The sequence below is a fragment of the Rousettus aegyptiacus genome, unplaced genomic scaffold (assembly GCF_014176215.1).
Source record: "Rousettus aegyptiacus isolate mRouAeg1 unplaced genomic scaffold, mRouAeg1.p scaffold_m13_p_16, whole genome shotgun sequence".
In the NCBI taxonomy this organism is placed as follows: Eukaryota; Metazoa; Chordata; class Mammalia; order Chiroptera; family Pteropodidae; genus Rousettus; species Rousettus aegyptiacus.
The window spans coordinates 38,619,112-38,685,430 of record NW_023416291.1 but is presented as its reverse complement, the minus strand read 5'-3'; the positions used below and the strand labels follow the sequence as shown (position 1 = coordinate 38,685,430).

The following is a 66,319-nucleotide window of genomic DNA, read 5'->3' as shown; positions in this document are numbered from 1 at the left end:
AAAGCAGAAGAGTGCAACTCTTACTAAGAACAGGGTATTATAGCTTAGTTAATGAGAAAAGAATTGTTAAAACAAGATAGTGATGAACGTTCAGCATACACAGGAACAAATTGAGAAAACGATGACTGAAAAGGGGAGGATTCAAAGATCCATATTTGCAAAGGGGAATGGAGATAAGGCATGTGCAGAAGAAAATGGATGACTGTATATATATAACTATCCTTTACATATTCATAATGGTAACCACAAGCCAAAGATTCATAACTAAAGTATATAATATAAAACAAGAAGGACCAGAAGCAAAACTCACAAAAGCCAACCAAAATAAAGAAAAGAGAAGCACAAGAACAAAGAAGCTATGGAAACACCTAGCTACCAGAAAGCAAAAGATAAAATGGCTATAAGAAGACCTCATATTTTAATAATCAACCTAAATGTAAATGGATCGAACTCACCAATTATAAGGCACAGAGTTGCAGAATTAATGGAAAAATAACCCAACCATATGCTCCCTGCAGGAGACACATCTCAGCTCCAAAGACAAACATAAACTCAAAGTGAAAGGGTGGAAAATGATAGTTCAAGCAAATGGCATTCAGAGAAAAAGAAAGAGTAGCAGTGCTAATATCAGACACAATAGACTTCAAAATAAAAAAAAAAAAGGTTGAGGAAGATACTGAGGGACACTTCATAATGATAAAGAAAATCATGCATTAAGAAAAGATGCTTATTAATATCTATGCTCCCAATCAGGAAGCCCCAAAATATGTACAACAATCACTGACAGAACTAAAGGGAGACACAGACCAAAACACTATCATAGTAGAGGACCTAAATAACCCACTGTCAGATGGACAGATCATCCAGACAGAAAATCAATAAGGAAATATCATCCTTAAATGACACATTAGACCAACTGGACGTAATTGACATATACAAAGCCTTCTATCCCATAACAGCTGCTTTTACATTCTTCTCTAGTGCACATGTTACATTCTCAAGAATCGACCACATACTGGACACAGAGATAGCCTCAACAAATATAAGAGGGTTGATATCATACCAACCATATTCTCTCATCATACTGCTTTCAAACTAGAGATCAAATGCAAAAAGAAAGCAGGAAGAACCACAAATACATGGAGATTAAACAACATGCTACTGAATAATAACGGAGTCAGGAAAGAAATAAAAAGAGGGTTCAAGAAACACATAGAAATGAATAATAATGATAGTACAACATGTCAAAACTTTGGGGACATGGCAAAAGCATTCATAAGCAGAAAGTTCATATCGCTACAGGCCTATCTCCCAAAACAAGAACGAGCCCAAATAACCAACCTAATGCTTCATCTTATAAAACTAGAAAAGGAAAAACAAATGAAGTCTAAAGTCAGCAGAAGGAAAAAAAAATAATCAAAATTAGAGCAGAAATAAATGAAATTGAAAAAAATCGAAAAAATAAATAGAACAAAGAGCTGATTCTTTGCGAAAAGGTTAATAAAATTGTCAACCCCCTAGCTAGACTCACTAAAGAAAAAAGAGAAAGGATACAAATTAACAAAATCAGGGATGAAAGAGGGGAAATTATGACTGACATCACAGAAGTACAAAGGATGATACAAGAATACTATGAAAAAGTATATAACGCCAAATTTAATAACCTAGAAGAAATGGACTTGTACTTAGATAAATATAAACTTCCTAGAATGAATCAAAAAAACTGGAAAGTCTAAATAGACTGATCAGCTGTATGGAACTGAAACAATCATCAAAAACCTACCAAAAAGTAAAAGTCCAGGACCAGATGGCTTCACCAGTGAATTCTACCAAACATTCAAAGAAGATTTAATATCTATTCTCCTCAAACTCTTCCAAAAAATCAAAGAAGAGGCAATACTTCCAAACTCATTTTATGAGGCCAGTATTACTCTGATACCAAAACCTGGTAAAGATAACACACAAAAAAGAAAACTACACATCAATATCTCTCATGAACACAGATGCAAAAATCCTAAATAAGACACTAGCAAACCGAATACAGCAACATATTTAAAAGATTATACGCCATGATAAAATGGGCTTCATCTTTGGGGCACAGGGATGGATCAATATATGCAAATAAATTAATGTGATGCACCACTTAAATTAAAAAATAAGAATCATATGATCATATCAATAGATGCAGAAAAAGCCTTTGAGGAGATACAGCATCCACTTGTGATTAAAATACTTCACAAAATCTGTAGAGAAGAAAAGTACCTTAACATCATAAAGGCCATATATGACAAACCCTCAGGCAACATTATACTAAAAGGTGAAAAAATAAAACCTTCCCTCTAAGATCAGGAACAAGGCAAGGCTGTCCAATATCGCCACTCTTATTCAATATAACATTGGAGGTCCTAGCGAGTGCAGTCAGGGAAGAGAAAGATATAAAATGCATCCAAATAGGAAACAAAGAAGTCAGACTGTCACAATTCATGGATGACATGATTCTCTGTATAGAAACTCCTAAAGACTCCACAAGAACACTACTAGAAACAATAAGCAAATACAGTAAAGTTCTGGATACAAAATCAACGTTCAAAAATTCAAAGCGTTCCTATACTCTAATAATGAAGTGTCAGAAAAAAGAAGTGGAAAAAATAATTCTTTCTGCAATTGCAACAAAAAGAATAAAATATCTAGGAGTAAATGTAATGAAACAAGTGAAGGACTTATATAATGAAAACTATAAAACCTTATAATAAGAAGTTTAAGAAGATATAAAGAAATGAAAAGATATTCCATGCTCTTGGATTGGAAGAATCAACATAGTTAAAATGACCTTATTACCTAAAGCATTATACAGATTTAATGCAATCCCCATCAAAATCTCATTGGTGTTTTTAAAAAGTAGAACAAAAAAATCATCAAATTTGTATGAAAGCACAAAAGATCCCAAACTGCCAAAGCCATCCTGAGAAAAAAGAACGAGGCATCACTCTGACCAACTTCTAATTACACTACGAAGTGGCAATAATCAAAATGGCATGGTATTGGCAGCAAAACGACACACAGACCAGTGGAACAGAACCGAGTGTCCAGAAGTAAACCCATACTTATATGGGCAAATAATTTTTGACAGAAAAAGTCAAAAACATACAGTGGAGAAAGGAAAGGCTCTTCAATAAATTATGCTGGGAAAACTGGAAAGCTACCTGCAAAAGAATAAAATTAGACTGTTGTCTAACACCACACTCCAAAATTAACTCGAAATGGATTAAGGACCTGAATATAAGACCTGAAACAATAAAATGCATAAGAAAACATAGAAACTAAACTCAAGAATCTTGGACTTAAAGAGGATTTTATGAATTTGACCTCAAAAGCAAGGGAAGTGAAAACTAAATTAATCGAATGGAACTACATCAAACTAAAGAGCTTCTGCTCAGCAAAAGAAATTGTCAACAAGGTAAAGAGAGAACCATCCAAATGGGAAAATATATTTACAAGCAACACATCCAATAAGGGCCTAATATCCAAAATATACAAAGATCTCATACAACTCAATAACAACAATGGCAACAACAATAAATCAAATGATCCAATCAAAAAAAATGGGCAGGGAACCTGAACAGATACTTCTCCCTAGAGGACATGCAAATGGCCAACAAATATTTGAAAAGATGCTCAACAACGCTAGCTCTTAGGGAAATGCAAATCAAAACCACAATGAGATAGCATCTCACACCTGTTAGAATGGCAATCTTCAAGAGGACAAGTAATAACAAATGCTGGAGAGGATGTGGAGAAAAAGGAACCCTCATATACTTCTGGTGGGACTCCAAATTGGTACAGCCACTATGGAAAACAGTATGGAGGTTCCTCAAAAAACTAAGAATTGATCTACCATATGATCCAGCAATCCCTCTACTTGGTATTTACCCCAAAGACTTGAAAACCCATATCCGAAAAGGTATTTGCACACTGGCATTTATAGCAGCATTATTCGTGGTGGCCAGGACATCAATGAAACCAAAGTATCCTACTATAGATGACTGGCTAAAGAAGCAGTGGTACATATATACAATGGAATATTATCAGCCATGAGAAGAGATGAAATACTGCCATTTGTGACAGCATGGATGGAACTCAAGATAATCATGCTAAGAGAAATAAGCCAGATTGAAAAACTTGAAAATCACATGATATCACTTATATGCAGGATATAAACCTAAAAGCAACAAATGAGCAGGACATGGAATAAAGACTAGTGGTTACCAGAGGACTATAGACTACTGGTTGCTAGTGGGGTGAGGGAAGAGGGGGGATGTAGACAGGGTAAAGGGGGTCAAATATAGGGTTTAGGGAGAGCATGAAGTGGGTAAAGGGAATCAAATATATGGTAGCTGAAGGAAACTGGACTTTGGGTGGTAAACACAAGGAATATACAGATATCAAATGATAATGTACACCTGAAAATTACATAATTGTATTAACCAATGTTACCCCTATAAACTTAATTAAATGTAAAAAATAAAAAATAAATTTAAATGAATGAATGAATAGATAGATGATGGATAGATAGATGACAGATTGATAGATGATATAGATAGATAGATAGATAGATAGATAGATAGATAGATAGATAGATGATAGATGATAGATAGATAGATGATAGATGATTGATAGATAGATAGATAGACAGACAGATAGACAGACAGACAATAGATAGATAATAGATAGATGATAGATAGATAGATGATAGATAGATAGATAGATAGATAGATAGATAGATAGATAGATAGATAGATAGATAGATAGATAGAGATAGATAGATAATATGCAGTCTCAGCCCTCCAGGACTTGAGGAGTTAGATTCTGCATTTGAACTAAAAAACTGTGTCATTCATATGTACATTATAATTGACAAGTGCTGGTATAGACTGAGTTTTCTCATCTTCTCATGTTGACAGTTGAGACAGGATTGTTATTTGTGTAGATCACTGTGGGCACTTAGCAGATTGTCTTCAGATATTGCAAAATATCCCCAAGGACAACATCTTCTCTGGATGAGGACCATTATACCACAATTGGAAAACTGGGAGCATCCTGTCATAATTTGAATGAAAACCTATTTCTTACTCCAATTATAACTTTGAGCTGATTTAAAATACTTCAAGCCCCATTTCATTAATGAGAAGTAATTTTCATTATAGTGCTATCTCACAAAATGGACTTCTATAAAAATTGAATCAGACAATGCTCATAAGGTTCTAAATTCAGATTATATGATATAAAATTATATAAACATGTCTCATAATTAACAAAGGTTTTAAAATGTAAGACTAAATGATAACTTAATTCTGATATAAGTATGAAATCCTCATAAATTTAGCAAACAGATCATGAAGCCAACGAATGTAGTGTCCAAAGCTTTACATCAAAGTCACACCATTCTCCCTTTACAAAAGGGGACTATAAATTCTGAAGCTATTCCCTCCACATAGCTTGTGTCCCTCCACATGCCAATGCTCTGAAGATCCAGGGACCTAACACAGACAGTTTTCTCAGGATTTCCTTTAACTCAGGATTGGGATAAGGTGCAGGGAGGTGAGACCTCTGGCAGGCAGAAGAGTTATGTAGAAGGAGTAACAACAGGATTCATTTGACTTCTAACCTGGTCCCTTGGGAATAGAGAAATTGCAGGAAAATTTTCCATTCCGTTTAGACCAGTGGTGTCCCACAGGGAAATCTGGGCTCAGAGGTGGGAATAACAATGTAAACAGTGTCTAACTAGCAGATAAAAGGACACAAAAATACCTTCTCTGCTGAATATGCAACCCTGGGCTTTATAGGACGTATTCGCTATTTTGGATTCGTAAGTCTGGGTGGGTACCAATGCTTCACTCCTTCCTACCGTCCTGTCTGGGGACAGAACTTCAGTCCCCAGCATCTACCATCCAAAAAAGAATTTGGATTTCCACATGGAGTCGTCCCTCTCAGAGACCTCATCCAGGTGAGTCAGAGAATCCAGTCGGTACTACACTAACCGGTCAGAGAAGAAGGAGCCTAAGAGCTTCTACCTGAGGTCTCCTGAGAGCCTAACCAGCCTCATCCAGAGCCCAGAGATGGCTATGTTTGTTTACTGGGTTGACTAATTAATTTATTTAATGTGTCAAATTGGTGTTTCTTTCACCAATTTTGCTGTTTGCCATTGAATTCCTTTGTATATGTAGAGATGTATTTGGGGTCAAGTATGACAATTTTTTAAGTGCATGTGCTCAATTCTATCAGTCTGTCATATTGTGTTCCCCCCATTATTTTTAAATATAAAAAGTTCTAGATCATCTCCTATCTTGTGAAAGGCACTCTTTTGCATTCAGTTAATGTTCACCTCTATTCTTTTCCCAAGCATATTGAAAGCCATTTGTTCACATAGGTAGAAAGTAGATATATAGATAGTGCTTCCTCCACTGCTTTTCAAAAGTGTGTTTCTGTGTTTTTCATTTCCCCATCTTCACCCATTTTTCTGTAATTATAGACCCATATTGAGGTAATTAAATTATTGTATTTACAACTTTTAGATGCTAGTCTTACATTTCTGTTCAATTTCACTTACAAGATTACCTGAATCCACTATAATCAACCTGGTTTTATTTTTCCTGACATTCTTTCTCTTCTATGACTTTTCCATTCCTTAATATTTTTCCTATATACATGTACACATTTATGAAACCACATAAGTGAGAAAAATAAGTTCGATCCCCTGTTTTGTCTCTCACATTATAATGAAGAAGGCCCAGTACAACGAAACAAGTGTAGTATGATGTCATGTCTTCGAATAAATGTATGAATCAAGGGAATCAATAGTTTTGGCACAAACAGGATCTTATAGAATATGTCTGCAGAGGCAAGGAACAGTACCAGGACTAGTGTATCCATCGGATGTGAAATAAAAGAAGTTATTGTTGGTGGGATTGCAAATTGGTACAGTCAGTATGAAAAACACTATGGGGTTTTCTCAAAAAAATTAAAAATGGATATACCTTTTGACCCAGCAATTGCACTTCTGTGTATTTATCCAAAGAAAACTAAAACAAGGTCTGGTCAATGTGAGGTCCCTTGAGTCAGAGGGAACTACAGCACCCACGCCAGCTGCCTCTTCTCTCTGCACCTGGCTCTCTGTGGGTTCTTCATTCTTGTTGCTTCTCCCTCGTTGGCAGAATCTGGCAGTTCTCTGAAACTGTTTTTTCTTTACTGCATTGGATTTAAAGTTTGTTGACCATGTCCCGCAGTAAACATACCTTTTCCTTTGTGAAAAGCCTGAGAGCACATGCAAACACACAATTCACATGTATGTGCACACACACAATTAAACAAAGAGAATCATCACCAGTGATAACCATGCATGTACTAACAGGAAGGAATGAGGCTTAACTTTTCTATATTGACCAAATCTGTGGATGACATTAGGAAGATAGATACCACTGCCCCCATTATATGGGTGAAAATATTAACATTTAGAATGAGTTGATTGTCTCTTTAAATTCAAACAGCTAATACTCTATGGTGGATCCAAATTAAGAACTGTTACTAATCTCCAAATTTTGTATTTAGTATTATTTGGAAAAGTCTTTCACCATTTTATCATTTAAAATTCCCACTAGTTTTGTATATTGGGGATTTCCTTTAGTAATTTGTGAGTTTATTCTTTGCTCATAGTATTAATGGATGTTCATTCATTAAACTGTCTTGACATTGATGATATGTCACTCATTTCTCTTGGATCTATTGATTTCTGCTATGTTATTAGTTATTTTGGGCATCATGGTGACATAACTAGGTTTGAAATGCTGCTAGAACCAGGAACTCCTTCTCATCACAGACACTCAGACACCTGTGTCTAAGCCATTAGTTGTTTTCCCCTCAGGTACAGGTATTTCTACTATCTCTGTTTTATGAACTGAGGTCTTTACATTTCTTTAAATGCTGGACAGGAATTTAGTCATATAATCGGGCACATAATTAGCTTAGTACAATCTGACTTATGAAAAATCAGAAACACCATAAAGAATTCCATTGAAATTCAATTACCCAGTTTGCAAAAATTATAAACAAAAAGCTAAATGAAAATGGTAAATATACAAATACAGGACAGAAAATGGTCATATTAAAATGGAGTGTCAGGTTTACCTGTCCATGGGAGGCTTACACTCCAGAATTTGGGAACTATTTGTATATTCTTTATGGAAAAGGTAATCGATGTTGACTTCTTGCCTTGTGTCATACTATTCCTAGTTCTTGTACTGAGGGTGAGAATAACATGGCCCCAGGAGGCCACACCATGCCCACGTGTGAATGCACATGTGTCTGTGTATGTGCGTGTATGTCTGTGCTGTGTGTTTTGTGGGGAATGAGCAGTTCTCGAAACGGCAATGTCTGAGATCATACACTCCAGAATGTGACCCTTGAAAGAGAGAGGTAAGAATGTTAAGCCGCACATGAAATAAGAAGGGAAATTTTTTCTATTCACGAGATTCCATAGAAATAACATTAATAAAGTGCAAGGAACAACTTATGGATGAGAGACTCTCTATGACTCGAAGTACCAGGAATAGTAGAAAGGCCACCTCATTCCCCACATTCTCTGACACTACCTGTCATCACTCTACCTCTTGCTCATTCCCCTGGACACACTGGCTCCTTTTGAGACTTGAATATCTGAAACAAGTTCATCCTCAGGGCCTTTGCACTGGCTCTTTCCCCTGTAGGACACACACTTCTACAAATAAACTTGTGTCTCCTGCTTTCTCTTTGTGAGGTCCCTGCTCAAATGCCATCTTTTCTTTAGGTCTTCCTAATCTCCCATTAAAAATAACACTCTATTTGACATTTTTATACATGCTTTTTTCCTACATAGTAATGCAATTGTAATATTTTCATTTATGTAAAAAATAATCTTTTTTTTCATTCGTAGTGGTGACCATCATTGCATGTTATCAGGCAATGATACAGGAATTTCAAATTTTTTTCTTCAGGGATTTTCAGAGAAACCAGAAATGCAGCCCCTCATATTTGGCTTCTTCCTCTCCATGTATTTAATCACCGTGTTTGGAAACCTGTTCATCATCCTGGCCGTTAGCTCAGACTCCCACCTCCACACACCCATGTACTTCTTCCTCTGCAACCTCTCCTTGGTGGACATCTGTTTCGTCTCCAGCACCGTCCCAAAGATGCTGGTGAACATCCAGACTCAGAGCAAAGTTATCACCTATAAAGGCTGCATCACACAGATGTATTTTTCCACACTCTTTGGAATACTGGATGACTTTCTCCTGAGCGTGATGGCCTATGATCGCTTTGTGGCCATCTGTCACCCCCTGCACTACATGGTTATCATGAACCCCAGGCTCTGTGGACTGCTGATTCTGGTGTCCTGGATCATTGGTGCCCTGAGTATCCTGTTACACAGCTTATTGGTGTTGAGGCTGTCCTTCAGCATAGATTTAGAAATTCCCCAGTATTTCTGTGAAATTAATCAGGTAATTGAACTTGCCTGTTCTGACACCTTTCTTAATAACATAGTGATGTATTTTGGAGTTGTGCTACTGGGTGGTGGTCCTTTGGCTGGGATCCTTTACTCTTACTCTAAGATCATTTCCTCCATACGCAGAATCTCATCAGCTCAGGGAAAGTATAAAGCATTTTCTACCTGTGTGTCTCACCTCTCAGTTGTCTCCTTATTTTACTTTACAGTACTAGGAGTGTACTCCAGCTCTGCTGCTACTCACAACTCACGATCAAATGCAATAGCCTCAGTGCTGTACAGCATAGTCACACCCATGCTGAATCCCTTCATTTATAGTCTTAGAAACAAAGACTTAAAATGGGCTCTAAAAAAATTCTTTGGAATGGCAGGAATAAGAATAACAGAACAATCATGAGTACTGTTTTGAATATCAGAACACATGCCAAAAATTTAAAAACAGCAGATTATTATAATTATCTTGTTTTGTTTGCATCAGTTAGCTAATGCCACATAACAAACTATTCTAATTCAATGATTTTTATTTAAAAAGATCATATGATAGGAGTTGTTCTGATTTCTTCTTAGATACTCATGAGCCTGCATCTGCTGGAAATCTCTACATTGTGCATCTCTGGCTCATCCATAATGTTGTGCGAGGCTGCAATGCATCCCTGTCTTGAACCAAGTTATAATTGTTTATTTATATATATAGTTTAATCTTCTAGTTAACAAAAAATTACTTTACAAAAAATGATTTATCACTGTTTTGATATCCATATAAGACACACTGCTTTCTACCCAGTGATATTTCTCCCTCGTCCTGTTAAAGCGTGACTCAACTACCTGTGCTCTACATCCTACCTTGAGCCAGGCATCATTTGATGATTTTCCTGCACATATTTAAAATTTAAAATTTACTGAATTAAAAGGACCTTACAAAATGAGAGTCCATATTGCACGTATCAATTTATAAGTAATTCAGGAAAGTGTACAATAGGTTTAATTGCACTGTTATATAATTGTGAGAAACGGATTCTCCTTGAGTCTCAGGTCTTTATGGTTTATGTTAATGTGGGGTAATAATAATTCTGATAAATGTGGTACAGAATAATTGAATTCTATGGAAATACTTTTTTGAGACCAAGAACTCTTTCATGAGTTAGTAGTTTGTGTATATGTTTATTTGTATATTATTTTTAATAAATAAACACACTCACTTGCATATATGTCCACACATAGACTCGATAATTTTGTTTTTATGTTGAAAGGAAATCTTAGAGAACACTGAAGAGGATGGGAGTAAAAATATTGATAGGTTGGTTAACATGAAAATTTTTAAATGTAGAAATTAGAGAAAAAGATTTAAAGCAGAATTGCTGCCTTGAATTTAATAATGAATTGTTTTCCTATCTGAATGTCCAAAGACCTCAAAGTCGGAATCACATTTACATTTATGCAACAGGGAATTCTCTGTACCAGCTAATGGGGCAAACTCTCCAAAATGACCTTAGATTTTTTCCTCTGCATGGGAGTGTGGGTGGAGGTTTACATAAAATGTCCTTAACATGGGGAAGCAAAATGAATGTACTGAGATGCTTAACATCAGTTTCCTCCAAAAAGAATTATCGGATAAATGTCTGTATAACATTGCTATTGCTGCTGCAACAAATCGCCACTCTAGGGATTTAAAAGAAATGTATATACCTATAATTCTGGAGGTCAGAAGCCTGAAGCAAGTCTCACTGGACTAAAATCATCATGTCTGCAGGGCCAGTTCGTTTTGGAGGGTCCAAGAGAGAATCTGTGTCCTCTCCTATTTCAGTTTCTGTGGCCACAAGCATCCCTTGGCTCACAACTTTCTCCTTCCCCAAAGCCAGCAGTGTAGCATCTTCCAGTCTCCTCTGATCCCAACTCTTTCTTCCTCATCCACATTCTAGGACAATGATGACGACATTAGTCTCACCTGCAAAATCATGGCCAGTATTCTTAGAATCAGCTGATTAGCAAACTTATTCCATCTGCTACCTTCTTCCTCCCTTGCTATGAACAAATAACATAATATGAGTTTCTGGGGATTACGCTGTGGATATCTTTCTGAGGCTCGTGTTCAGCCTACTATAACATTTTCTTAGCGATATGTTATTAGGTGTCACTCAGGGCTCTTAGACAAAAGAATCGAATGAGTTACTTTTCCAGAAGTATACAATATGATGTTACTCATTAATCTTTGTATAAAATAATTGAGCAATAAATTCATAATAACTTCTATTCCTACATGCAAAAATGACTCCAGGTTCAGAAGACTTAAAACTACCTACACCTGACTCTAACTCGGAACTACAGCCTTGTTATTCACAGAGTGATCATTAGTCCAGGACCTGCAACATCAAAATCACCTGGGATATCGTTTGGTTATCAGAATCTCTTGGCCCAACAGGATCTGCATTTGAACTAGAATCCTGAGTGACTCGTATGAACACTGATTTTGGAGAAATGGTGGTCCAGACTAGGTTTTCTCACCTTCTCAATTAGACATAATTATGTGTTGGATGTTGTAGATGTTTGGTAGCCTCCCTAGACATTGTCAAATAGCTCAGGGGTAACATCATCTCTGGCTGGGAAACACTGATGCAGAGCTTAAAAACTGGAAGCATCTTGACATATCCTAAGTAAGACCCATCCCTCACTCAGTTTGTAATGTGGGGTAGATCAATAAACTTCTGCAAGTCCCCTTTCTGCAAAGGGGAATGGAGTTCACAATAATACTGCCTGTTAGAATGTACTTTTTGAAAAACTTAAATCAGGCAAAGTCTATAAGGTGCTAAACTCAGATTACATGACCAAAAAATATTAAAATGTACCTTTCATAATTAACAAATATTTTATAATGAGGCCCCAAATGACAGCTCTTACCTTGTGATATAAGTACACAATTCATAATTATCTTAACAAACAGGTCAGGAAGCCAGAGTGTGGTATCCAGGATTGCATATCAAAAGAAACCCCACTCTTCTCTTGTTGAAGAGGAAATAGCAATTTTCTGGAGACATCAGGGCTATGTCCCATTATAGATCCATAGGACCTGGTCCTAACTGATTTCAGACTTTGGAGAAAACATGAAGTCAGGGTTGAAATAAAGTGGTGGAAGGTTAGAGTTCAGGAAGATCAAGGACACAAAGTCATAAAAACTAAATTCACTTCACTTCTAATCTGGTCTCTTGGGTCAGAGAATCAACATCCTTTATGAGGGAAATCATATGCACAGAGGTTGGAATAACAGGAGGGAGATGCCTGATGAGCAAATAGAGCGGCAATACCTCCTCTGTGCAGTCCCTCAGATTGTACAGTATTGGTGGACACGACACAGTTGTTGCTTTTGACTCTTAAGCTGGCTCAGAACCGATGCTTCACTCCCTCCTGCTGCCTTGCTTGGACCAGAGATTCAGTCTCCATCATCAACCACCCAGGTAGCAATTCAGACTTCCAGAGTCCTCCCTCTCAGAGACCCCGTCTAGGTGAGTCTGATAGCCCAGCAGCTAAGTCAGGAGAGGATCAGAGAGGATGGAACCTGAGAACTTTTACCTGAGTCACACGAGAGCTCGATCAGCTCAGCCCAGAGACAAGAGATCACTGTGTTATATTTTTGGTTGAGTAACTAACTTATCATTAATTTATGCAACATTTTAATAAGCATGTATCTGCAATACAAGGATTATAGTTGACAATTAAGTTATTTGAATGAGAGTCTTTTTGGGTGAAAACATGAAGTCAGGTCTGTAGAATGAGTGAGATGCATAAAAGGGTTGCAGTAAAATGAAAACATATCTGAGAAGTTTTGCTGGTCAGGGAGTAAGAAATAGAGTGTCAGGTGTGGAGGGCGGCGCAGTGAAGTGAGAGTGTTTGCATTAAATTTCTAAGAAGGGCTGTATTTGAGCATGTCTTGTATTCACTGAAAATATCCAGATGAGTAGATGTAGAAAGGAACTTGGAAGAGTTATTCATGAGACATACATTGCAGCATCTTTCCTCATGCTGGTTATTCACATAAATAATAATTATGTAATCAGTCTAAAAAGGAATATTAAATAGTTTTATCTTGACTTATTTCATTACTGGATAGACCACATATATTTTGGGTTTGTTTCTCATTTACATTGTCTGTCAAACCAGTCAATAAGAATGTTCTCCCACACTCAGCCTTTTCCCCAAGTGGTCATGTTGTATATTAATTTCAACATGTAGCTTTCAACTTTCTCCCATTTCAATTTTATTATTAGTTTCAAGTATACAGTATGTTGGTTAGACATTTATATAGTTTATGACACAATCCCCTGATTATTGTATCTTCCCTCTGGCTCTACACACAGCCACTACCTTACTGCTGTCTGCATTCCCTATGCTATGATCCCTATCCCCGTGAACCTCTATCAGGTACTAATTTGTACCTCTTTAACACATCACCCCTTTCTCCCAACCCCCCGCTCCCCTCTGGCTGTCACCAGATTGTCCTCTATATTTGTGGGTCTGTTTTCGATTGGTTTGTTTTCTGTTTCTTAGCCTCCATGTGTCAGTGAAATCGTATGGTCCTTATCTTTTTTTCTGTCTGACTTATTTTACTCCGTATAATCACCTATAGGTCCACTCATGTCGTTACAGCCAATAGGATTTCATTTTTCATTATGGCTGAGTAATATTTCATTGTGTATATGAACCATAACTTCTTTATCCAATCATCTGTTGGTGGGCATTTAGGTCGCTTCCATATCTTGGCTATTGTAAATAGTGCTGCCTAATGAAAACTTCTGTCATACACTTGGGGACTATAAATTGAGGACTAACTCACTTCTAGGCAAAGAGTATATGGTGCTGAGAAACAAATTATTTACAATCTGTAATGGAGACATTAAAGTCACCTGTGTTACCCTAAATATCGTTGCCACAAAGTCATCGCAGTCAGACCACATTTACATTTACGCAATGATGACTTCCCTTTTCCAGCTGATGGGTTAGACTATCTCCAACTCGATTTAAAATTTCTTTCCTACTTTATGTGGGTTTTCCACGTAAAATTCCCTTATGTAACGGAAGCTAATGAAAGAATGCAGAGGCTTCAATTCTGGTCCAAAAGTAAATTTTTTTAAAATAAATGTCTGTATTACATTTATATGTCTGCTGTAAAATATTCCTGTATTAGTTGTTTAAAACCAACAAATACATGCTCTCACTGATCTGAATGTCAGAAGCTTGAATTATCTCATGGGTGAATATCAAAATGTCTGCATGGCTGTGTTTCTTCTAAAGTCTCAGGGGAGAATCTGTTTTTTTTCCCATTCCAGTTTGCATTCTGGCCACCTGCATTTCGAAGCTGAGGCATCTCCTTTTTCTCCAAAGCAAGCAGTGTAGCATTTTCCTCTTGCCTCCTCTTCTGCTTCTAGAGGAGCGTTGTGGTTACCTTAGTCCCACCTGGATGACCTTGGCTCATCGTCTGCTTTAAAGGCAGTTGATTATCAACCCTATTCCACCTGCTACCGTAATTCTTTTTGCTGTAAAATAGCATATTTAAAGGCACTGGGGGTAGGATATGGACATCTTTGGGAGCTTTTTAATACGCCCACTACAAAGTCTACACCAAAACTGTATTATTATGAGCACTCAAGAGCCCTTATATAAAAGAAACACAGAATTTATCACAGCCTCTGGAATTCATTCAAAATTACATGCAGATTCATTTTTTCATTCAGAATATCTAAAACGACCTACTCCTGACTCTAACACAGTACCTCAGTTTTGCTGCTCAAACAGTGGCCACAGACGCGGACCTGCAGCATCAACACCACCTGGAGCTTGTTAGGAATACTAAGTCTGAGCCAGACAGGGCCTGCTGAGTCACACTCTGCATTTCCGGGAATATCCTTGTTGATTCGTAGGCACGCTCAAGTTGAACTGCTTGTTTAAACTAGGTTTTCTCACCTTTCACTGTTGACATTAAGGGTAGATAATAATTTTCAGTGTTTGGCAATATCCCTTCAGATATCCCAGGGGCAAAATCTTTTCTGGTTGAGAAACACAGCCTGGAAGCAATCTGTTAATCTTATAATCACGACCCAATAAGTACTCTGATATTAACTTTGTGCACATCACTAACTCTTCTGTTCCAATCCAGGGCCTTTGTACTGGCCATTCCCTCTGCGGAGTACACAGTTGCCCACATAACCTGGCATCTCCCTCCCTTATCCATTGAGGTCTCTGTTCAAATGTCATCCATTTGGCAGGTTTTGTCTAAATACCCATGAAAGATAGAACACACTAGTCACTGTTCTTTTGATATGCTTTTCTTTTTTTCATACCTGTCACCATCTAAAATGTTATATAGTTTTATTATTGCCTATATATTTTTCTCCATCATTGACTTGTATAGACTTTTGATTTTCAGCACTCTAATATTCACAACCTAAACCGTGACAAAAGCATAGTCAGCAAACAATTACTACTCCTGAAATGCATGAAGAATGTCTCATTTAAAATGTAGAATACGTAAACCCCTTTAAAAATGCAGATTGGGACAAAAATTCCTAATCTGAAATGGCACAGGAAACCCCAAGAGGGGATCAGGTCCATATAAAACATATTGAAATTAATTTCTGGACTGCAAAATAGAAATTCTAGCATTAGACCTATGTGAGTAATGCCAGTTTGCATGAAAATTACTCCTGTTATTTTCCTTTTCTTAGAAGTCACTTCCAGCACATGAAACCAGAGAATCTTAGAAGAGTTTCAGAATTTCTTCTGGGACTTTCAGGGGAACCGGAACAGCAGCCCCTCATATTTGGCTTCTTCCTCTCCACGTACCTGATCACTGTGTTTGGAAACCTGCTCATCATCCTGGCCGTCAGCTCAGACTCCCACCTCCACACGCCCATGTACTTCTTCCTCTCCTACCTGCCCTTGGTGGACATCTGTTTCACCTCCACCACAATCCCAAAGATGCAGGTGAACATCCGGACACCGAAAAAAGTCATCACCTATGAAGACTGCATCAAACAGATGCATTGTTTCCTACTCTTTGTAGTGTTGGGTGTCTTCCTCCTGACTGTAAGGACTTATGATCAGTTAGTGGCCATCTGTCACCCCCTGTACTACACGTCATCATGAACCCCTGGCTCCATGAACTGCTGGTTCTAGTGTCCTGGATCATAAGTGCCCTGTGTTCCCTGTTGTGAAGCTTAATTGTGTTGCAACTGTACTTCCATACAGACTTGGAAATTCCCCACTTTTTCTGTGAATTCAATCAGATGTCCAACTTGCCTGTTCTGACACCTTTCTTAATGACATGTAATGTTGTATTTTGCAGTTGGCTGCTGGCTGTGGCTTCCTGGATGATCTCCTTTACTCTTGCTCTAAGATAATATCTTCTATATGTGGAATGTCATCAGCTCAGGGGAAGTATAAACTATTTTCTACCTCTCAGTTTTCTCCTTATTTTACTGTACGGGCCTAGGAGTGTACCTCAGCTCTGTTCTTACCAACAGTTCACAGTCAAGTACAGTAGCCTCAGTGATGTACACTATGGTCACAACCATGCCTAACCCCTTCATCTACAGCCAGAGGCATAAGGACATAAAGGGGGCCCTGAAAAGATTCTTTGGGATGGCAGCTATAAAAGGGACAATCGTCTTGAGGCTGAAAAAGTGCCCTTGATCCTGGCTTCAACCATCACAACCAGAAATCGATCCTTCAATCAGATTGTGGTTGTAGATCATCTTCCTTTTACTTATGTACTAGAATTTCCATTTGTGGAGTTTAACTTCTATATACAATTTATATAACCACTTTATTAAATTTGCTGCTTTGTTATATAGACAGTTTTTCTTCTTGTCCATTTTCCTGCCTTCGCAAAGTTTTTTCCAAATTTCTTCAGGAATATTTGGAAATTCCTGGATTTCTGAAGAATAATTTCTTCTCAAATGATGTATATCAGTATAAGTAATTTGTTCTTGTTTAACAAATACAATAGTCATATAACTTACATAGCAAAGAACTACATTTTGGCTACTAGGACTGTTCATATAATTTCATTGCAGGAAAACCTAAAACTACACTTTTCACTTTTGTGTTCCTTAATCTTTCTACACTCTTCCCCATTATGTAGACTTTATCATTGTTCCCTTTAAATCTTGGCCCGTTGATAGTGGAGCTACAGGTGAGGAAGGCCTGGGGCACCGGCCTGGGCCCCTACTGCTTCTTACTCAGACCAGACCCAAGGTTGTAGTTGAACCAGTCCTTGTGGTTCTTATTGTATTTGCAACAACCACCAGGGACCTATGAAAAAGCAAGGTTTGTTACTTACAGGCCCTGATAAAGCCAGGGAATTAATATCCTCAGAAAAAATATTTTTAATTCAAAATAAGTTTGTAAGTTAGTTTACACTAACAGCCACTAGTAGAAAGTCACATGGCTTCCTGTTAACCATTACAGAAAGTGCTCAGACCAGGACCAAATAGTTAGACTTCTGGAAGAACAAGTTAACAAGACAGCAGAGATAATAAAAGTGACGGAAGGTCTGATACGAGGACCCCCATATTATGAGTGGGCCTCACTTGTTTTTACCCTATAGCTTATAACTGCACGTGTTGTATTTCTTTAATACAGTTTTTTCCCGCTTTTCTTTCCCTTGGACTCAAGTTATATTTACTCAGATAAACACTTGATGACCTCTTTATTTGCTTCCCCTACCCCAGTCTTGTTCTCAATATGCCTACTCCTTAAATCATCAAGTTTTAGGATATAATTAACTAAGCTTCAGGTTTATAATCCTAAGGACAAATAGATGTCGGTTGGACTTTAGACTAAAGATAATATCTTGGCTTCAGATGTATTTCAGCTCCAGGTCCATCAAGGCAGAGCTACAACCCTACAAGCCAAGGAACAAGGCTGCAAAATGGCACCATGGTTGATATCAGGACCAGACACCTGGACACAATGATTAATCACCTCACCCCCTCCTTGCTATTTCCTTGCCTCCTCTCCAGGTGGCCAGAGAAACACATCAAGACTGAGAACAAAAGATAAATGACTTCGGTCATCTGCTCTTAGTCATCCAATCAGTAGCACCCACAACCCAGACTCCCTTACTTTCCATGACTACGGCTTTTCCCCTAAATAATCTGTACTCCTGAGATGGCAGGGAGGGGGCAAGGTAGGCAGGCCTCTGAGTACTAGCTTGCCTGTGTCTCTGGGAATTGCAATTCTCCAACAAATGCTTATCCTAGTTGGCCAACTCCTGTGTCAAGTCTTCACTGAATAGAGCAGGCAACATGGACCTCAGGACTCATTTGTCCTCCCAGTTTTAATAGCATGCAGTGAGTAACAGCACAAGACATATAGCTTCCACTCCTATACATCGTGACAACCTACTGACCCGCGTTGTTAAGGCATTTTCAGCCCACAAAGCCTACAAGCACCCCACCAAAATCTCAGCAAAACCAGACAAGGCAATGCCAGGAGGGAAGTGGATGACTAGTAGATAAAAATTAACTGCTTACCTAATCAAAGACATATCAATGAATCCAGGACTCCGAACCCCTTACTCAGGATTACTCACGAGCTTTCCTCTATAAGACCTCTTGTCTGTAAGCCATCGAAGAGTTCAGACTTTTGAGCACTAGCATTCCTGCTCTTCTGGGTGGCACCGTTTTCAGTAAAATAGCCAATATTTCTTCAACACAAAGCTGGGTGGCAGTTCTCATTGACTTGCTGCACACACAGGTGGGCGCAAACTCTCTTTTGGCTAGTTCAGGTTTACTGGAGGGTACACAGCACACCTAGGGCCATACAGGAAGTTCCAGTGGGGGAGAACGAGATAGGGGTAGGGAGGGAGAGAGAGAGACTGAGTGAATAGACTGAGGGCTCCGCCTTACTGGGGTCCAATGGCAGCGTTGCTAAGGTTTTGTGGATTTGTATTTTACTGTCAAATTAAAAACATGAATGGAATAAGGGTGTGAGAAGTGAAAAGCAAGGTCACTCTTGTGGTCAGTTATATAGGTTTTCAGAGCTTTCACAATGAAGACTTTCTTTGGTTGGGTGGCCTGTGTACTTATCTAGTAACTGTGTTGTGTAACTGGTGATTAAGACTAACTATAACTTTAAGCAAACGTAATCAGTCATAAGGGTCTATGAGATGAGCTAGGGCTTATGGAATCTATGTAATCACGAGAACCCTCCGGGAACCTCTGTTGATAATAGAGCTCTATGGTTTTAACTTCCTTTTCCCTTCTATAAACACGCCTCCATCCTGGCACCCAGGCCAGAGTGTGCACGTGGCTTGCCATGTCTATATGCACTGGGTTGCAAACTCTTCTTCTCAAATAAATCCTATTTGGTGACAAAACCCCTAGTTGATATTATTTTTCAGTCTATATTTTGGGGGCTTCCCTGAGATTTCGGCGAAGGACAATCAGATGGTGTCAGGGCAGGTGAGCCACCAGGTGCAGGAATCTCACGTGGAGCCACTTGGGCTAAAGGCTTGCTCTCCAATTAGGAAGCTTAGGGTGAGCCTCCTGGAATGAAGCTTCTGCTTTTTGCATTTTGAAGTTCTCGGCACTTTATTTGGGAATTGTTCAGGGGATTTATTTTTGTGTGTGCATGTGTTAGCAAGGGCTTGTCTGTTTGTCCCTCTGTTGTCTGTGAGTACTCAATTTGACACATCGGCCTGACTTCTTTGGAAATGAGTTGTCCTTTGGGACAAAAATGGCTTTTGCCTACAGATCCCTTTGGATCAGAGGTTATTTCTACTGAAATTAGTCAGTTTGGCCCCGTGTTAGACTGCTGTCTCAGAGAAAGAAGAGGCACCCAGCTCAGTCTCTATCTGGGCTCCCTGAGGTCAGTTATTTTTCTAGAACTGGTTCTTAGCCTTCAACCTGGTCCTCTGTGAAAAGACTTCTCTAGAGCGAGGCTGGCTGGTTTCTGACCTGCAGGTTGCTCAAGCTCTTCTAAATTGCCGTAGGCCCTTTAATCTAGAGGAGAGTCTCTGACAAATGATATTGCAGCTATCTAAATATTCTATGACCATCTCTCTTTTGCCACAGATGCTGCTGGCCTACTAATAGTTAAAAACCACCAGCAATTTTCACGCACATATTTAGCTAAATGGGCAGATATGACTAAAAGTGATTCAGAAAAATCAATGGCCACTCTGCGTAACTTTTGGAATTCCCAAGCTTTATTTTCTTAAAACCATTTTGGACAATAATGGGTAAAATGGGTAAAAACTGAGTGGAATGCCTATTTTGAATGGTATTTCGAGGCTTCCAAATGAGACCAAGAATCTGAGGTTGCCTTTTTCTGAAATAAAGTCTTAAAATTAACAGAGGCTACTGAAAATTTTTAAAAGACAATGGTGTCTGAGGTCACATGTTCTTTTTCTGCAGCGCTGTCCTGCCCTTCCCCCTCTCCTCCATCATCTCAGGATCCACTGTCAGGTCCACGCAGACTTTGCCTCAGGCTTCTCCAGCTTGCCCGAGTGCATCTCTCCAATCCCTTTGCCTCACACTCCACCTTCAACGTCGTCTTGCCTCCACTCCTGCCTTCCTTACCTTCAGTTCTGCCTCTGGTGCCATTTTCCCTTGGATCCTCTCCTACTTCCCTTCCTCTTAACTTACCAGTACTTTCCCATATTAGATTAATACAATGGGAATCCTGACACACTACAAGTTTCATGTCTTTTTGACTAAAGCCGAGCTTAGAGACATTGTAAAGGAATTCCCTAAGGTACCTGAGGATCCGCACAAGTTTGCTGAGGAATCCGATATTATCGTTCGGGTCTATCAGGCTGGGTTCTCTGGTTTATATCAGCTACTTCACATATTCATTGCCAAAGGCCAGGCTTGACACTGGATGAGAACTGCCAGATGAGAACATCCCAAAAGGAACTTTGAAGAGCAATCTTTCAATTTGGGGGAAGAAGCTAGAGAACTTGTTTGAAAACTACACCAAGCAATTCTCAAGGCTTTTGTAAAGCCTGCTGATAGAGCAAAATTCACGCTTGTTCACAAAAGTCTGACTAATCTGTTCATAACCATTATGATAGGCTGCAGGTCATATTTGAGGAAAAATCTGTTTTTCAGGTGTTGCTACTACTTGGGTACCTTTGAATTCCTTGTTAATGGACTGAAAAGAGATCTTTCCCTCCTAGTTAATATAACCAGGATAAAATGGGAGACTGTGGCCACCCTACATATGACCATTTGACTTGCCATCCTCTATATGAGCCGGTATAATTAATGTGGCCAAGAGTTTTAATTTTGACACTCAGTTCTATATGAAACCAAAAGACTCCAAACTTTCGCCTTTATTGCTAAGAGCCAAGACACTGGAAAAGGAACTCAATGAGTTTAAGCATTTTGAATGCTCTCAGCCTTCTAACCATCTTTCAGTTAGTTGCCTTACTTCCCGTGAAATCCTTTTGTTAACCTCTTCTCATATAACTTTCACAGTGTAATAACCTTAATCCAGATACACTTCTCCCTTCTGGGACTGATTAAGCACTTCATGTGTGCTTGAAACTGGCCCCACTTACAACTCCTCCTGACAATTTGCAGGAGACTCCTCTAGGTAGAGCTGACTTCTCATGATCTACAGGTGTGGTTCGCACTTAAAAAATGACAATGGTAAGTACTGCACTGGTTATGCTATTGTAACCCCTTTCAAAGACATTGAGGTGGCATTTTTGCCTTTAACTACTTCAGCACAGCAGGCTGAATTACCTGCCCTCACTCAAGCTTACATTTTAGCCAAGGGAAAAACTGCCAACACTTATAGTGACTGTACATATGCCTTTGGAGTAGTTCATGACTTTGGGATGTTATGGAAGCAACCTGTTCCTCACCTTCGACAAAGATAAAATTATAAATGGTTCATGTATCAGGAATTACTGGATGCTATACTTTTCCCTGATGCTTTATCTGTTATTAAGATCCCAGGACGTTCTAAACCTGACTGAAACTCCCTAAAGGAAAGGTAAACGTTTCTGTTTGGCTCTCATGGTCTCAGTTGCATTCAACTCAAAAATAATCTACATATACACTTTTGGATGATTCATTCTCAACCCCTAGAATCATGACCTAGTTTCATCCTTTTGCATGTATCTGTTCAGTTTTTTTTTTATCACCTTTTATTGGAGAGGTGGTCTTGTCCCCCATTGCATATTCTTGGCCCTTTTCTCATAAATTAACAACCATTTGTATTTATTTATTTATGGTCTCTATTCTGCGTTACTGACCTATATGTTTTTATGCCAGTATCATATCGTTTTGAAGACCATAACTTTGTAATATAGATTGAAATCAGGTGCTGTGATGCCTCTTGCTTTGTTCTACTTTCTCAAGATTGCTTTGGCTGCTCAGGGTCTTTTGACCATAGAACTTTAACTCAGGGGTGGCATAAGGTCCTAGGAGGTGAGACCTCTGGCAGGTGGAGCAGTGACGGAGAAGAAGTAATGAAAACAGGATTCACTTGACTTCTAACATGGTCTCTTGGAAACAGAGAATCAGCAGGAAAATTTTCCATTCAGTCCAGACCTGTGACCTACAGGGAATTAATGTGCTCAGAAGTGGGAGTAACAGTGGCAACAATGTCTAATGAGTAGATAAAGGGAACTGCAAATATTTCCTCTGCTGCAGTCCTTTAGTGTGTGTATCCTTAGGCTCCATGGGACACGGTTGTTGCTTTTGGATTCCTGCATGTGGCTCAGACACCAATGCTTCACTCCTTCCTGCTGTCTTGACTAAGGACAGAGCTCTAGTCTCCATTATCAGCCATCCAGATAGGAATTCGGACTTCTACACGGAGTCCTCCTTCTCAGAGACTCCACCCAAGTGAGTCTAAGAGCCCAGTAGGTAGTCCAGGAAAGGGTCAGAAAGAATGGAATCTGAGAACTTCTACCTGAGGTCTTCTGAGAGCCCAACCAGCCTCACCCAGAGCCCAACGATGGCCACATTTGTTTGCTAGGTGCACTAATGAATTTAAAAGTAATTTATTTAGTATCTTAAAAAGGGAAATTGTTATTGAAATCAGCAATTCAAGGATCATTGGTGACAGTTCCACGATGAGAATGGAAGTCCATTGGATGAGAATTAAGAAGAAATGGGAGGCATAAAGTGCTTCCAGTTAAATCAGAACGTATACAAGGAGTCTCGCAGTTCAGGGGAGTAGGAAAACAGTATTAGATGTGGAAGCGTGGCGAGTAGGGAAGTGAGGGCTTTTTTTTTTAACAGGAGTTTATTTGAACATGTTTTTTACATACAGACCAAGGCAATAGATACAACCTTGCAACAGCCATTCCTGAGAGGAACGTATCATCTCTTACTGTTGGGTATTCACATAAGAACATTCAATAAGTTAAAGAGGAATAACAAAGAGTTTTACTTTATAATTATTTTGTTCCTTGTGCAACTGTATATATTGTTGGTTTATAACCTTTTAGTTCACTCCAAACTGTGCAATTTCTTTACAAAGTATATATAGTGAGGGCTGAATTCTTCTTGTTTTTTGATTTTATGCTTTCAAACAAAAATTAGAGTTTTTTCCACTAAAGATTTTTACTGTTTAACAGTGAATTATTTTACGTATGTATAAATATACTGAGGAGAATTTATGAATGTTTATAAATTTTATGTGGTTAATTCTATCAGTCAGGTAAATTGTTTTCCCTCTATTACATTTTTATTATTAAATTTATGGGGGTGACATTGGTTAATAAAATTACATAAGTTTCAGGTGTACAATAATACATATACATATATTTCATTGTATGTGAAACGGAAGGTCAAATTTTAAGTGTAAAAATTTCTCCTACATCCTTAGTTGTAAAAATCTTTTATATGTATATGTTCTTATTTCACATCTGTTTCTCCTTATTTCTACCATTTTTGTTTTTCATGATAATGTGTGTTTTTAAAAATAGCAATCACCTTCTTTCTTCCTGGAAAGTCATTCTTTTGCATTCAACTAATGATCACCTCCCTGTTTTTCCTAAGCATATTTGATTCCATTTACATTTATATAGGTAGAATCTGGAATATTTGATACTGCTTCCATCTCTGCTTTTTTTTAAGTATTTTTATATTTTTTTATTTGCAGATCTTTGACAATTTAATCTTTAATTATCGATCCATGTTGGTGCAATTAAATTGTTATTTTATATCTTTTCAGAAGTTAGTCTTAGATTTTTATTCAATTTTATTAAACACAATAATTTGAATCTACAATATGAACATGGTTTTATTATCCTGAAATTCTTTTTATTTTATGATTTTTTTTATTCCTTAACATTTTTCTATATAAATGCACACATTTATGAAACCACTCAAGTAACATTGCAATGGAGAAGGCCCAGTGCCATGAAATGAGTGTGATATGACATCATGTCCTCAGGGATAAATGTATAAATAAAAGGGGACCAATAGATGTAGCAAAGAAGATTTTATAGAGTGTCTGGGGAACCTTTGCATGTCGGACAAAGAACAGAACCATGATGAGTGTACCCATCAGACGTGTCACAAGGAAGTCAAAAACAGCAAAGAAGCCACAAAGAAAAGTGAGAGAAAGGCCACTACTGGGCCATATAAGAACGATGGTGATCAAATAAATACGAATAGGTGCAGGAATGACAATTAGATCAGGGCTGAGGTGGACACTGTGATGAGGCCAATGGGGAGTAAAGGTCCAGTCAGTGTGAGGTCCCTCAAGTCCAAGGGAACTGCAGCACCCACGCTGCCTGTCTCCTCTCTCTGCACCTGGCTCTCTGTAGAATCTTCATTCTTGTTGCTTTTCCCTCATTGGTAGAAACTGGTGTTCTTTCAAACTTTTTTTTCCTGTACAGCATTGGATTCCAAAAATTTTTTTTTTACTCTTTCCCAAATAGGACATTCCAGTTACACTGTGATCCAGCATATCCTCACACAAACACAGAAATACACATATGCCCATGTGTGCATGCACGCATGCGCACACACCCCTGACAAAGAGAACCATGAAACGATATTGCATGCACCCTCACTATGTGTGATGCACTCTCATATTTTCTTTTGTGCCTTCTTGATTCCATTCTTTAATTCTTACAGACCATAGTCCAACAGACTAGAGGATCCTGATATAGAATATGGAAACATTCTTTTAGCACGTCCTCCATACCTAGGTTAGTTTTTCTTGCTTCTCTTTTTTCTCATTACAGGCACTTTCAGTCAGAATGCATTCTCTCATCCCTCCATGGAATACATATTTATTCAGCTACTCTCCCCAACTCAGCTAAGTCTGGTGGGAAGGTAGCAATGTGTATAACATGCTGCATGTTATACATATCACAGCACTCACTGTGTAGAGGAGAGAAAAGGCATAGAACTAACTAAAAATTATTTATACCATGGGCACCATAACACCTAAATAAGTTCATAAGAAAGTTTTTTTAAAAAATAATGTTCAGAAAAAGAAAAGTTTCTAGAGGGAGACAGTGCAGGCAATTTGAAAGAGAAGATGGAGATGGGTGAAAATTTCCCTAAGACCAGTGAGGAGACTCTAAGCAGATGAAAGTGTGTGTGTGAAGACTCTGAGCATTGAAGTTGTACGATCAGGTAAATCTGGGAGTCAAGTTCAATGTTGGAGAGTCAGTGTGAGAGAGGGCAGGACACTATGAGTGTGAAGCTGGTGGAATGGTCACAGACAGTCAAGCTCTTATTTGAAGATACAGAATTTTGGCTTCTATCTCGTTGAGGAGTCACTGACGTCAGCTTTGTAATATAGAAACTCCTCTCTTAGGCTTTAGGAATATCTGTTTGGCAAGAGGGGTCCAGCCTGTGATAGATGGGAAAGAAGACAGGAACTGAAATGCAGCTGTGGAATTGGGGACCGAGAGGTGGTGAAGCAATGGAGACACTGGAGAGGCAGAAGAAAGTGATCAGCCTCATCTCATCACAGGAGTAACCTCTCATTTACCCACAGGAAGGAACTGCGCTAAGCATGTTACATATATTGTTCAAATCTGTCAGCACTCTGGATGGAACCCACTGTCTGCACTATTTGGGTGAGGATATTAGCATTTAGAAGGTCTGGGTGTCTCTCTTTGTTCAAAGGACTAAGAGGTGGTAGATCCCAGATTCAAAACCCAGTTCTCTGGTTCTAAAAGTTTTGCTCTTAATGTCATTTATAAATGTCCTTTCCCATTTCAGTTTTCAAAACTGCCATTTTTTAATACACTATATATTTTCTTCTGTGAATTGTAGGTTTGGTCTCTCTGCGCATTTCTATTGGGATACTAACTCCATAAGATGTCTTGACATCATAAAGATATTGCTTTTTTCTCTTTTGAATTAATTATTTGCTACTTTATTGGTTATTCTAGGCCTTGAGGGGACATAACTGCTGTTGGCTTATTGCCGAAATCAAGAACAGATTCACCTCAGCACAGTCTCTCAGAGACCCCCGCCCTCATTACACTGGATTCTCTCTCTCTCTCTCTCTCTCTCTCTCTCTCTCTCTCTCTCTCTCTCTCTCTCTCTTTATTTAACTTATTGTTTTAAGTACAAGGCAGAAAATAGTTATATCAAAATGGAGCCCCATTTTTACATCTCCATTGGAGTCTTACTGACTGAAATTTGATGCTGTTTCTATTTTATCTTGAGGAAAATAATCTGTTGACACCATGCCTTGTATCATTCCTTTCCTCATTATTACGGCTAAGGGTGGGTACAGCTTGGTAGTAACATGGCCATACTCTGTGTACCTGTGGTTTACAGAGCATGAGCAATTCTCAAGACAGGGGTACCTAGTTTATATACTCCAAAAGGTGATCCTTAAAATACAGTTGCTAGTATGTTATCTAACAGATGGAAATAAAGAGGGAATCACTTCTACTCACAGGGTCCCTTGAAAACAAAAAGAATAAAATGAAAGGAACAAAATGAGATTAAAGGATCCCTGAGTCTTAAAGTTTCATCTCTAGCAGATGCACTATCTTATTCCTCCAGATTCTCTGACACCATCGCTATCATCTCTCTCTTGCTCATCCTCCTCACCACGAGGCTTCCTTTTGAGCCTTGATTTCTTAAGACAAGTGCCAAACTCGGGATCTTTGCACTGGCTCTTTCCGGCTTACAGCCCTCCCCAGAAATCTTCCTATCTTTCCTGTGTCTCCTTGAGTTCTCTGTACAAATGGCACCTTGTTTGCATATTTTTCTTAATTCTAGTAAAAATAACAACACATCCATTCTCTCTTATACATACTTGCTTTTTCCTCAAAGCATGTCTATAGACTGACATCATATTTGATTTTTCATTTTTAATATTCTTTCCCTATCATTGAATTATAGGAACTTTTGTTTCTCAGCACCCTACAACACTTGACAAGAAAATGGACAGGATTCAGCATATATTCCTCAAATACAAAACAGAATTTATCAATGAATCTGAAAAAATACATGATTTATAGGGCAAAATTCTGAGAGTGGGATAGCAATTGGTAATCAGAAATTTCATAAGAGATTTTTTTAAAGGGAATCAGATTTATGATATTATATATATATTATATATAGAGAGAGAACATATATAGAGAGACAGACAGACAGACAGAGAGAGACAGAACAGAGAGAGAGACTGCAAAATAGAAATTGTACAATTTTAACATGTCAGTAACACCCATATGCAAAAATTAATCATATTTTGTTTTGTTTTGTTTTCACTTTAGTCACTGCCTCTACCACATGGAACCATGGAATGATACGCGACTTTCAGAATTTCTTCTTCTGGGATTTTCAGAGGAACCAGAACTGCAGCCCCTCACATTTTGGCTCTTCCTCTCCATGTATTTAATCACTGTGTTTGGAAACCTGGTCATCATCCTGGCCGTCATCTCAGACTCCTACCTCCACACTCCCATGTACTTCTTCCTCTCCAACCTCTCCTTGGTGGACATCTGTTTTACTTCCACTACCATCCCAAAGATGCTGGTGAACATCCAGACACAGAGCAGAGTCATAACCTATAAAGGCTGCATGACCCAGATTTATTTTTTCCTACTCTTTGGAGTGTTGGATGACTTCCTTCTGACCGTGATGGCCTATGACCGCTATATGGCCATCTGTCACCCCCTACACTACACAGTCATCATGAACCCCTGGCTCTGTATACTGCTAGTTCTGGTGTCCTGGATAACAAGTGCCCTGTATTCCTTGTTACAAAGCTTAATGGCTTTGCAGATGTCCTTCTGTACAGACTTGGAAATCCCCCACTTTTTTTGTGAACTCAAACAGGTAGTCCAACTTGCCTGTTCTGAAAAGTTTCTTAATAGCATCATGGTGTATTCTGGAGTTGGGCTTCTGGGTGTTGGTCCCCTCACTGGAATCCTTTACTCTTACTCAAAGATTGCTTCCTCGATACGTGTAATTCCATCAACTCAGGGGAAGTATAAAGCATTTTCTACCTGTGCATCTCACCTCTCAATTGTCTCCTTATTTTATTGTACAGGCCTAGGAGTGTACTTCATCTCTGCTGCTTCCCACAGCTCACAGGCAAGTGCAGTAGCCTCAGTAATGTACACCGTTGTCACACCCATGCTGAACCCCTTCATCTACAGTCTGAGGAACAAAGGCATAAAAAGGGCTCTGAAAAGATTCTTTGAGATGGCAGGAATAAGAATAACAGAATAATCATGAATTCTGTCTTTAAATATCAGAACACATGCTAAGAATTTAAAAATAGCAGATTATTATAATTATACTCAGTTTTGTTTGCCTTCATTTTCACCAATTAGCTAATGCTGCATAACGAACTGCCCTAAATGCTATAATTTATATCAAATGGGCTTATATGCTGGGAGTTAGTCTGATCTCTGCTCGGATGTTCACGAGACTGCTTCAGCTGGTAGTCTCTACAGCCCAACCGTGTTGTCTTTGAGGTTGTAATACACCCCTCTCTTGGACCAAATTATGACAGTTTTTATGTGTAATTTAATATTCTAGTTAACAAAAAAAAATGAATTTACCAAAAGTGATTTGTCTTAAAATAATGTCACTGTTTTGCTATCCACATAAGACATATCACTTTCTACCCAGTGACATTTCTCCCTCCCTTGTTAAAATGTGACTCAACTACCTGTGCTCTACATCCTACCTTGAGCCAGGCATCATTAGATGTTTTTTCCCTGTGCATATTACAATTTAAAGTTTACTGAATTAAAGGGACCTTTAATTTAAAAGAGTACATATTACATGGGTCATTTATATATAATCCAGGGAAGTGTATGAAAGCTTTAATTGCATTGTTATATAATTGTGAAAAATTGAATCTCCTTGAGCCTCAGGTCCATATTCCTGATGTTCATGTGGGATAATAATAATTCTGATGAATTCATAATAAATGAATTATGTGGAAATATTTTATTGAGTATAAGAACTCTTTCATAAGTTGGTATTTTGTTTGTGTATTTGTATTTGTATATTATTTTAACAAACAAGCACACTCACTCGTATATATATGTACACACACAGACTCAATAATTTCATCTTTTGTTAAAAGGAAATTTTAGAGAACACTGAAGAGGATAGAAATAAAAATAACTATAGGTTGGTTAACATGAAAATTTTAAAATATAGACATTAAAGCAGAATTGTTGTCTTGAATTTAATAATGAATTGTTTTCCTATCTGAATGTCCAAAGACCTCAAAGTCAGAATCGCATTTGCATTTATGCACCGGGGAATTCTATATGTACCAGCTAAAGCGGCAAACTCTCCAAATCGACCTTAGAATTTTTTCATCTACCTGGGGGTGTGGGTGGAGGGTTACACAAAATGTTCTTACCCAGGGGAACCAAAATTAAAGAATCGAGAGGCTTAAAGTCAGTTTTCTACAAAAACAATTATTTAGTAAATGTCCGTATATGTTGCTATTGCTGCTGTAACAAAATACCACACTAGGGATTTAAAAGAAAGAAATTTATTCGTCTATAATTCTGGAGGCCATAAGTCTTAAGAGAGTCTCACTGGACTAAAATCAAAATGTCTCCAAGGCCAGTTATCTTTTAGAGGCTTCAGGAGAGAATTTGTTTCCTCTACTATTCCAGTTTCTCACGGCCACAAGCATTCCTTGGCTCATGGCCCTTCCTCCATCTTCAAAGCTAGCAGTGTAGCATCTTCCAGTGTCCCTCTGATTCCAGCTATTCTTCCTTCCTCTTCCATATTCTAGGACCATGATGGTGACATTAGTCCCACCTGCATAATCACGACTAATCTTCTTAACTTTAAGTCAGCTGATTAGCAAACTTATTCCACCTGCTACCTACTTCCTCCCTTGCTATGAAAAAATAACAATATGAGTTTCTGGGGATTATATTGGGAATATCTTTTTGAGGCTCTTATTCAGCCTACTATAAAATCAGGGCCCTTAGGTACACTAATCGGATGAGTTACTTTTCCAGAAGTATACAATATTATGTCACTCATGAATCTTTATATAAAATAATTTAATGATGAATTTATAATAGCCGCTGGAATTCATACGTTATTTCTTCAAAGTTACATGCAAAAATGACTCCTGGTTCAGAAGACTTAAAACTACCTGCACCTGACTCTAAACACAAAACCACAGCCTTGCTACTCAGAGAGTGGTCCTCACTCCAGGACCTGCAACATCAACATCACCTGGGAGATTGTTTGATTCTCAGAATCTCTGGGCCCCCCAAAATCTGCTGAATCAGATTCTGCATTTGAACTAGAGTCCTGGATAAGTCATACACACAGTGAACTTGGAGAAGAGTTGATGTAGAATAAGTTTTCTCTCAACTTTTCATATACTGACAATTGGGCAGAATAATTATTTGTGTTGGGTGTTGTAGGTGTTTAGCAGCCTCCCTAGACATTGCCAAGTAGCCCAGGGACAACATCATCTCAGGCTGGGAACCGCTGGCCCAGAGTTGAAAACTGGAAGCATCCTGTCAGATTTCAGTCAAGACCCATCCCTCACTCAGTTTGTAACTTGGAGTGAACACTAAACTCCTTCAAGCCTCATTTCTGCAAAGGGAAATGGAGTTCATAATAGTACTACCTCATGGATGGACTTTTTGAAAAATTTAAATTAGACGAAGTCTATAAGGTGCTAAACTCAGATTATTCAACATAAAAATATTGGAATGTATCTCTCGTAATAAACAAACATTTTATAATACGGGCCTGAATTACAGCTCTTAACTGTGATATAAGTACAAAATTCATAATTGTTTTGACAAACATGTCAGGAAGCCAAAGAGTATGATGTCTAGGATGGCATACCAGAAGGAACCTAGCTCTCTCCTTGTTGAAGAGGAAATAGCGATTCTCTGGAGACATCATGGCTGTGTCCCTACCACAAATTAGATGAATGGGACCTGATATTGAGGGTTCCGCTATCTCAGACGTTGTAGAAAATGAGAAGTCAGGGTTGAAATGAGGTGGTAAGAGGTTAGACCCTTGGAGAGCAGGGAGATCAAAGACACAAAGAAATAAAAAATTATTCACTTGACTTCTAACCTGATCTCTTGGAATCAGAGAATCATTAGGAAGAAATTCCATCCTGTTTACTTCAGAGGCCTAGAGGGAAATCACGTGCTTAGAAATTGGAATAACAGGAGAGAGATGCCTGATGAGCAGAGAGAAAAAGAGCACTAATACCTCTTCTGTGCAGTCCTTTGACTTGTACTACGTTGGTAGACAGGACACGGTTGTCGCTTTTGACACCTAAGCCATCTCAGAACTTATGCTTCATTCCTTCCTGCTATCTTGTCTGGGGACAGAGCTTCAGTCTCCATCATCATCCACCCAGGGAGGAATTCAAACTTCCACACAGAAACCCTCCTCTCAGAGAACTCACCCATGTGAGTCCAAGAACTCAGCAAGTACTTCAGAAAAGGGTCAGAGAGGATGAAATCTGAGAACTCTTACCTGAGCCACATGAGAGCCCAATCAGCCCAGTCAGACAAGCAATCTCAGTTTGTTTTCTTGGTTACGTGACTTATTACAATTAATTTAGTGCATTAATAGCCATGCGTCTGTCTGAATCCACACTAAAGGACCACAGTTGACAATTAAATAATGGGTGACACTATAGAATTAGTGAGATGCATAAAATAGTTGCAGTAAAATGAAAACACATCTGATGAGCTTTGCTGGTTGGGGAGCAGGAAATAGACTGTTAGGTATGGAGGATGATGCAGTGAAGTGAGAGCATTTGTATTAAATTTCTAAGATAGGATATATTTGAGCATGTTTTGTATTTATTGAAAAGATCCAGACCAGTGGAGGTAGAAACTGCTTTGCAACAGCCATTCCTGAGACATACATTGCAGAATCTTCTCTCATGCTGGATATTCATGTGGAAAATAATTATGTAATAAGTCTAAAGAATAATAGTAAATAGTCTGTATTTTTTTGTCATTGCCAAGGCTGCATATATTTTGAGATCTGTTACCCTTTTACTTCATTGGGAGAGTTAGGAGGAATTCCTATCCCACACTCAGCCTTTACCCCAGTGGTCATTGTCTTCTATATGTTTAATGAGAAATTCTGTCGAGCACTTGGGGAATATAAAATGAGGACTGACCCACTTTTAGGCAGCATATAGAATGCTGAGAAACAAACATTTTTGTAGTGCAGTGATGAAGAAGTTAAGGTCACTCGTTCTTAAATTTTAATGCATGAAAGGCATCGCAGCCAGATCATGTTTACATTTGTACAAAGAGAACTTCGTTGATGGGGTGCGATACCTCGAACTTGATTTAAAATTTATTTTGTTTGGGTTTTTGACATAACAGTTCTTTATTTAAGTGATACTAATCAATGAAGGAGAGGCTTCAACTCAGTTCCCTCAGCAAATTTTATTAAATAAATGTCTATGCTAGATTCAATTGCTACTGTAAAATATTCCCACATCAGTTGATTAAAACAAACAAATATATGCTCTCACATTTCTGAATGTCAGAGCTTGAATGTGTCTCATGGGAAAATATCAAGATGTCTACACTGCTGAGCTCCTTCTAAGTCTCAGGGGAGAATCTAGAGGCTCAGGTGAAATTCTGTTTCCCTTCCAATTCCAGTTTGCGTTCTAATCACTTGCATTCCTTGGCTCAGGCTCCTCCTCCACCTTCAAAGCCAGCTGTGTAGCATTCTCACCTTTGCCTTCTCTTCTTCTAGAGGAGCATTGTGGTTACCTTAGTCCCACCTGGATTACCCTGGCTCATCTTCTACCTTAAAGACAGCTGATTAGCAAACCTGTTCCATCTGCTACCCAATCCTCCCCTGCTATAAAAACACCACATCCAAAGGCAGTAGGGATTAGGATGTGGACATCTTTGGAGCTTTTTAATCTTCTACTACAAAGTATTTTTTAACAGTATGTGATTATGTGTCACTCATGTGCCCTTATGTAAAAGAAACAAACACAGAATTTATCACAGTCTCTAGAACGAGTGAATCCTGTTCATTCAAAATTACATGCAAATTTGGTTTTTTCATTCGGAATATCTAAAACTACCTGCTCTTGACTCAAACACAAGATCTCAGCCTTGCTGTTCAAACAGTCGTTCTCAGACCCGGACCTGCAGGACCTGCTAAATCAGACTCTGCATTTGAACTAGAGTCCTCAATAATTCATATGCACTTTGAAATTCTGAACTTGTGGTCCAGACTAGGTGTTCTCACCTTTGACCGTTGACATTTGGGGCTGGATAATAATTTGGGGTGGATGGGGTTGCTTTCCTGTGGATTGCAGGTGTTTAGCAGGATCCCTTCAGACATTGCCAGATACCCCAAGTGCAAAATAATTTCTAGGTGATAACCACTGTCTAGAAGCAACTTGCAAACATTATAATCAAGGCCCAACAGATATTCTGATATCAACTTTAGGCACATCACTAACCCTTCTACTCCATCCCAGGGCCTTTGCCCTGACCTCTGCGGGGCACACAGTTGTCTACATAACCTAGCATTTCCCTCCTTTTTGTCCTAGAGGTGACGTTCAAATGTCATCTTGTTTGCAGGTATTGCCCAAGTACCCATAAAAAGAGTCTTCATCACTTTCTCCTTCAGAGTGGCTTTCCTTTTCTTCATACCACCCTTCACTATCTGAAACGTTATATATTTTTATTATTTTCTCTACGCTCTTTCCTCATCATTGACTTGTAGAGCTTTTGCTCTTTAACACTCTATACTTACAAACTAGACAATGCCTAAAACCTGGTCAGCAAATTATTAATAATCCTAAAATACATAAAGAATTTTCATGAACACTATAGGACATATGAACCCTTAGGAGAAAAAGCAGATTGAGATAAAAAAAAAAAATCTTAATTTAAGATAACACAGGAAACCCAAAGAGAGGAACAGATCCATATAAAAATATTTAAATTAATATTTTGACTGCAAAGTATAAGCTCTAGCATTTCTCAGATATAAATTATCTGATGTCACTTGGGAGCCCTGATATAAAAGAATGGAACACAGAATTTATCCCTTCTATAGAATGAGTAAAAAACTTTTCTTTCAAAATTATGTTCAGGGAAGATTCCTAGTGGAGAAGACCTAAATTACCTACACCTGACTCTAACACAGGTGCATTGCCTTCCTACTCTAAGTGAGATTCACAGACCAGGACCTGCAGCTTCAACATCACCCGGGAGTCTATTTGACTCTCAGAATCTCTGAGTGCACAAAGATCTGCAGAATCAGATTTTGCATTTGAACTAGAATCTTAGGTGACTTGAATGCACAGTGAAGATGATGAAGAGATGGTATAAAATAAGTTTTCTCTCACCTTTGCGTGTTGACAGTTGAAGAAGAATAATTATTTGTGTTGGATACTAGGTGTTTAGCAGCCTCCCTATATGTTGCCAAATCGTCCAGGGGCGACATCATCTCAGGTAGAGGATCACTGGCCCAGAGTGAAAACGGAAAGCATCCCGACAGTTTCCTATCAGGGCTCATTCTTAACTCAGTTCGTAGCTTGGAGTGGACGCTAAACTCCTTCATGTCCCATTTCTGCAAAGGTGAGTAGGGTAGTACTACCTCATAGATGGATTTTTGAAAAATTAAATCAAAGTCTGTAAGTTGCTAAACTCAAATTCGATGGCATAAAAACATCAAAATGTATTTCATAATTAACAAATATTTTATAATGAAGCACTAAACAACAGCTCTTAACTCATAATATAAGTACAAAATTCCCAATTATTTTGACAAATTTGGTAGGAAGACAATGAGTCTGGTGCTTAGGATTGCATATCAAAGGAACACAGCTCTCCCCTTATGGAAGAGGGAATAGTAATTCTCTGGAGCTCAGTCTATGTCTCATCACAAATCAGTGATTTAAGGATAAAGGGACTTGGTCTTAACTGGTTCCATTGTCTCAGATGTTGGAGAAAATGTGAAGGTGATGGGGGGGTTAGACCTCTGGGCAGGAGGGAGATCAAGGACATGGAGAAACAAACACTGGATTATTTTTACTTTTAACCTAGTCTTGGGATCAGAGAATCATTAGGAAAATTGTCCTTTCTGTTTATTCCAGAAGCCCAAAGGGAAATCATGTGCTTAGAGGCTGGAATAACAGGAGGGAAATGCCTAATGAGCAGATAGAGAAAGAGTGGTAATACCTCCTCTGTGCAGTCTCTCAGCTTGTGCAGCGTTGGTGGACAGGACATGATTGTTGCTTTTGACTCCTAAGCTGGCTCAGAACTGAAGCTTCACTCCCTCTTCCTGTCTTGTCTGGGGACAGAGCTTCAGTCTCCATCACTAGTCATCAAGGGAGGAACTCAAAATTCCACACAGAGCCAACCCTTTCAGAGACCCACCAGGTGAGTCTGAGTGTCCTGCAGGAAGTTCTTGAAAGAGTCAGAGAGGATGGAACCTGAGAACTCTTACCTGAGTCACATGAGAGCCCAGTCGGCACAGCCCAGAGACAAGAGATCTCTGTTTCTTTTCTTGGTTAAGTGATTAGTTTATAATTAATTTAATGTGTTAATAAGCATGTATCCGCAATACAGGAACCATAACTGACAATTAAGTGATGGGCATGAGAGTCTGGTTGGGAGACACTGTACAATGAGTGAGACGCATAAAATGGTTACAGTAAAATGAATACACATCATAGGAGTTTTGCTAGTCAGGGAGAAGGGAATAGAGTGTCAGGTATGGAGGACGGTGCAGTGAAGTGAGAGCGTTAGCATTAAATTTCTAAGATGGGCTGTAATTGAGCATGTCTTTTATTCATTGAAAAGACTTAGACAAGAGAAGGTAGATTTTACCTTACAACAGGCACTCATGAGACATACACTGCAGAATATTCTCTCATGCTGAGTATTCACATGGAAAATAATTATGTAATTAAATACAAAGAGGATTACTAAATAGTTTTAATTTGAATTACTTCATTACTGGCAAGGCTGCATGCATTTGGGGGATTGTTGCCTTTTTACTTTCTCTGTTGGAACAGTTAATAGAATTCCTAACCCACACTCAGCCTTTTCCTCTAGTGGTCATGTCTTCTATATTTTTAATGAGAAATTCTGTCATGCACTTGGGGAATATAAAATGAGGATTGAACAACTTCTAGGCAAAGAGTATAGGGTGATAAAAAAAAAACAAGTTTTTGCAATTCAGCGAGAGAGAAATTAAGCTCACTGGTTGTACCTTAAATTTTAACGCATCAAAGGCATCATAGCCAGATCATGGTTACATTTATGCAATGATGACTGTACTGTACCAGGTGATTGGGTACAATATCTCCAACTCTATGTAAAATTTCTTTCTTTTTCATGTGAGTTTCCAACATAAAATTCTCTTACCCAAGGATGCTAATGAATGAACGGAGAGGCTTCAATTCAGTTCCCTCAGGAAATTTTATTGAATAAATATATGAGATTCTACCACTGATGTAAAATATTCCCACACTAGTTGTGTAAACCAAGCAAATATATGCTCTGACAGTTCTGGTGTCAGACACTTCAATGTGTCTCACTGTCTAAACTCAAGATGTCTGCAGGGTTGGTTTTCTTGTAGAGGCTCAGGTGAAATTGTTTTCTTTCCCATTCCAGTTTGCATTCTGGCCAGCTGCATTCCTTGGTTCCAGCAGTGTGCCATTTTCATCTTGTCTCCTCTTCTGCTTCTACCTTAAAGTCAGGTGATTAGCAACCCTATTCTATCTGCTACCCTGCTATAAAAAGAACATATTCAAAGGCCTTGGGGCTGAGGGCGTGGACATGTTTAGGAGGTCCTTATTCTGTCCACTATAAAGTTTTTTTTTTAGTACTATAGGTCACTCAAGGGCCCTTCTATAAAGGAAATAAACACAGAATTTGTCCCATTTTATGAATGAGTGAATACATTATCCTTTTAAAACTACATGCAAGGAAATTTTTGGTTCAAAAACCTAAAACATGTCTAGCGGACTCCAACACAGGACCTCAGCCTTGCTATTCAGAGAGTGGTCCACAGACCAGGACTAGCAGAAACAACACCTTCTGGGAACTTGATAAAAATGCAGTTTCTTAGCCCAACAGGACCTGCTGAATCATATTCTGCATTTCTGGTAGAATCCTTGTTGATTCATAGGCACACTCAAGTTGAAGTGCTGGACTAGACACGGATTTTTCACCTCTCGCTGTTGACATTAGGGGCAGATGACTTTGGAGGATGCTTTCTAATAGATTGTTGGTGTTTAGCAGTATCTCTCTGGACATCATCAAACATCCCAGGGGCAAAGGAATTTCTGAGTGAGAACCACTGCCTAGAAGCAACCTGCAAAAATTATAATCAAGGCCTAACAGATACTCTATTAACTTTGAGCACATCACTAACGCCTTCTGCTCCACCCCAGGGCCTTTGCACTGCCCATTCCCTCTGCGGGTACACAGTTGTCTACATAACCTGTCATCTTCTTCCTTTTTGTCCTAGAGGTTATATTCAAATGTCATCTGTTTGCAGGTCTTGCCTAAGTACCCATAAAAAATACAACTTCCACATCATTTTCTCCTTCAGAACTGCTTTCCTTTATTTCATACCACTTGTTACTATCCGAAATGTAATATATTTATATTATTTTCTACTACATTCTTCTCCCATCATTGACCTGTAGGGACTTTCGTTCTTTAGCACTCTGTACTCACAGTCTAGATGGTGCCTAAAACCTGGTCAGCAAATAATAAATATTTCTGAAATACAGCAAGACTTTCTCATTAACACTGTAGAATACGTAAACCCTTTGGAGAAAAAGCAGATTGGGACAGAAATTTCTAAACTGAAATATCACAAAAAAAAAACTCAAGAGGGGACTAGATCCATATGAAAATAATGAAATTAATTATTTGATTGCAAAATATAAGCTCTAGCATTGGAACTAAGTGAGTAATGTCAGTTAGTATGAAAATTACTCCCATTAGTTTCCTCTATTCTGGAAGTCACCTCTACTTCATGGAACCAGGGAATGATATGCGACTTTCAGAATTTCTTCTTCTGGGACTTTCAGAGGAACCAGGACGGCAGCTCCTCATATTTCCGCTCTTCCCCTCCATATATCTGATCGCCGTGTTTTGAAACCTGCTTATCATCCTGGCTGTCAGATCAGACTTCCACCTCCACATGCCCATGTACTTCTTCCTCTCCAACCTTTCCTTGGTGGACGGACATCTGTTTCACTTCCGCCACTGTCCCAAAGATGCTGGTGAACCTCCAGACACAGAGTAAAGTCATAACCTATGCAGGCTGCATCTCCCAGATGTATTTTTCTCTACTCTTTGCAATGTTGGATGACTTCCTCCTGACCGTGATGGCCCATAACCGCTTATCACCATCTGTCACCCGCTGCACTACACAGGCATCATTAACTCTCGGCTCTCTGGACTGCTGGTTCTGGTGTCCTGGATCATTAGCTCCCTGAATTCACTGTTAGAAAGCTTAATGATGTTGAGGCTGTCCTTCTGTGCAGACTCAGAAATTCCACACTTAATCTGTGAGCTCAATCGGATAATCCAATTTGCCTGTTCTTACACCTTCCTTAATAGTATGGTGTTGTATTTTGTAACTGTGCTGCTGGGAGGTGGTCCTTTTGCTGGGATCCTTTACTCTTACTGTAAGATAGTTTCCTGCATATGTAGAATCCCATCAGCTCAGGGGAAGTATAAACCATTTTCTACCTGTGCATCTCACCTCTCGGTTGTCTCCTTATTTTATAGTACAAGCCCAGGAGTGTACCTCAGCTCTGCTGCTACCCACAGTTCACAGTCAAGTGCAGTAGCTTCAGTGATGTATACTGTGGTCACACCCATGCTGAATCACTTCATCTACAGTCTCAGAAACAAAAACATAAAGAGCACCCTGCGAAGATTCTCTGGGATGACAGCTATAAAAGGGACAATCATCCTGAGGCTGAAAAAGTGTCCTTGATTCCTGACTCCAAGCCTCTCAACTAGAAACTGATCTTTCAATCAGTTTGTGCTTATTTGTGTCCTAGAATTTCCATTCGAGTTTAACTTCTCTGAGGTCCTGCTCAGTTTTTCCCTTGGTCCTTTTTTTCTTACCATTACCAATTTTACCAGCCTTGATTAGAAAGATTTTAAAATAGCAGTTCATTTCCGGGCAATATAGATTTCTAAATAATTACTTCTCTAATGACATACATTATTGCAAGTAATTTGTTCTTGTTTTACAGATAGAATAGTCATATTACTCTTGCGGCAAAAACTATGCTTGGCTACTAAGCCCATTCACATAATTGCATTTCAGGAATCTGAAGCCCCAGTTTTCACTTTTGTATCCCTTATTTGTTTCATCAGTACCTTAACTGCTCTTCCTGATAAAGTAGTCTTCATCATTGCTCTCTTTAAGTCTCAGCTTATTGATAGTGATGTTGTAGCTGAGGAACATCTGAGGCATTGGCCTGGGCCCCTCCCTACTGCTTGTTACTCAGACAAGAGTCAACATTGTGGCTGGACCTTTTTTGTGGTCCTTATTATATTTGCAACAAGCATAAGGGAACTATGAAAACACCAGGTTTGTTACTCACAGGTCCTGGTAAAGCTAGAGAATTAATACCCCCAGAAAAATATCTCCAATACAAAATAAGTTTGTAAGTTAGTTTACACTAACAGCCACTGGAAGGAAGTCACGTGGCTCCCTGTTAACCCTTATAGAACGTGTTCAGCCAAGACTAACCAGTTAGACTTCTGGATGAACAAGTAACCAAGTCACAGAGATAATAATAGCATGGGATGAGTAAGAGCACAAGACATATAGCTCCCACTCCTGCACACCAGAATAACCTACTGACTCGCATTGTTTAGATGTTTTTCAGCCCACAAAGCCAACAAGCACTCCACAAAAATATGCCCGAAACCAGACAAGGCAATGCCAGGAGGGAAGCAGATGACCAGACAATGAAAATTAACCACTTACCTAATCAAGGACCTTTCAACAAGACCCACCACCACAAACCCCTTACTGGTAATTACTCATAATCTTTCCTCTATATGTCCTCTTGTCTGTAAGCCATCTGGGAGCTCAGGCTTCTGAGCACTAGCTTTCCTGCTCTCCTGGGTGGCACCATTTACAGTAATATAGCAAATTTTTTTCAATGCGAAGCTCAGTATCAGTTCTTGAGTCGCTATACACAAGTGAAAACAAACTCTCTTTTGGCTAGTTGAACTTCACTAAAGGGTAAACAGCACACCCAGGGCAACACAGGAAACTTTGAAGTTTGAGGAGTGTGTGTGTGTGTGTGTGTGTGTGTGTGGAGAGAGAGAGAGAGAGAGAGAGAGAGAGAGAGAGAGAGAGAGAGAAAGGATTGAGGGATCTGCCTTTATTGGGGTACATGGCAGCATTACTAGGGTTTGTGGATTTGCATTTTATTGGTAAATTTAGAACACGAGTGGAGTTAGGGTATGAGAAGTAAAAAGAGGGGTCACTCATGTGGTAAGTTATCTATGATACCCAAGACTTTCTAAAAGGAGACCGCCGTGGCTAGGGTGGGCTAGATGCTTATATAGTAGCTGTGTCATATAGCTAGTTTTAAAGACTAACTGAAACTTTAAGCAAACGTAATCAGTCGGGAGGGTCTATGCAAGGAGATATGGCTTATGGAAGTTCTTCCACTTTACGTAATTGCAAGAACGTTAATGCAAGAAATGTTCTACAGGAAGAACAATATGTTTATATTAAAGCTCTATGGTTCTAACTCCCTTTTCCTTTCTATAACTATCCCTGCATCTTAACACTCAGTCTAGAGTGTACATGTAGTTTGCCATGTCTGCATGCTCTGAATTGGAACTTTTTTTTTTCCTGAAAAATCCTTTTGGCCTTTTGGTGAAAAAAGACCTAGTCCATAATATTTTTCAGTCCACATTTTGGGGGCTTGTCCAGGATTCCAGAAAAGAACCACTCCCAACAGCTTCAGGTCAGGTGAGCTTGAGGTGCAAGCACTTCACATGAAACCACTTTGGATCATTATGTCATGTTTATGCCCAGGGACTCTGCATTTTTCATAAGCTCCAGGAAGATGCTGATGCTTCAGGTTCTGGTCTGAGTACACTGTGAGTAGCAATGCTCTGATCCTGTGGTAGTACAAGGTGCAACTTGTTGTAGGTGATCTTTGTCCCAATTTGCATTTGCATAAAATTTGGGGTGACAAATATGCAGTTATACGCCACTTAACAATGGAGATAAATTCTAAGAAATGTGTGGTTAGGCTAGGTGACATTATAGGGTGGACTCACACAAACCTAGATGGTATAGCCTACTACATACTCCTATTTCTCTGTAAGAGAAAGAAAAAATTTCCCTCTGCCCTTCTAGGTTCTTGGCTGACACATTCTTGTAATAAAAAACAGATTAATAGGAGAAAAATAAACAGAAGTCTAATAACATGTATTCTTCCTGTATACATGGCAAAGACCCAAGAGAACTGAGTAACTCCCTGAAATGGCCTGAGCTACCACCTTAACTACCACCTTTAGCTGAAGCCAGAAGTAGGTGTTGGGAGAGGGAGAGTCATTTATGGGAGGTTACCAGGAAAAGCACAGTAAACAGGGTAAGAATGTTATGCAAATTTAAGTCATTGTCTTCTTCATTGATAAGAGGTTCTAGAGATAAGGTCATCCCCTCTTCCTGGTACAGCTAGGGAGACACCCTTACAAGTGGATGTTTTCCTCACAACCTCACAAACGTAAATGTCCCTAACAAAGTACTTTTTTGTGTGTAAAAGTACTTGTACTCAGTTTTCCTCTTTATTAAAATTAACCAACCTAAAATAATTGTTATGCCAAAAAAAAATATTTTGTGCTAACAAATTCTCATCCCCTATAGCTCCTAGCTACAAACCTGTTCAGCATGTTACGTAGTGAATACTGTAAGTTAGTGTAACATAGTAGTGAGCGTGTAATGCATTGCACTAAAATGTTGCCACGGCAACGATGTCACGAGGCATTAGGCCTTTTTCATCAGCTTTACAATCTTATGGGACCACAGTACTGATGTAGATGTGAAAAACTAACTTCGACTCTGTCCCGGATTTCATTCCATTAAGTTTCCAGCTGTGATCTCTGACTAATTTCACCTTCCTTGATAAGCATATCAAAGCTTTCTAGTTGATGGTTATCTGTGTGCTTAAATATTTTGTTAGTAATGGCCAGAATGGTATAACAACTGCAATAAGTATCAAACTGGTGATAGTTTCCATTATAAGCAATTATTTATCATAAGATCACCAGGTGGTATGGCCCATGGCACTACTGCATTCTTCGTCTCTTTGTCTTGTCAAACATTAGCACCTGAAGGGTTGGTTAGAGGAGAAAAATCTGCACAGAATTTCTGGATCATCTGTTCTGTGCCACCCAATCCTCCCGAAAGCAAATTGCCTATAATTAATTCTGTGATGTTCTTTGGAATTGCCTGCTACATTTTTCGGTCTTAAGAGACATCCTCGTTATGGTGGCCATTGCACCTTTGCCCCATTGTCAGACAACAGCCTTTGGATATTTGCTCCCGCATTGACCAAAGTGTCAGTGCATGACCATAGTGATTCATTGCAGAGGCTATGATAAATCCTATGATTCTTTCCTTTTGACAAGTTCTCTTGAGTGACACTAAGTAATATAGTTCTGAAAAAGAATTTGTAATAGGCAGAATAAAAACCTCCAAGTGATGTTCACATCCTAATCCCTAAAAACTTTGAATGTTATATTTTATAATAAGAGAGGATTAAGATAGCAAATGGAATAGGTCTACTAACCAGCTGGCTTTAAGTAGATTGGCCGTGATTATGCAGGTGGTACTAATGTCATCACAGCGGTCCTAGAATGTGGAAAAGGAATGAACAATAGTTGGAATCAGATGGAGATTGGAAGATGCTACATTGTGGAGAAAGGGCCATGAGCCAAGGAATGCTCGTGGCTATGAGAAACTGAAATAGCAGAGAAATGGATTCTCTTCTGGAGCCTCCAGAAGGAACCGGCCCTGCAGACATGTTGATTTTAGTCCATTGAGATTCCTTTAACACTTCTCATCTTGAAAACAGTAAGAGCAAAAATTGGTTTCTTTCATACCTTACTGTTGTAGTTTGTTACAGCAGCAGTAGGAATACACTTATCTAATAAAATTTTTTTGATGGAAATAAAATTTTAGCCTCTTAATTTACTCTATTATCTTCCTTTGTGTAAAAGCATTTGTATTGAAATTGAGTAGAAAAAATATCTAAAGCCACTTTGGTAATTCTGCCCCATGAGCTGCTATAGTGAAATCCCTATTTCATAAAGGTGAAACCAAACCATAATCCATTCTTGACAAAGCCCCCACCACAAGTTTCTTGCTTGCAAGAAACTATACCTAGCCCCTTTTTCCTACATTCACCTAAACCAACTTTCTCAGACATAAATCAGGGTCTTGGAGCACTAGTTCCCCCTCTGGACTCACAGATAATGTATTTGCACAAGAACTAAACACCTCCACCACGTAAAAAACTGTTGACTCCGACTGACTGCAGTGACACAAAACCCAGACTAGCTGATGCTGGAAGGTTGATGAGCAGAACTCTGAAAGTATCTTTTCGTAAAACCAGCTCCAACCGTCCATCCTTTAAATCCCAACTGCCAATAAGCACTCAAGTGGTTTGAACTTTTGAGCATAAGCTTTCTAGTTCTCCTTGCATAGTGCTGCCAGTGACATGAATCGAATCTTTCCACTGTGATTATTGGTATTCAGTGTTTGACTCAGGTGGCGCCTGGTGGACAAACTCTTTGTTCGGTTCCAAAAGTAAATATGGTTCTGATTTTGAGGCCTTTGTGCTTTAAACTAAGAAAAGTAATTCATTACTAAAAGTAAGGTTAATCATTTTACTTTAAATCATTGTGTCCAAATTTCTGTATTCTTTTAGTTTCATGTTAATTTAACTGTCTTACTTTTAATTTCTATTCTGTCCAAATTTCTTCAATGTTCTTTTCAACATTAAAAGTGAGATCGTTAATGACCCTATGTTGTACAGATATGTGTAAGCATGTTTATTTGAAAATCATGTACAAATGCATATATATACTCTTAACATGTAAAAGAGTTTGAAATAGACTCACCAAATATTTCCAAATATTTTACTTATTCCTAACAATATCCACCTGACTTAAGTAAATCACCCCACATTATTAGTGAAAATAAGGATACAGAGGATTAGGGCGATTACATTTTTTACAATTATATAGCGAAGTACTGAAAACTTTTGTGCGCTTTCTTAAAATACATGTAAATGAACCATTGCAGTATATACTGTTAATTTTTGTATGGCTCCTTTAATTTAGCAAATTTTGCATTTTAAACATGTTCAGTTTATTTCATATGATTATAGTTCAATTAATTATTAAAAAGAAGAAATACATTAAAACTAAAAAATGAATGCAGTAACTTTGAGGGATACAAAATCAATCTACAAATCTTTGGAAACATGGCAGAGTGAGAGACATCATAAGATCTCTCCCCTTGAAACAACAATAGGCTGAACATCTAAAACTCAACAAAAAACACTCAAACTGCACCTCGGCACTTCTGAGCATGGGATCTGTGCATAAGAGCTACAACAGGTCAGAACCCCGAGTGTCAGGCAGTAGACTGGGAGTAATAAAGTAGCTGCTTCTCCCCACTCTGGAGCTCCCTGAGGAGGAGAGGTTGAAGAGAAAGAGCAGCGAGTTCATGCGCTGAGTTCCCTGAACATTCCTGCCTGGGATAGCAGTGAGCTACCCATTGCCAGCTGGCTGCAGGCTCAGTCATCAAGGCAGAAAGCAGAGAAATGAGACCGGACCACAGAGGAACAATAGCTGATTTTTGCCAGCCGCAGCTGCAAAACCAAAGCTAAGCCACAGCCCTCAACCCCCCAAACCAGAGGGCCCCTCCACCCAAACCCTCCGAGACAGATCACTGCAGAGCCATAGGGGAATATTAGCAAACGCTGCCAAAACTGTCGCTGACACTGACAGGGACTGAAATTGAGGGTAGCAAGAATGAATAAATATATACAAGAAAAATTTAAAAGGCATTACTAAGGCTTTATAGAAAGTGGGGATCCAAGAGGCTTAGACACTGCCTACTGGAAATCAAAAGAAAAGTGCCTTCTTTGAACAGGCTAAACAGAGACCTTTATACAATAAAATTCTTTCTGGAAAAACAGCAGAATACACTTCCATTAATGCCCAGGCCAAGAAATAGTCCATTAAACACCATGAACAACCAAGGAGACAAGGCATCTCAGAAAGAAGAAGAAAAACTCCAGAAAATAAGCTTAAAGACATAGAAATATGCAACTTAAATGACAAAGAATTCAGGATGATTCTTCTGAAAAAACTCAAAGATATCCAAAACAACTCAAATCAACAATTTCAGGAATTGAAAAAAAACTAGATGAGCAGAGCAAGGTGATTAAAACCCTCAGAAAGAACCAAACAGAACTTCTGGAGATAAAGACAAAATGCAAGTGTTCAAAAATGAAATAGCAAGCTTTTGAAACAAAGTCAACCAAATGGAAGAAAGAATCAGTGATATCGAAGACAGAAATCTAGAAATAAATCAGAAGTAAGAAGAGAGAAACTGAAGAATAAAAAATAATGAAAGGGAAATTCAAGAACTAGATGATGTCATCAGGAGAGGAAATGTGAAAATAATGGGCATGATTGAAGGGGAGGAAAAGGACAGGGATTAGAAAACATTTTTAGACAAATAGTGGATGAGAATTTCCCAAATCTAAGAAACGAACTGGAGCTTGGAATTCCAAGAGTCAACAGAACACCCAATTCTCTCAACCCAAAAAGGCCCTCACCAAGACACATTGCATGAAAATGATCAAAAATCAATGACAGAATTCTCAAGACAGCCAGGAAGAAAAAGACAGTAACTTATAAAGGTAAAACCCATTAGATTATCCTCGGACTTCTCAGCACAAACCTTACAATCCAGAAAAAAGTGAAATTCGATATTTAAATTATTAATTGAAAGGAAATACCAGCCAAAAATAATGGATCCAGCTAAGCTCTCCTTTAGATATGAAGGAGAAATTGAGACTTTCCAGACATACAAAAAATAAGGGAATTCTCCACTACAAGGCCTGCACTACAAGAAATACTGAACGGAGTCAGTTCACCTAAAACAAAATGACCAAAAAAATACATAATTAGAAGTGATTATCGAGAAAATAGAAGCAGAGGAGTGCAACTCCTACAAAGAACAGAGCATTATAAGCTTAAATAATAAGAAGAGAATTGTTAGAACAAGACAGTAATGAACATTCAGCATACATAGGAACAAATTGAGATGACAATGACCGAAAAGGGGAGGATTCAAAGATCCAAATTCGCAAAGGGGAATGGAGATAAGGCACGTGCAGAAGAAAATAGACAACTGTATATACATATACTATCCTTTACATATTCATAATGGTAACCACACTCCAAAGATTCAGAACTGAAATATATAACATAAAACAAGAAGAACCAGAGGGAAAACCCACAGATGCCAACCAAAATAAACAAAAACACAAGGACAAGGAAGCAGTGGAAACGCTGAGCTACCAGAAAGCAAAAGATAAAATGGCTATAAGAAGACCTCATGTTTCAATAATCATCTTAAATATAAATGGATTGAACTCACCTATAAAAAGGCACAGAGATGCAGAATGGATCAAGAAACAAAACTCAACCAGCTCCAAAGACAAATATAGACTCAAAGTCAAAGAGTAGAAAATGATATTCCAAGTCAATGGCATTCAGAGAAAAGTAGGAGTAGCAGTACTAATATCAGACAAAATAGACATCAAAATAAGAAAGATAAAGGAAGATACTGAGAGACACTTCATAATGATAAAGGGAATCATGCACCAAGAAAAACAACACTTATTAATATCTATACTCCCAATCAGGAAGCCCCAAAATATGTAAAGTAATTACTAACAGAACGAAAGGGAGAAACAGATCAAAACATTATGATAGCAGTAGGGGACCTAAATACCCCACTGTCGGATATGGACAGATCATCCAAACAGAAAAGCAATAAGGAAATAATATCCTTAAATGACACATTAGACCAACTGGACATCATTGACATTTACAGAGCCTTCCATCCCAAAACAGCTGCTTATACATTCTTCTCTAGTGCACATGGAATATTCTCAAGGATTGACCACATACTGGGACATAGAGATAGCCTTAACAAATATATGAGGTTTGAAATCATACCAAACATATTCTCTGATCATAATGCTCTGAAACTAGAGATCACCTGCCAAAAGAAAGCAGGAAGAACCACGAATACACAGAGATTAAAGAACATGCTACTGAAGAACAACTGGGTCAGAGAAGACATAAAAAGAGAGATCAAGAGATACATAGAAACAAATGATAATGATAGTACAACATATCAAAACTTTTGGGACAAGGCAAAAGCGTTCATATCATCACAGGCCTATCTCCAAAAACAAAAATGAGCCCAAATAAACAACCTAACGCTTCATCTTAAAAAACTAGAAAAGGACAAACAAATAAAGCCTAAAGTCAGCAGAAGAAAATAATCGAACTTAGAGCAGAAATAAATGAAATTGAAAACAAAAAAAATAGAAAAAGTAAATGCAACAAAGAGCTGGTTCTTTGAGAAGGTTGGTAAAATTGACAAATCCTTGGCTAGACTCACTAAAGAAAAAAGAGAAGGGACACAAATAAACAAAATCAGGCATGAAAGAGGGGAAATTACAGCTGACACTGCAGAAATACAAAGGATAATACAAGAATACTATGAAAAAGCATATAACACCAAATTTAATAACTTAGAAAAAGTGGAATAGTACTTAGAAAAATGCAACCTTTCTAGACTGAATCAAGAAGAACTGGAAAATCTAAATAAACCGATCATCAGTATGGAATTTAAAACAATCATCAAAAACCTACCAAAAAGTAAAAGTCCAGGACCAGATGGCTTCACCAGTGAATTCTAACAAACATCCAAAAAAGACTTAATACCTATTCTCTTCAAACTCTTCCAAAAAATCAAAGAGGAGACAATACCTCCAAACACATTTTATGAGGCACATGTGACTCTAATACCAAAACTTGGTAAAGATAACACACACAAAAAAAAACTGCACACCAATATCACTCATCAATACTGATGCAAAAATTCTAAATAAGATACAGGCAAACTGAATACAACAACATATTGAAAAGATTACACACCATGATCAAGTGAGCTTCATCCCAGAGGCACAGGGATGATTCAACATATGCAAATCAATTAACGTGATACATGTAAACAAATTAAAAAATAAAAAATCATATTAATATGATCTATCAAGATGCAGAAAAAGCCTTCAACAAGATACAGCATCCATTGATGATCAAAACACTTAACAAATTTGGTATAGAAGGAAACCACCTTAACATCATAAAGGCCATATATTACAAACCTTCACTCAACATTGTGCTTAATGGTAAAAATCTAAAAACCTTTCTCTAAAATCAGGAACAAAGCAAGGCTGTCCACTATCGCCAGTTATTCAATACAATTTTGAGGTCCTAGTGAGTGCAATCAGGCAGGGGAAAGACATGAAAGGAATCTAAATGGGAAATGAAGAAGTCGGACTACCACTATTTGCAGATGACATGATTCTATATATAGAAAATCCTAAATACTCCACAAGAACACTACTAGAAACAATAAGCAAAAATAGTAAAGTCTCTAGATACAAAATCAAAGTTCAAAAATCCATAGCGTTCCTATACTCTAATAATGAAGCATCAGAAAAAAAAAAACTGGATAAAATAATTCTTTTTGCAATTGCAACAAAAAAGAATAAAATACCTAAGAATAAATTTAATGAAACAAGTGAAGGACCTATATAATGTAAACTACAAGACCCTATTAAAAGAAATCGAGGCAGATACAAAGAAATGGAAAGATCTTCCATGTTCTTATATTGGAAGAATCGACATAGTTAAAATGACCATGTTGCCTAAAGCAATATACAGATTTAATGCAATACCCATCAAAATCTCATTGGCATTTTTTAAAGAAATAGAACAAAACATCATCAGATTTGTATGGAAGTACAAAAGACTCCGTATCGCCAAAGCCATCCTGAGAAAAAAAGAACGAGGCTGGAGGTACCACACTGCCCAACTTCAAATTGTACTACAAAGCAATGGTAATCAAAACGTCATGCTATTGGCAGCAAAACAGACACAAAGACCAGTGGAACAAAATCAAAAGCCCAGAAGTAAACCCGTATTTATATGGGAAAATAATTTTTGACAAAGAAGCCAAAAACATACAGTGGAGAAAGGAAAGCTTCTTCAATAAATAGTGCTGGAAAAACTGGAAAGCTACCAGCAAAAGAATGAAACTAGACTGTTGTCTATCACCACACACCAAAATTAATTCCAAATGGATTAAGGACCTAAATGTAAGACCTGAAAAACAAATTGCATAGAAAAAAAAAATAAGAACTAAACTCAAGGAACTTGAACTTAAAGAGGATTTTATGAATTTGACCTCAAAGACAAGGGAAGTAAAAGCTAAAATAAATGAATGGGGAGTAAAAGAGAAGTACAAGCTAAAATAAATGAACGGGACTACATCAAACTAAAAAGCTTCTGCTCAGCAAAAGAAATCATAAACAAGGTTAAGGGAGGACCATCCTAATGGGAAAATATATCTACAAACAAACCTCCGATAAGGGTTGAATATCCAAAATATACAAAGAACTGATACAACTCAATAACAACAAAAAAGAAAAACAAACAATCCAATCAGAAAATGGACAGACCCTGAACAGACACTTCTCCCTAGAGGACATACAAATGGCCAACAAATATTTGAAAAGATGCTCAACAACGCTAGCTCTTAGGGAAATGTAAGTCAAAACTACAATGGGATACCATCTCACACCTGTTAGAATAGCTATCATCAAGAGAACAAGTAATAACAAATACTAGAGAGGATGTGGAGAAAAAGGAACCCTCATATACTTCTGGTAGGACTCCAAATTGGTATAGCCACTATGGAAAACAGTATGGACATTCCTCAAAAAAATAAGAATTGATCTACCAGATGATCCAGAAATCCCTCTACTTGGTATTCACCCCAAAGACTTGAAAATCCATATCCAAAAAGATATTTGCACACTGATGTTCATAGCAGCATTATTTACAGTGGCCAAGACATCTATGAAACCAAAGTGTCCTATGATAGATGACTGGCTAAAGAAGCAGTGGTACATATATACAATGGAATATTGCTCAGCCATAAGAAGAGATGAAATACTGCCATTTGCGATAACATGGATGGAACTCAAGATAATCATGCCAAGCGAAATAAGCCAGACTGATAAAGTCGAAGATCACATGATATCACATATATGTGGGATATAAACCTAAAAGCAACAAATGAACAGGACAAACAAACAGAAACTCATGGACACAGAATATAGACTAGTCATTACCAGAGGACTATAGACTAGTGGTTGCTAGTGTAGATGGGGTAAAGGGGTCAAGAACAGAGTTTAGAGGGAGGATGAAGTGGGTTAAGGGAATCAAATATATGGTAGCTGAGGAAACTGGACTTTGGGTGGTAAACACACAGTAGAATATACGGATGTCAAATGATAATATACACCTGAAAATTATGTAATTATATTAACCAATGTTACTCCGATAAACTTAATTAAAAATTTTAAAAATTAAAAAAAACAAAATCAATCTATAGAAAGCTATTGTGTCTATACACTAAATAATAAACTGTCAGAGAAAAAACAATTCCATTTACAATTACATTAAAAAGAGGAAAGTACCTTGACGAAAGAAGTCGAGAACCATATTGTTGTGGTGCATTCAAATCTAAGACCCACAGAGACAATTGAAGTTAATTATGAGCCTTTATTAGCCGGCCGGCGACTGATTCTCCCCACTAGAGAATCAGCCCTGAGCCTCCAGAGGGTATAGTTTAAAAAGCCCCAAAACCCCCTCCAGCAAACAAGCAGGTTTACACGAGCATATGTTGGCTGTTAGTTTTGTTATCTATACTCCGGCGGCAATATTGTTTTATTATTCTTCTTGGGAGCCTTGGGAGCTATTTTCTCCTAGGCAGTTGGTGCCTGGAGATATCACTCTCTGCCCTGTCCCTGGGGCTGACTTACTGAGAATTCATACCAATAACCGTTAACAACACATTTTCCAAAGTAGTCACAGCCGGAATAAAGAGGGGAGATGTGAACAAGGAAGATGTTATCGAAATGCACTTTTACACTGTTACAATATGACTTGTGGAATATGAAACTGAAAGCAACAAAGAACGAGACATACAAACAAAATTTTATAGGCACAGGCAACAGTATTGTGGTTAACGGAGGGAAAGTGTGAAGGGAAGAGGTAGATAAGGGTAAAGGATGTCAAGTATATAATGACAGAACATTTGACTTTGGATGGTAAGCACACAATGCAATATACAGATGGTACGATTATATAGTTGTACTATACAATTGTATATTTGAAACCTATATAATTTTATTAACCAATTATACCACAATAAATTTAATAAAAATAAATTTTTAAAAAAGAATGTTACCTAGGAATAAATTTAACCTAGGAAGTGAAAGACCTGTGCATTGAAAACTATAATATTTTGAAGAAGACACAAATAAACGGAAAGATATTCTGTTTGCTGACTTAAAGAATTAATATTGCTAAAATATCCATACCACTGTTAAAAAGAAAACCAGAGACTCATGGTGCCAAACCTAGATTTAATACCAGATCTAATAGCAGTTTGACTACTCCAAAACATAATTTTAATCAACTAAACTGGGATTTTATAGTGGGACATCAGTAAGGTAATCTGTCACCAGGGCCCTCTCTATCCCCTTGGAAAGGAGAGGTAATTTGCATGATAATAACCCTTCCCCTACTCTTCTCCCAAAGAAAAGATGTCAGGGACCAAAAAAATGATCCTTTCTTTTCTTTTGTTAATAGTTCCTTTGGCCAAACTTTCTTCCTTTAAAAACTTTTATTTTGGACAATCTCTGGGAACTCGCCCTCATAGTTGCCAGATGAGATGCTGCCCAATTCAAGAATCACTTAATAAACAAATCGCAAATTCAAATTTACTTGGTTGAATTTTTTAGCTTTATTTTTTAATATTTTTTTATTTTTTAGTTGTAGTTGATATTATATTATACAATATTATATTACTTTCAGGTGTACAACATTCTGAATAGACATCTATAAAACTTGCAAAGTGGTCACCCCAATAAATCCACTACTCATTTGACACCATATATAGTTATTATTATGATATTTTTGACTATATTCTTTATGCTATACTTTACATACTCATGACTATTTTGTAATTACCAATTTGTACTTTTTATCCTTTTTCTCTAACCCATCCTCCAATGCTGCTTCCCTCTGGAAAGCCGCAAAATGTTCTCTGTATCTATGAGTTTGATTCTGTTTTATATTTTCATTTATTTTGATCCTAGATTCCACATGTAAGTGAAATCATATGGCATTTTTCTTTCTCTGTCCAACTTACTCCACTCCTCACAAAAATCTCTACATCCATCCATGTTGTTGCAGCCATTCTTCTTTATGGCTGACTGATATTCCATTTTATATATGTACCACTGCATCTTTATCCATTCATTTATTGATGGACACCCAGGTTGCCTCCATATCTTGGCTAATGTAAATAACACTGCAATAAATATGTGGATTCACGTGTCTTTTTGAAGTTGTGACTTGGGATTCTTTGGATAAATACTCAGAAGTAGGATTCATGGGTTCTTCTTTATCTCTTTTTGTAGCTTTTATTTTAAAGTCTATTCTGTGGTATAAGTATTGCTACACTAGCTCTTTTTTCCATTCTGTTTTCATTTGCACAAAATATCTTTTTCCATCACTTTGCTTTTAGGTAGTGAGTGTATTTCAAACTGAAGTGAGTCTCCTATAGGCAGCATATGTAAGGATCTTGTTTTCTTACCCATTTAGCCATGCTATGTCTTTTGAAGCATGCAATCCATTTACGTTTAAAGTAATTGTTCATAGATACATAGTAATTACCATTATATTATTTACATTTTTGATTTTTTTTCTTTTTCTTCTTAAAAACCACTTAACATTTTTCGTAATACTGATTTGTAAGTGATGTACTCCTTTAGCTTCTTCTTGTCTGGGAAGCTCTTTACCTGTCCTTCAATTCTAAATGATAGCTTTGCTGGGTAGAGTAATCTTGGTTGTAAGTCCTTGCTTTCCATCACTTTAAATATTTCATCCCAATCCCTTCAACAGTTTCTGTTGAGAAATTGGCTAACAACCTTTTGAGAGATCCCTTGCAGGTAATTAACTACATTTCTCTTGCTGCTTTTAAGATTCTTTGTCTTTAAGCATTGGCATTTTAATTATACTGTGTTAGTGTGAGCCTCCTGGATTTGATGCAGGACAGGGCAAATTTCCCTAAGTTCAGGGGCGAAGGAGAGAGGAAGGAGACCAAGCTTTGCACTGACAGAAGAAGGTCCTTGGCTAAGAGTGTAGAAAGAATTCAACACACACGTCAAAGTTAGGGTCAAAGGAAAGTTTATTAAAGGGGAAAAGCAAAGACTAGAGAAAGCAAAGACAAAATTCCAAGAAAAGGGGAAAAAAGCCCCGAGCGTCACAGGATCCAGTTTATATGTCATTTTTTTAGTTGCTATGAGTTACAGTTTAAAGACTTTGTTTACCCATTTCCTTCGATATGAACATACAGTGAGGAAGGGAAAGGGGAAGAACATGTAGTGTGAAAGTTTTGATGGCAGTTCCCAGCCTTTAATCCACAGGTTCTCTATGATTTTAGCCACAGGAATGAACAATTTTATTTGTGTAGGGTGGCACTTAAAGACTCTGTTTTTCCTGTTTCCTTTTTCACAAGCTGGGGAAAGGGGTTATTAGCAAATGCAGCAGAAATCTTTCCTGGTTTTGCAGATGTCATTCTGGCCTGGCTGCAGAACTGATCAGCATATTGCAATCTCTGAATGTAGCTTGATTCAACATTTTAGTTTTCATACCTCTTCCCTACATGAGGTTCATTTTGTTTGGGGCTCTCTGTACTTTCTGAGCTTGTATGTCTATTTACTTAGCCAGGTTAGGAAATTTTTCTGTCCTTAATTCTTCAAATAAATTTTCAATTCCTTGCTCTCTCTCTCTTCTTCTTCTAATACCCCATGATGCAAATGTTGGTATGTTTGATGTTGTCCCAGAAGCCCCTTAAACTATACTCATTTTTTTGGATTTTTTTTTTGCTATCCTAATTAAGGGTTTTTGCTACCTTATATTTTGAATTGCTGTTTCAATTCTCTGCTTCATCCAATCCATTGTTGATTCCTCTAATGAATCTTTTACTTCAGTTGTATTCTTCACTTCTTGCTGTTAATTTTTTATGTTTTCTATTTCTATTTTTATGTTTCTTATCATTTTGTCAAAGTTCACACTGAAATTATTGAGAATCCTTATACCAGAGTTTTTAACTTTCCATCTGGTAGATTGTTTGTCTCCATTTTGTTTAGTCATTCTTCTGGAGCTCTGTTCTATTCTTCATTTGGAATATGTTTCTTTATCTCTTCATGTGGCTGCCTCCCAAGGTTTTTTCTATGCATAAGATAGAGTTGCACTCTGTCTCCCAGTCTTGACAGAGAGGCTTTACCTAGTATGTGTTATGCAGTGGCACAGTCTCCCTGGTCACCTAAAGTTCACTGCTCCAGGTGTGTTCCTTGTGTGGGTTGTGTGGTGTGCCTTCCTATTGCAGTTGAGCCTTGTTTGCTGTTAGCACATCAGTGGGCAGGATTGACCTTCAAGCTCATTGGTTGTGAAGACAGGCTATGACTACAATGGAGGAGCTATTGGGCAGGGTTGACCCTATGGAGCAGGATTCACTTTAGCAGGGCTCTGGTGCCTGCTGAGTCTGCCCTTTTAGGTGTTTTGTTTGTGGATGTGGTTGGGTAGTGCTCTAGTGTGGTCTCTGGTGGTCCAAAGCTGTCCACCAGTATATTGGTTCTGCGGTCTCTTATGTGGGTTCTGATGCAAGCTAAGTTCATCTGCAGCCTGTGCCTTGCCGGGGGCCACTTGCTATAAGCTACAAACTGCTCTGCAGAGGATTTCCCCTTGTGCTTGGCTTCAGGTACCTGGGAGAGGCTGAGCTGCACACTGACACTGGCTGCCAACAGTGCCGGGCTACAGACAACAGGTACAGACGGGCACGCCCAGGTCAGATGCTGCCTGTTTGGGATTTGAGAACCTTTGAGAAATTTTAGAAAAGTCCGCAACATGAGCCAAGACATGCCATTTGTATGGAAAAGCCACTGGAAGTATGCAAGTTGGGATGGGAAGGGTGTCAGGAAATCAACAGAGCAGGTGAATGGTGTTAGCCAGTTTGATGGAGATATGGTGATCTCCTGGGTGTGCTGCTGGATGAGGGAAAGGCTCACCAAAGGAATAAAGGCTTCCTGACTGGGAGAAAGCAGCCCCTCCAGCCCCCATTCTAAATCCACACAATTCACCTCTTCTCCATAAATCTCTGGTGCCTTTCAACTTGCTACCCCAGCACTGAAGCTCAGAGTGAGTGAATCTTTCAGCAAATAATTCCGTGCATGGAGCATTTAAAAGGAAGACCTGGGATTTCAGCAGCTTTCCGTCCAACTCAGCCATGATCTCCACTAAATTTCACAGCCAAAATTTCAAGGGAATTCTTCTTCTTGACACTGATACTCTGGGCTAGGGAGCTTGGTATAATGCTGGGACCTCTCCATCCTCAGAAGGACCTCCACCTCTGAGATCCCTCTGCCAAAATTTTAACCACCAAACATGGGCGTCTATACCACACCATCTTTATATGTTATTGTATCAATAGACTCCTACGATGTTTCTGTATATTGTAAATAATGTTGCAATGAACATAAAGGTGCATATATCTTTTTAAATTAGTGTTTTTTATTTCTTCAGATAAATATCCAGAAGTAGGATTGGAGGGTTAAATAAAAATGTCTAATCACTATGTTGTTTATCTAAAACTAATTAATATTATATGTAACTAATTTTTTAAACCCTTATACATGAACACTAGTCCTTTATATTCAATGAATAGATGTACAGCATGAAGAAATCATTTTTCATAATAATAAAATATGTGGTTAAAATTTTTCCTCTTCATATGTAAAGTAATCTCTGACACTTGGACCACATAAAGTCAATCTACTTATTCAAATTTCCCTTTCACTATGGCTATGCCACCCTGAACATGCCCAATCCTGTCTGATATCAGAAGTTAAGCAAGGTTGGGCCTGGATAGTACTTGGACAGGAGATCACCTAGGAAGACCAGGTGCTATAGGTGTTAATAAAAAAAAAAAGATATGTCAAATTTCCTTTTTAATGTAGACTCCACTGGGAGATATATGTTTGATAATCAATTTTTGTCAGTGACTGTAGTAGGCAGTGGGAAAAACAGGCCAAAAAAAATAACACCAGGACACCGGTAGTAAAACTCAGTAGCATGTTAGTTAACATTACCAGTAAGAACAGTAAAGGTAGTGATGTAGAAAAAATGACAGTCCCAAAATGAAAACTTTGGTTTCAGATTTTCTTCTGCACTAAAATTAATTGCCAAGTGTAGTTTTTTTCATGTGAGTAATACAACTCAAGATCATTCCCTCAAGAAAACTATAAAAAATTACTTAGAAAGATACATTTTAAAAAGAATAAATTAATTAGAAAGAATAAATAATTTTGATACATTTTAGAAAGAATTATTTTTTAAGAAATACTAATTATCCTATGAAAGAAATAAAAATTTTAAAATATTTCTCAACCAAGATTGAGAAAACATGGGGACAATACGGAAATAGAAAAATAGAAAATTATGCATACACCAGACAGAGCTGAAAGCTTAATCAAGTGAGTTATCAAATTGTAGAAAAAAATTTAAAATAAAGATATGGTGATTCTAAAAAATAAAGAGAAAGAGCAAGTGCTTTTTCCACAATCTGAGCAAAGAATTAAAATTTCTGGCTCTAAAATGTTTTCAGCACTGCAATCATGGACACTTGTTTAATCCCAGAATAATAGATCGATTTATAACCTCCACCCCAAAAACTCTTTTTAGACCCCCTTTTATGTCTTTATTCCTGAGACTATAGATAAAAGGGTTCAGCATGGGTGTGACCACAGTGTACATTACTGAGGCTACTGCACTTAACTGTGAGCTGTGGGTAGCAGCAGAGTTAAGGTATACTCCTAGGCCCGTACAGTAAAATAAAGAAACAACTGAGAGGTGAGACGCACAGGTAGAAAATGCTTTATACTTCCCCTGTGCTGATGAGATTCCACATATGGAAGACACTATCTTAGAGTAAGAGTAAAGGATACCAGCTGTAGGACAACCACCTAGCAGCCCAACCCCAAAATACATCACAACGTTATTTAAAAAGGTGTCAGAACATGCAAGTTGGACCATCTGTTTGAGTTCACAGAAAAAGTGAGGGATTGCTAAGACTGTACAGAAAGTCATCTGCAAAGCCATCAAGCATTGTAACAAGGAATTCAGGACACTCATGATCCAGGACATCAGAATCAACAGTCCACAGAGCCGGGGGTTCATAATGACTGCGTAATGCAAGGGGTGACAGATGGCCACAAAACGGTCATAGGCCATCACGGTTAAAAGACAGACATCCAAACCTGCAAAGAGTAGGAAAAAATACATTTGTGTGATGCAGCCTTGATAGGTTATAACTTTGTTCTGTGTCAGGATGTTCGCCAGCATCTTTGGGACAGTGGTGGAGGTGAAACAGATGTCCACCAAGGACAGGTTGAAGAGGAAGAAGTACATGGGTGTGTGGAGGTGGGAGTCTGAGCTGATGGCCAGGATGATAAGCAGGTTTCCAGACACGTTGACCAGGTACATGGAGAGGAAGAGCCCAAATGTGAGAGGTTGCAGTTCTGGTTCCTTTGAAAATCCCAGAAGAAGAAATTCTGAAATTTGTGTACCATTGCCCGGTAGCATGTAGTGGTAGTCACAACTAGAAAAAAAATAATAACATGATTCATTTTTACACACAGGGTCATTAATATAATAAACTCTTAGAATTTATATTTTTCAGCCAAGGAAATATTTATATTGATCATATTGTCTTTAAGGAAGATGCTGTGACACCTGTTGTTAGGAGTTCCTGTCCCACACTCAGCATTTTCCCCAACAAGTCATCTAATATAGCATATTAATGCAAAATTTTTCATTCACTTCAGGAATTTTTGTTAAGGGCTTGAGGAATTTTTGTTAAGAGCTGACCATCTTCTAGGGTAAGAGTTTACAGTGTTGAAAAACAAAACTCCCTACAACCCAATGATAGAAAAAGAAGATAAATTAGAAAATATGTATATACCATGTCAGATGGTAACTGGTGCTATAAAAAAAACAGGTATAAAATTGTATAAAAAGAAAGTTATATTTCATGAAGTTCCGGTAGACCTGCAGACAAGTCTTCATTTAAACAGAGTCCTAGAGGAAGACAGAATGGGAGTCAGGAAGTTATCTGAGACATGTATGCCTGTTGTGGAAAGAGTTAGTGCAAAGGCCCTGAAGATGACATTTGTTTCAGACAGTCAGCACTCAAATAGAAGAAAAATATCCAGGGGAATGAGCGAGAAACAATGGTGAAAGATGGTGTCACAGACTGTGGAGGAAGGGTATTCTCCCTGCAGCTGCTGAAACTTCAAGTCACGAGGAGACTTGTTCACGTATTGGTTCTTTTACATTTTTTTTACACCTAGAGCACCTGGTCTTCCTAGGTAATCTCCCATCCAAGTACAAACCAGGCCTGACCCTGCTTAGTTTCCGAGATCAGACAAAATCGAGCATGTTCAGGGTGGTATGGCAGTAGACCCCCTTTTACATTTTTCAATCTCTTATAGAATTCCTATGGTTTAAAATGATCCTTTCATTTCCATCTATTGTTTTACATTGTGTCATCTCCATTTAAGGGACACATTTTCAGGTATAGGGTCTTGGATCCCATTATCCAGAGGACTGCTCATGGCTCACAACTCACACTCAAACACAGACACAGCACACTATGGCATCATAGAGCCATGTTACTGCCAGGCTTTTCTCACTTCCAGCCACAAGAATTATAAAAGGAATGATACAGATAGGCACATTGTCAAAATCAACTTATCTTGACCATAAAGAATATAGAAACAGTTCTCAAATTCAAGTTGTTAAGCTTCCCATGAACATATAAACATGGAGCTTCATTTTCAGAAGACCATTTTGTGCCCTGTATTGAAAATTGTTAAAAAGCATTTGAAAAAAGGTGAGAGAGACAAAAACAAGATCTAATGGCTCAGGTGGTCCCTGAGTGATTGTGATGAGAAGAAAGCTCCTTGGTTCTGGCAGCATTTCACCCTGGTTCTATCCCCTTGATGCCCAGAATAACTAATAAAACAGCAAGAAACAGTTTATTTGAAAGAAAATGGAGTAATATCTTTACCATGCCAAAACATAGAACTGATTGAACACCACTAGAAAAATATGCAAAGAGGATTAACACACAATTTTAAAAAGAAAATATATAATCTGTAACAATAGAAGAGGACTTCTAAAAAAATTGTTAAAAATTTTTCAGTGATATTTAGGTGCAAAACTTTTTGAATCAGAAAAATAACTGTCGGTTTTGAATCTCGATCTGCCACGTTAGCTGCTCGAACTTGGAGAGACAACAAAACCATTATAAATTAGTCACTGTAAATTTATATGCTCATTCAAAAGCTTAGCACAGTTCTTTCCTGTCACAAAATGGAATTTATTATAACTGGTGATGATATTTGGCTGATTTTTTTCTTCTACATTGCAAATGTCTCCATTCCTTCCCCACATGTTGGTAACGGAATATGATGAAGTAATGCTTGGTAGCATAGTCTTTTTGACATATTAAATAAAATATTTTATGTGAATACCCCACATAAGTGATAGTGCTGTTAAATGTATTTCTCAAGAATTGCTGTTGCAATGTAATATCTACTTCTGTGGGTCCGGGTCTTCCTAATGAATACAGAACAACCCAAATACATTTCACCATGAAAAGGTTTGAAAATGCCCTCAGTTACTCTATAATTCTCCTCCCCTTAACTTCAAAATTTCTCTAATATGTTCTAATATTATTGAAACCACTTTATGCTTCCCATCAGTTCCTTATCTCATCCGACTGGACTTGCATTCCAATCACTTAATTGTCAATGACTACCCTTGTACTGCTGATTCAACAGACACTTCTCTTTATGTCATATTAAAGAAATTAATTATAAATTCTTTAGTCTACCTAGCATGCAAACATGGCAGTCTCTCAGCTATGAGCTGGGCTAGTTAGGCTCTCAGGTGACCTCAAGCTGAAGTTCCCTCTGACACTCTTGGGCTCTCAGACTCACCTGGATGGGGTCTCTGAGAGAGAGGACTCCGTGTGGAAGTGTGAATTCCACCCTTGATGTTTGGTGACAAACACCAAAAGAGTGTTCTCAGACAAGACAGCAGGAATAAGTGAAGCATTGATTCCCAACCAGACTTAGTAATCCAAAGCAACAACTATGTTCTCTTCAACTCTAGGTTGCACAGCCTGACACTGCGGCACAAGAAATATTTACAGCTTCCCATACCTGCTCATTCACTGTTAGTCCCACCTCTGAGCATATCATTTTCCCATGGGACACTGGTCTGAAAAGAAAGGAAAATTTCCTTCTGATATCTGTTCCCAAGAGACCATAATAGAAATTGGGTGAATCCAATTTTTATTGTTCCTTCTCCAAAACATGCCTGCCTTTCAGTGATCTAACATCCTTGCACTTTATCCTAACCTGAAGTAAATATTTATCCCAAATCTACAACTGAGGAACCTCTCTACACTAGGTCCCATTGACCTCCAAAGTATTGTGTTACGACAGGAAACAGCCCTTGATATCCCCAGAAAATTGGTAACCACTCTTCAACGTGAGAGAGAAGTGTGTTCCTTTGCTACAAAACAATGTAGACTATAATCCTCGGTTTTCAACAAGTCAGTTTGGAGATTCATGCTCTATGAGAGTATATGAATCTAGTTAGAGCTATAGAATACTTACTCTTAAAAATGTTCAACTATAAGATATATTTAAATCTTTTTATACACCATGGACCGAGCCCAAAATCTCAATGCTTGGTTATCTTCTTTCGTTTTTACAAATATCTCTTATTTGTGGTCAGTACCACTATAGACCCCATTTTACATTTGCAAAAATGGAGTTCAGAAAGGTTAAGTGATCTGTCTTAAGTTACGAACTGAGAAAAGGACTAATTTTGATTGAAATTTCCTCAATATATTTCCAGTGCTTATGCCCTCAGCCAGTAGGTCTGACTAGGGGGATTTTGCCTCTAGGTATCATTTTGCAATGTCTGGAGAAAGTTTTGTTTATTCACACCTGGGAAAGTCCTACTTGTACCTAGTGGGCTAAGGCCAGGGATGCGGCAGAATATCCTACAATGCACAGGATAACGCCCACCACAGAAAATTATCCAGCAGAAATTATCCAGGTCAATAGTGGTGAGATGAGAAATATCATTCTTCACCAGAACTTCTCCAACATCAGTGAGTATACGAATCGGTTGGGGACATTTTTCAGATGTACATTCTGTGACAGGTCTGGGGTAATGCAGAGATTCCACATTTGTAACTACCTCCTAGTTTGTATAGATGCTGCAGGTCCTGGTCTATGAACCATCTGAGTATCAAGGCTGTGGTCAAGCATTCTATTTAATAATATGAATTTTTTTTGTACTTCCTTCTCCGTCAAAAATCCAATCACATATGTCATGTTAACCATAGGTTTTCAAATCTTGGATTCAGTAGCTCAACTTATGCACACTCAAGTTTACACGTGCCTTCTGAGTATTGCTCTCATGACAGGAAATAAAACTTTAAGGCCTCTGGTTCTTCATCTATAAGTAGGGAAATTCCGCCTATGTTATGGATTTGGTGTGATAAGTTAGAAAAATGTTAGAACTGATGGGAAATTACTGGCACAGAGCAGATGTTCAGTACGTTGCAGCAGTTGTGACCATGTCCCAGTACTGCACTTACCAAGCTCACTGTAACTTTGGGACAGGGAGTGAGTCAGGATTACCCTGCCATGAGGAGACAGGGAGCTATCATTTTGAAGGAGGACTTCCACGAGGGCCCCACACAATTAGCAGACAGGGGACATTGCTCTACACTGTGTTGTGTTCAGTGACATAACTTCTAACCACCTAACACTGGACCCTTCTAGTTGTTTTACTGTGTCCTATGGTTCACTCTGGGGAATATCTACAAAGCTACTGTTTCTTCATAAATCTAATTATTCCTTCATTTCTTCTCTTCCTTGTTGCAAGTCTACAGTGTATATCTCTTAAACTTTTGGTATCATCAAAAGTATAAAATGCTTGTGTTTCTGTTTCTGTCCCAAGTAGAATTTGTTTCATCTTGCACAATTATTGATTCACGGCCTCATTTTATTAGGTCTGTACATCCCCACCCATTGCTTTGAGTCTTGAAGGTGCCTCTAGTTGGGGGGAGTGTATGTCCCTATTGATCGGCTTTGAATTGGACATGAGACATGTTTTGGTGGCTAGAATGCAAGCAGACATGACCTCTCAATGCCTAAGGAAGAAGCAATGTGAGATTGCACCCTTTTCTCTTACTCTTCTCCTCTTCTGTGAGCATGAACACCTTCTCACACAGGAGCTGTTTCATCAGCATAGGTCCCAGAATGAAAGCATGCACTGAGCAAAGCACAGGTAAGTCAGAGCCACAGATCCTCTGCAGTATACATGTACTGTGATGAACAATAAATTTTTGTTTTTTTCAGACATTATGATGTTGAGAGTTGCTTGTTACCAAATCTGCCTAATACACTCCTTTTTATGATTCTATTTTATTGAAATTATTGGGATGACATTGGTGAATAAAATCAAATGAATTTCTAGTGAACAATTCAACAATAGGTAAATATATATGTATATGTGTACATATATACATATATACATGTGTGTGTGTATAAAATTGTGTGCTCACTACCCAAATTTAAATTTCTTTCTGTCACCAAATATTTGACCCCTTTTGCCCCTATTTTCCTCTGGTTGTATGATTCTGAATAATAATTATTAACTTTCAGATGGATGGACATGGCAGAATACAGGTTTGCTCAAGTTTGTATTTCCAGATGACTTGTATATGAATATTAAAAACTCCAAAATGAAAAAAAAAGCCTAAGAAAGTAAAGATACTTTTAAATGTAACCACAGTGATTCTATTTTAGTCTCCACTGGTTTCAATATGAAGCCATGAGGATAATACTCCAGATACTTACACGTATACTTACTTTACTGTCTAAAGTCAAATAGCTCTCACATTCCAAAATTCAGCAAATGGATTTAAGTGTGAGTACTTACCTGTACTTTATTTTCTATAAGACACGAAAAAAATTCTTATATTCTGTGTGTGTGTTTTTCTCTCTTTTTTCTTCCAAACACTTTGTAGAAAGTTGCAAATTCCATTTTGGCTTAGAATGTAGAAACCTGGAAAATACATCTCTCTCACACTAGGAAGAAAATGTCAAATAATCTACAAAATCATAACTCTTCTTGAACTTTTGAGAGAGCCAAGATCACAAAACAACCAGATATCCTGACAGCCAAAAAAAGGGAGACAACTCCAACGAGAGATAGGATGTGAAGAAAAGCTTGCGTGGGGAGGGACATCAGGAGAAGCCAGGGCCATCATGCAAACACACCTTGTTTCAGGAAAAATCTTAAAGAATTTCTAAAGGCCAAGTGTGGGGTGACTACAATGAAAACATAAGATATCTCTGCAGGGCTTGTGGGTATTATCCCACTGCAATTCTCAGAAAATCATGGAAATGTGCAGAGGGGGTTCTGTTGGTCAGATAAAGCTCCCGGGCAAAGAAGCCCAGGAGCTGGCATTGGCAATTGGGCTGAGAAATCTCAGAAAAGATAAGCAAAGTGATATAGATAGGACACAAGCAGCCTCTAATATATACCACAGATATTGTGGCTCCTCCTCTAGGGCTGTTGCTGGAAGTCTACCATCTTGGGGTCTGTTGGTTTGGTCTGAGCATGTTAGGGTGGTATGAACAAGTAATAGCCAATTCGAATTATCCAATTAGAGATCCATTTGCAAGGACAAAGAAGTACAATTAGGTAGACAGACGAGTGAATGTAGGATCAATTAGTTCACAGACTTTTTTTAAATGTATTTTTTTATTTATTTCTTATGGCGCCATTGGTTAACTAAATTCAATAAGTTTCAGCTGTACACTTTAACAGTAAGACATATATATGTTTACACTGTGCATTCACCTCCCATAGTTAGATTTCTTTGTCACCACGTATTTGACACCCTTTACCTCGTCTACTCTCCCCTCATCCTCCACTCACTGTCCTTTGGTAACTACTAATCTATAGTCCATATCCATGAGTCTCAGTTCATTTGTCCAGTTCGTTTGTTGCTTTTAGGTATATATGCCACATACAAGTGATGTCATGTGATTTTCCGATTTTTCTGCCTGGCTTATTTCGCTTAGCATGGTTATATCAAGGTCCATCCATGTTGTTGCAAATAGCAGTATTTCATCTCTTCTTATGGCTGAATACATTTAACTGTATCTATGTACCACTGCTTCTTTATCCAATCATCTATCATAGGACACTTTGGTTTTACTGATGTCTTGGCCACTGTGAATAATGCTGCTGTGAACATTGGTGTGCAAATATCTTTTTGGATATGGGTTTTCAAGTCTTTTTTTTTTAACATTTCATTATTAGAGTATAGGAACACTGCGTATGTTTGAACATTGATTTTGTATCCAGAAACTTTACTGTATTTTCTTATTGTTTCTAGTAGTGTTCTTGTGGAGTCTTTAGGGGTTTCTATATAGGGAATCAGGTCATCTGGACATAGTGACAGTTTGACTTCTTTCTTTCCTATTTGGATGTCTTTTATATCTTTCTCCTGCCTGATTGCACTCGCTAGGACCTCCAATGTTATACTGAATAAGAGTGGCGATAGTGGACAGCTTTGCCTTGTTGCTGATCTTAGAGGAAAGGTTTTTAGTTTTTCACCAATATTAAGTATAATGTTGGCTGAGGGTTTGTCATGTATAGCCTTTATGATATTAAGTTACTTTCCT

The 66,319-nt window shown here is 38.2% G+C and overlaps 4 protein-coding genes and 2 pseudogenes across 4 annotated transcripts; 4 read left to right on the top strand and 2 right to left on the bottom strand.

The window, feature by feature from the left end:
• Positions 1-9,080: 9,080 nt before the first annotated feature.
• LOC107504609 (olfactory receptor 7A10-like) lies at positions 9,081-9,932 on the top strand. Its single transcript, XM_036233362.1, has 2 exons — positions 9,081-9,435; positions 9,721-9,932. The coding sequence occupies exons 1-2, from the start codon at positions 9,081-9,083 to the stop codon at positions 9,930-9,932; spliced, it is 567 nt and encodes a 188-aa protein (XP_036089255.1).
• Positions 9,933-16,264: 6,332 nt separating this feature from the next.
• On the top strand, positions 16,265-17,215 carry LOC107504608 (olfactory receptor 7D4-like). The gene is given in 3 exon segments (XM_036233361.1): positions 16,265-16,658; positions 16,661-16,714; positions 16,986-17,215. Coding segments are annotated over 3 exon segments (678 nt in total).
• Positions 17,216-28,257: 11,042 nt separating this feature from the next.
• Positions 28,258-29,211, top strand: LOC107504607 (olfactory receptor 7A17-like). The gene has a single exon (XM_016133970.2). It carries the CDS (start codon positions 28,267-28,269, stop codon positions 29,209-29,211), a length of 945 nt encoding a protein of 314 aa, XP_015989456.2. The 5' UTR covers positions 28,258-28,266.
• Positions 29,212-38,988: 9,777 nt separating this feature from the next.
• Positions 38,989-39,966, top strand: LOC107504606 (annotated as a pseudogene).
• Positions 39,967-58,145: 18,179 nt separating this feature from the next.
• LOC118612392 (olfactory receptor 7A10-like) lies at positions 58,146-59,015 on the bottom strand. Its single transcript, XM_036233360.1, has 2 exons — positions 58,661-59,015; positions 58,146-58,375 (listed from the first exon to the last, which is right to left on the bottom strand). Exons 1-2 carry the CDS (start codon positions 59,013-59,015, stop codon positions 58,146-58,148), a joined length of 585 nt encoding a protein of 194 aa, XP_036089253.1.
• Positions 59,016-59,874: 859 nt separating this feature from the next.
• LOC118612750 lies at positions 59,875-59,993 on the bottom strand (annotated as a pseudogene).
• Positions 59,994-66,319: the final 6,326 nt, after the last annotated feature.

Excerpts from the sequence above, each read along its gene's own strand:
- LOC107504609 (XM_036233362.1), top strand. The coding sequence starts at position 9,081 with ATGTATTTAATCACCGTGTTTGGAAACCTGTTCATCATCCTGGCCGTT. Across the intron at positions 9,436-9,720 it reads TCTGGTGTCCTGGATCATTG|TTGTCTCCTTATTTTACTTT; the intron begins GTGCCCTGAGTA and ends CTCACCTCTCAG.
- LOC107504607 (XM_016133970.2), top strand. The coding sequence starts at position 28,267 with ATGGAACCATGGAATGATACGCGACTTTCAGAATTTCTTCTTCTGGGA.
- LOC118612392 (XM_036233360.1), bottom strand. The coding sequence starts at position 59,015 with ATGTACCTGGTCAACGTGTCTGGAAACCTGCTTATCATCCTGGCCATC. Across the intron at positions 58,376-58,660 it reads TCTGATGTCCTGGATCATGA|TTGTTTCTTTATTTTACTGT; the intron begins GTGTCCTGAATT and ends CTCACCTCTCAG.